The following is a 72,089-nucleotide window of genomic DNA, read 5'->3' as shown; positions in this document are numbered from 1 at the left end:
TGAAATTCCAAGTCTTGAATGGGCCACAAGTATAAGATCACAATCGAGCGACTAACCAACATTTAAGTACTGCTGACTTACGTGGCCAATGTTTAGACTGGCTGGGATAATTCTATTAATGTAATTTAGTGATGAGGTTGACAATCTAAATGTTTTGGGATATCATCAATGGGTCAGGCGTATAATAGATTGTAGTGTAGTGCCATATGTTACACATGCAACTCTCTTACCTTTAAAAATAACAAAAAAAAAGCAAAAAAAAAACAAGGAAAAGAATAGTAATCTAAGCAAAGGGAAGGGATTACGAAACACGGAAAGTGAGGATTCAAAATCCCCTAGATTTGAAATACCCTCTGATTCACCATCAAATCCCAATGCCAAATGATCCCTTAAAGCATGGCACCTTATAAAAAAAGTCATTGGATCGAGGTCTTTTTAATGATTAAAACAATCGATATGGTAAGGTTAATTGTGGGTGGAGATGTCCGAAATGATTGTAAAATAAAGTATTTCAACTCTATACACACCGATCCATTGTTCAATTGGTATACTGAGTAAAGATAACCTCGTTTCAACACTGAGGTCTTGGTAATAATTCCCAAGTGGGGTGTGGCTAACATTGGAGTGTACTAACAAGCTAACAAAAAAGGTATTTCAACTCTTTATGTATTCAAAGGTTTTAAATTTATAAGAAAAATTAGTTAAATGATTCAAAGAGTTAAAGTATTCCAACATAAGAGAATTTATTTTTAAGTACTATCCTTTTAAGTTAAGATTCCGAATGAATGGATTAAATCATTTGGAGATGACCCTAGATTTAGAGGCCGAAGTCCCAACATATCCTATGAGAATAAGCTAGGATGCTCTAGGTAACCTCATTTTGGTGTGGGTATGCACGCATCAGTTAAGGCTATTTACACCCATTTTGACACACCCTTGTAGACTAATAAGATGCCACCACGTGTCGGTATGTACCTAATAATGATATAATTGTACTCGCGCTTGAAGATATCTTTTGTTGTGAAAAAATGCCGGTACGTGATTAGTGTAGGCGAGACGAAAACGTAAAAGAAAATAGTCAAAACAAAACAAAAGACAAGACACACAATGATTTATGTGGTTTGACAATATACCTACCCCACGATACAATAACACTAACCTTTCTTCTTTACTATAAATAAGGAAAATAGAAATATAAGACTTACTTCTCTCTTATTCATACAAGAAATATCCTAGAAGAAGAACAGAATAAGAAAATGTACCTCTCTCTACCTATAGCCCTCCTTATATAGACCACACCATGTGAGAGAGCATGTATAAATACATAGAAAAACTAGGCTTCATCCGTATGTGGCTGTATGGCTGTGTGTATGAAAGAGAGAGAGAGAGAGAGAGAGAGAGAGAGAGAGAGAGAGAGAGAGACCATCTCCTGTTGGGAGACTCTCTCTGTCTCTACCGCCACAACATCTTTCACTCATTGTCCTTCTACAACACGACACCTAACAAAATTAAAATGGTGCAAAACCGTATGCACATATTAAGAGGAGACGAAGCAATGAATGACATATAACTGTAGTTCATGTGACACGTGACCGAGATAACGTGATCGATAAGTCTATAAGAAAAACCCATCAAGGCAAGGATCTTATCGCAGATGTGGATATGCTCCATAAGGCCATCTCTCATAATTATTTCAAAATGGAAGATTTTTTTAGAGACGTTTGGAGTTCTCACGGTGATTATGAAGATTTGAATATTAGACCAATATTAGAGTAGATGTGAACCAATGGATTGAGTCTTGATTCAGATCCAACGAGACTGGTCCCATCAGATCTTCAGATCTTTATGGTTACAATAAAGTGATGTATGAAAATAGTTTGGATCATGACTCAACTGAACGAGACAAGGTCTTTACAATCTATGGATCTTTGCAACCACGCTGGCAAGAGATTTGAAAATGGTTTTTGATTTATGGAGATCTCTTGGCCATATAGGAATGATAAGAGAACAATTGAGTGTTGTGGTTGCAAAGAATTATATACCGAAAAGGAAACTCAATGGGTGTTTAGCTGTATCTCGAAGCTATAAAAGGAGAACATGATGAAGACCTCTAGGCCCACGCCAAACGCAATCTATCTTTATAGTCTTTGTATTTTATCTTAGCTAAGTTTTAGTTACTCTGTTTTGTTCCAGTCATGTTGCAGAATGTTTAAGATTTAAATTAGTTTAGATCGTTACTGTCCAGTGCCATCGTTGTAGTACACTTATGAGTATGATAAATATCCATAACCTTTTGTTGTAGATGTTAATCAACAGAGTCCTTGCTTAGAAGATCAAATACTCTGGTCGCATCCTGCTAACCATTCGCTTATATTGTCTATTTATACGGACAGTTTAGGTATTTATCTGTCGTTTTATTTTTATTTTCTAATTTATTTGACTTCTATGTCTATTATACTGAGCATTAATTATACATCAATAAAAAATTAGCATTGTTTTTAGCCTTTTTCTATTTTGAATCAATGTATATTCATTTCATTAAAAAATACATTAGCTGCAATTATTGATAAAAGAACAAGTCCTTAAGACACAAGACAAAAAGAATCCATCGGGAATAAGTAACCCTTACTCTTTTGCAAATCGCGTGATCGTTGTTACAACCGTTGGTTGAGAAAACGGCTGAGCCCTAAAATTTGGTTTTAAATTGTTTTTATCAAAACAGGGGTGTCAATGTTCAATCAAGCATTGAGTGGAGTGCGACTTTGTCATGTCTGTACTTCATTAATCGCATACGTTAATTGAATATAAACCCTAGCTAACACACGTAGCCTCATGATTGATTGAATTGCGCAAATAAAAGCACATTGATATTTTGAACTAACAAAAATATGCTTATAAAGGGGGGCAAAATGTATGCTATGGATAGGAGGATTGAGTGCAATCTCAACTTGAGTAATAATGAATGAGATACTTTAGAATTGCCTAAATACCCTTACCTTTAATTTTAGTTGTTTTATAAATGGTTGAAATATTTAAAAATTAAACTCTACAACAACATGATTGAAATATTTAAAAGTTAATCTTTATGCATGTTATGTACATCAAAATTGAAAAGGCCAAATGACTAGACATGTATGGTGTTACCGCAAGCCTGGTGATCCGACTCTTTGGGTCCCACCATAATGGATGCGTTTTATACATGTTGCCCATTCATTTTAGGGTATGAGCTTAAAAGTGAGGTAGATTCAGAGCACAAGTGGACCACACAATAAAAAAACAACAGAGATTGAACACAAACACCACGGTGGATCAAGTTAATATTTGTGCTTTCCATTTGGGAAGTTTGTGTGACGTTATGAATAGGTTGGATGGCAAATAGGGCTGTCAATGGGTTAGGTTAGGGCCAGATTGAGCTCTGTCCAAGCCCAGCCTGCAATTCTGAACCTCTACTGGAATCTAGCCTGGGCCTCTGACGGGCTGAAGTAGTCTAGCCCAAATCCGGCCAGGGCATTTACACAAAATCCAACCAGAGTCTGCCCAACCCTAAGCCCTGAATATCTTTATGGATAAATGATATTTTGGTGTGCATCATGTGTGAGAGAAAGGGAGTGGATGAAAGAAAAGGGGAAAACACTTATCGAGCTGGGCGGTATTTATGGGCTTTTGGGGTGCTAAGCCCGAGTCTGGCTCCATTTACAATTGGGCTCCTGGTTTAAAGCCCAAGCCCGACCATTGTGCCTAATACACCACCCCAATCCTGACCCAATTCGGGCCAAGACTGAAGCCCCGTAAGGACTACCCGGCCCATTGACAGCCCTAATGGCAAATAAACATCCTGGTGAGGCCAAGGAAGTTTTCAACGGTGACCACCATTATCCCCCATGTTTCCTTGGGTGTGGTCCACTTGAGATTTGGATCTGTCCCTTTTTTGGGGTTCATACCCTAAAATGAGCTGGCAAAGTGATGGACGGAGTGGATAAACACATACATCACGGTGGGCCCCACAGAGCTGATGACCGGGTCCCCAGACACTCGCCCTCGTTTATAAATGACTACATACTGTGAAGCGCACGGTCCACACTTGGATCCAATGGATTTATGTGGTTTGACAATATGCCTACCCCACGATACAATAACACTAACCTTTCTTCTTTACTATACATAAGGAAAATAGAAATATAAGACTTACTTCTCTCTTATTCATACAAGAAATATCCTAGAAGAAGAATAGAATAAGAAAATGTACCTCTCTCTACCTATAGCCCTCCTTATATAGACCACACCATGTGAGAGAGCATGTATAAATACATAGGAAAACTAGGCTTCATCCGTATGTGGCTGTATGGCTGTGCGTATGAAAGAGAGAGAGAGAGAGAGAGAGAGAGAGAGACCATCTCCCGTTGGGAGACTCTCTCTGTCTCTACCGCCACAACATCTTTCACTCATTGTCCTTCTACAACGCGACACCTAACAAAATTAAAATGGTGCAAAACCGTATGCACATATTAAGAGGAGACGAAGCAATGAATGACATATAACTGTAGTTCATGTGACACGTGACCGAGATAACGTGATCGATAAGTCTATAAGAAAAACCCATTAAGGTAAGGATCTTATCGCAGATGTGGATATGCTCCATAAGGCCATCTCTCATAATTATTTCAAAATGGAAGATTTTTTTAGAGACGTTTGGAGTTCTCACGGTGATTATGAAGATTTGAATATTGGACCAACATTAGAGTAGATGTGAACCAATGGATTGAGTCTTGATTCAGATCCAACGAGACTGGTCCCATCAGATCTTCAGATCTTTATGGTTACAATAAAGTGATATATGAAAATAGTTTGGATCATGACTCAACTGAACGAGACAAGGTCTTTACAATCTATGGATCTTTGCAACCACGCTGGCAAGAGATTTGAAAATGGTTTTTGATTTATGGAGATCTCTTGGCCATATAGGAATGATAAGAGAATAATTGAGTGTTGTAGCTGCAAAGAATTATATACCGAAAAGGAAACCCAATGGGTGTTTAGCTGTATCTCGAAGCTATAAAAGGAGAACATAATGAAGACCTCTAGGCCCACGCCAAACGCAATCTATCTTTATAGTTTTTATATTTTATCTTAGTTAAGTTTTATTTACTCTATTTTGTTCCAGTCATGTTGCAGAATGTTTAAGATTTAAATTAGTTTAGATCGTTACTGTCCAGTGCCATCGTTGTAGTACACTTATGAGTATGATAAATATCCATAACCTTTTGTTGTAGATGTTAATCAACAGAGTCCTTGCTTAGAAGATCAAATACTCTGGTCGCATCCTGCTAACCATTCGCTTATATTGTCTATTTATACGGGCAGTTTAGGTATTTATCTGTCGTTTTATTTTTATTTTCTAATTTATTTGACTTCTATGTCTATTATACTGAGCATTAATTATACATCAATAAAAAATTAGCATTGTTTTTATCCTTTTTCTATTTTGAATCAATGTATATTCATTTCATTAAAAAATACATTAGCTGCAATTATTGATAAAAGAACAAGTCCTTAAGACACAAGACAAAAAGTATCCATCGGGAATAAGTAACCCTTACTCTTTTGCAAATCGCGTGATCGTTGTTACAACCGTTGGTTGAGAAAACGGCTGAGCCCTAAAATTTGGTTTTAAATTGTTTTTATCAAAACAGGGGTGTCAATGTTCAATCAAGCATTGAGTGGAGTGCGACTTTGTCATGTCTGTACTTCATTAATCGCATACGTTAATTGAATATAAACCCTAGCTAACACACGTAGCCTCATGATTGATTGAATTGCGCAAATAAAAGCACATTGATATTTTGAACTAACAAAAATATGCTTATAAAGGGGGGCAAAATGTATGCTATGGATAGGAGGATTGAGTGCAATCTCAACTTGAGTAATAATGAATGAGATACTTTAGAATTGCCTAAATACCCTTACCTTTAATTTTAGTTGTTTTATAAATGGTTGAAATATTTAAAAATTAAACTCTACAACAACATGATTGAAATATTTAAAAGTTAATCTTTATGCATGTTATGTACATCAAAATTGAAAAGGCCAAATGACTAGACATGTATGGTGTTACCGCAAGCCTGGTGATCCGACTCTTTGGGTCCCACCATAATGGATGCGTTTTATACATGTTGCCCATTCATTTTAGGGTATGAGCTTAAAAGTGAGGTAGATTCAGAGCACAAGTGGACCACACAATAAAAAAACAACAGAGATTGAACACAAACACCACGGTGGATCAAGTTAATATTTGTGCTTTCCATTTGGGAAGTTTGTGTGACGTTATGAATAGGTTGGATGGCAAATAGGGCTGTCAATGGGTTAGGTTAGGGCCAGATTGAGCTCTGTCCAAGCCCAGCCTGCAATTCTGAACCTCTACTGGAATCTAGCCTGGGCCTCTGACGGGCTGAAGTAGTCTAGCCCAAATCCGGCCAGGGCATTTACACAAAATCCAACCAGAGTCTGCCCAACCCTAAGCCCTGAATATCTTTATGGATAAATGATATTTTGGTGTGCATCATGTGTGAGAGAAAGGGAGTGGATGAAAGAAAAGGGGAAAACACTTATCGAGCTGGGCGGTATTTATGGGCTTTTGGGGTGCTAAGCCCGACTCTGGCTCCATTTACAATTGGGCTCCTGGTTTAAAGCCCAAGCCCGACCATTGTGCCTAATACACCACCCCAATCCTGACCCAATTCGGGCCAAGACTGAAGCCCCGTAAGGACTACCCGGCCCATTGACAGCCCTAATGGCAAATAAACATCCTGGTGAGGCCAAGGAAGTTTTCAACGGTGACCACCATTATCCCCCATGTTTCCTTGGGTGTGGTCCACTTGAGATTTGGATCTGTCCCTTTTTTGGGGTTCATACCCTAAAATGAGCTGGCAAAGTGATGGACGGAGTGGATAAACACATACATCACGGTGGGCCCCACAGAGCTGATGACCGGGTCCCCAGACACTCGCCCTCATTTATAAATGACTACGTACTGTGAAGCGCACGGTCCACACTTGGATCCAATGGATAAAAGTTGCCGCTCGGTTCAAGTGATTGCGATGGAACAGTAGCACCAAGTGAATCAAACCGGAAAACCAGGTCTACCAGAGTAGTGGATGGCCCACATTCGATGGGACGGCTGTCCATGTCGCTTAAGCTGGAAGCTATGAACAAATGACTCTGGTGAGTGGGCGGTCCCCACGTGATCAGTTACACCGGGAGTTGAGTCCAAACGTCGGTAGGGACTTGTGGGGCCCACCAACCTAGTAAGTGTGTGGTCCCCACCTCGTCAGACGGTAATGAACTTCACCTAGTATGGATGCAGCAAACTAGCAAGTGGGGACCTTGCTCGAACACTTCCTACCTTTTCCGTATGGTAAGGCATTAGGCCTAACAGCGTAGCAACAATCTACCAGGCGGTGGTCCCTAACTTAATCGGACGGTCGAAATTTCTCTTTGTTATTTTCTTTTTCAGTTATAAATTGCAGGGAACATGGGTTGTCTTTCTCATCTTCATACTGTCTGCTTGACAAAATTTAGAAACTTTGCTAGCCGTTCACTCGCGTACAACCCATCCATTCCCTATACATACGTGCCAATATGACACACGTGGGTAAGATTTGAACCGTCTATTAGGTGAACCTGACCCTTTTGATGTCCTAGCCCAAAAAATAACCTGGTTGAGCCACCAAGTGAGTATCATTGTGGGAAATAAATGGACCACTAGACAAGCACTAATAGCCGTCCGTTTGTTTCTTTCACTGGGGTCCACCATGAGTGGATCAACCTTCTTTCTTGGGCCCAAAAAATACCATGAAGATACGTTTTTCAAAAATCAGGCTGATCCGCGAAGTGGGCCACACCTGTATGTTGAATCAACCATCGATCTGCTGCCATTGATTCCAACAGTGGGTCCACCTAATGCGAGGACTAATTAACCTGGCTTTTGTGCCAGGGGATCTTCATGCCTGGGTATAATCACTCTAAAACTTATATAAGATAAATGATAAGATATACCGATTGTATCTATTCATCCATCTTTGATATGCGAGAGGTGTCAGTGTCACGTTTGTAGAATACTCAACCCGTCCAAAAGATGGGCCACACCATGGTGATCACATGATCTGAAAATCAGGTTGTTTTAGTTTCAGCCCACACAGTGAGTGGATCAGTTTGATTTTCATACCAAGCAGTCATTATGGTGTGTCCCATCTTTTGCATGGATAATGTGGCTCCATCCAACCGGTTGAATGCAAAATCCAACCTGTCCAATATATAGATTGGGTACATCACAAGGATCTTTTTCAAAAACTCCAGTATGGCCACTGATCATTAAGTAGACCACGCTTGTGTTTTGCTATTTATTAGCAGCTGACCATTGTTTAATGTGGTGTGGCCCACTTGGTGAGTAGATAGGGCTGACTTTTGCATTAGGCAAATCTTCTTGGTGGACCAACTTAGTAAAAGGGTTGATTGTCACGTGCACTTAATAGCTAGCTAGGAAGTTATCATCTAGATGGACTATAACCTGTGGTCCAGTGGGTTAGACATTATTGTTATTATCATAAATAAATTCTATGTTATCATCCTGTAATCAAGCTTCATTCATGATCAAAGTCTATAACTTTGAGACTTGAATGCAAGCCCAAGGATTTTTTTTAAAGATTTTTTTTTTATTGCTCTAAATTCATTTATGGGTAGTGATAATCACAACCGGAAGTTGGGGACCACAAAGCCCACATAATATAGAATCCAAAACATGGATAGTTTCAACTGTGAAACCGCTAAGCATATGGGCCTTAGTGGGGGCGACACGTGGTGAATCTTGGAGTCATTAAAAGCAACTCCTCTCGGAGATGGAGGCTGCTAGCTGTGATCGATAGCACCATTGATATATGGCCCACTACAAAGGGACTAGGGACCGTTGATCTGGTTGGCCTGCATGAGAAGAGGCTAAATATAGCAGATTACTGTGATCACGCTATCCTGTCACATTAGTGGTCAGAAAATGGGCGACAAAGTCCATCCCTTCTACGGTTCAGGTTATCAAACACACTGATTTTTAGCCTGTGGTTGGTGGTCCAGCAGATCAACAGTTCTCATTGCGCTGTAAATGTGCCCCTGTTACTGGAGATGCAGGAGAATAGGAATTATATGATCCTCGACCTAAGGTTTTCATGCTATAATAGAGTTTTTACTTGTGAAAAGTGGGGCCCATTCTCTATTGAACTAGACCATTGTTTTGTTACCTGCACCCAGCCATTGATGAACCTTGGGCCAAAAGTCTCCTGCAAAGAACCATCTCGACCGTTGTATTTGGGCCCACACGTAGACGATGAAGCAGATAAATAAACCAGCAGCAGTTCGCAACCAAATGAAAAAGGTAAAAGGATCGATGGCTAGGATCTTCCAATCTAAATGATGTTTGGAAATTGTCCGGCCACGATTAGACGCATCAGGCGAATGGTGTGGGTTGCAAAACCGTTTGCCCCACCCGTCATGAATGAAAACCGGAGTAGGAATGTCTGATGTGCATTGTGCAAACCTGGATAATCTTATAAATCCTCCACAAAGTTGTACTCTGGCAGAAAGCGATGGATGATACGCAGGCACCTAAAAATTGCCAACGTGGCGTGCAACTAACTCAAATTAAACAGTCCAAATCATGATTCCAGTTGCCTGCGTACCAAGTGTCATACTCTGCCAGAGTAACAACTAACTCCCCTCCCATCTTACACGTGAACCTCGGTACGACTGCAAAGGGAGTCTGGCTTCTGAAGGCAAAATAATTCGCATTTTAATGTACCACTACCAGCTTATGAGACTCGCCCGAGTGAGATGATTGAAGGGCTTCTCTACACACATGTCAACCTATCCCACGTGTGAAAAACCCGTGACACTCAACATACTGAAACCATCTTATTTATAGATCTAGACGGTCTATTTATCATGTACGGGAAAGAACTGATGAACCGTCCAAATTCATTGCGAAATTTGGACGAGGATTTTGAGAATAACTAGATAATTTTTAGTCCATCTAATATTCTCGAATGGGCCTGCGTCATGAATGGTCTAGATCTTTCTCTTGTTGTCGATGTCGTTACACTTACGTCGATTCGCTTTCTACATCTCGGTGACACTGGATCGTGGCGCGCTTTCGAGCATCCTCAATCGTCTTAACAGAGCTAACGGAATGGCACGGAACTCGAGCTGGCCTTTCTCTCGTACAAAGCTACGTCCCTAGGAAGTCAACAGCAGCCGCGGTTGCAGCACCTGTCTCACTCCTTCTTTTCAACGAGAGCGGATTAGGTGTTACCCTTACCACCTAAGGCCGACATTGATTAATCTATTGTATATCCAAGCCGTCCATAGGTTTTATAAGATAATTTTAGGACGTTATAAACAAAATTCAACAAGATCCAGATTTCTGGTAGACCACGCTACTGAAAAAAAAAATTATGATGAATGAATATTAAAAACATTTTGTAAGTTGTTGATGCAAAAAATTGGGTGGTCTCCTCCCGTCCTCTCACCTGCATAAGAAGGAAACGAAGGAGACCCTTGTTAGAGCTGGGGAACCTTTGATGCTTAAGTCAGTGTGATGGATGTAATGAAAGGTTTTTTTAGAAGAGTTTTCTGCTTACCTTTCACCTTGGAGTTCCCCTATATTTATAGGAATGGGAGGGTCCCAGCGTGCAGGGATTTTTTCCCTAATTTTTCGGAGATTTGATTTTGATCTGTTTTTGAACTCCATCCAATCCCGAGATCTTCGATATCACCTTCTACTGGATTTTCGAGACAGTATTTCCACTTACACCGTCTTTCCTTTACTTGGCTCGGCCCTAACCGAGTCTGATAATGAGTGGGACTCGGCTGGATACAAGGATAAACTATTTGCTATCTGTCGGATGAAACGGAACAGACCAGTAACTGATATTCTTTCTTAATCCGATAGTGACTCTATAACCGACCTAAACATGGGTCGATTTTATAGTCAATTGGGTGGCTTCAAGCTTTGGACTTTTATCGGCCTCTTTAGATGTTGTTTCTTCGTTTGCTGAGTTAACTTTATGCATCTTATATACTTAGCCTTGTGGCTCATGACTTTGTAAGTTTCAGTCGGGATTTATTTCCCGGAACCATAGTTAAGTCTCTCCTTTAGGCTTTTTACTTACCTGCCTCGGTTGGGCTTATTGCCTCAGATCACCGGGTGGTGTTAATAGAATTGGTCCATTCCATATCTGAACCTTCGGACTTGTACTATTTTTCCCCCAACATAGGTCATAAAGTTTTGGATCAAGATGATATTTGTATTTTCTCTTCATCCATATCTGTTTGACCTTATTAACGGGTTGGATTAAAAAAAAAAAATTACGAATATGCTTACGGTGGGCCCCAGGAAGTTTTTAATGCTGGGCATTCAATCACCATTGTTTCCTAAGGTGTGATCCACCTAAGATTTGGATTAATTAAGTTTTTACAGCATATACTAAAATAGGCTGGAAAAACGTATGGACGGCGTGGATACGAAAGGTGGGCCCACGGTGAGAATAACACCCACTGGGTGTTACTCGAGTTTAACTCTTCCCCTTTTCAACCTTTTCTCTACTTTGTTTTAATTTTTAATTTTTCTATGTAATGATTCAATCCAAATATCAGAAAAACAAACAGCATCCATCTCTCCCTTTCAATGAAAAGAAATGAACGGTGAACAAACTAGAGCCTTTCACTCCTCTGTTCTCTTCTCATCCAAAGAAGACTGTGAACTGCTCCCGCCCATCTTTACTAACGAACAGATCTGTGTGCGGCCCACCATGATGTATTTGTATATCTACACAGTACATCGCTTTTTTCATATCATTTTAAAGTATGAGCCCCTTTAGCCCCAAGTTCTGTTGGGCCCACGGTAATGTGTGTTATATCCACTCTGGTCATTTTAATGCATAAGCCTGAATACGAGGTAGATGAAAGCCTAAAGTGGGCCACACTAGTAGAGGATTGAACTCACACCATTGAAACCTTCTTAGGGCCAAAGGAGTTTTGGATGGGGCTGATATCTTTTCTTTCCCTTTGTCAAGGTGGTAATCAACTTATGAACGGGTTTGATGGCATACAGCCATCAAAGTGCACTCTAATAAGGTTTCGATGATGGGTATTTCCACCCTTACTTATTCCTTTACCGTGGCCTACTTCAACTTTGGATCTTCCTCATATTTGGAAGCTCGTCCAGAGATGAGTGGGCAAAACAGATAAATGGGGTGGATATAACACAAGTATTGCAGTGGCCCCACATAGCTTGGTGTCAGCGAGATTCCAAATCTCACTAACAGGTAAGTCATGGCCTAATACAACCGGTTCTCAATTATGGCAAGTCATGGCTTAATCTGGAACTATGCTTAAAGATAGACGCGGACTAGATACTAGCAGGTTGAGTAGTAAGATTTGCTATTAAAGTGACGTTACCAACTTTTGTAGGCCCACCATGATGTATGTTTTGTATCCACACCGTCCATCCATTTAGAGAGATCATATTAGGGCATCATACAAAGACTAAGTCGGATGCAAAGCTCGAGTGGACCCCACCATAGAAAACAGTGGGGAGAGTGACGCCCACCATTAAAAAGTTCTAAGGGCCACAAAAGTCTTATATGCGTGTTTTCCCTTCTTTCATGTCCGCATTAACACATGAACGGTTAGATCTCAAAAAAACATCACGGTAGAACTTTGGAAAGTTTCAACAGTGGGCGTCACTCTTTCCACCGTTTTCTGTGGTGGGGTCCACTCCAGCCTTGGATCTGCCTCATTCTTTTTATCAAGCCCTAAAATGATATCTCAAAATGTATGGACGGTGTGGATACAAAACATACATCATGGTAGGGCACACATAACTTGATGACGTTGGCCAGTCTCGCTGCTCAACCTGTCAGTGGCTAATCCGCGTCCCCTAAGGGTCTGTTTGGGCGGTGGGATTAGAAGGGATTACGTGGGATGAGATTAAAAAAACATATTTATTACCCATGGTAGGGATTGTCCTTTGTTGCCATGGGATAAGATTAATGCCCTGTTTTGTTGATAATACGTGGGTACATTGAATGGATGTACCCTCCATTATTTGAAATTACTGAGAATAATACACGTGTGTTATATCTAAACTGTTCATTTGTTTTGTAACATTATTTTATGGCATGGGCCTAAAAATGAGACAAATTCAAAACTTATGTGGCCCCAAAGAAGTTTTCAATGGTAAGTATTCAATCCCTGTTGCTTTCTATGGTAGGGTCCACTTGAACATTAGATTTACCTGATTTTTTGGCCCATTCTCTAAAATAATCTCGATAAATGGGTGGACAGTGTGGATATAGCTCACACATCATAGTGGGACCTACAACAACTTTCTAACATTGAGTGGAATTGGCACGGGACCCAATGCAATTCTATCTAATGTAATTCCAAGCTTTTCCATTCTTTCCAAACATGGAGTGGAATTGGCACACGACCAGATGAATCCCATCCCACCTAATCCCTTTTAATTCCAAGTTGTTGTAGGTCCCACTATGATGTGTGAGCTATATCCACACCGTCCATCCGTTTATCGAGATTATTTTAGAGCATGGGCCAAAAAATCAAGTAAATCTAATGCTCAAGTAGACCCCACCATAGAAAGCAAAGGGGATTGAATACTTACCATTGAAAACATCTTTGGGGCCACTTAAGTTTTTGATCTACCTCATTTTTATGCCCATTTCATAAAATGAGGTTACAAAATAAATGAACAATTTATATATAACACATGTGTTATTCTCAATAATTTCAAATGATAGTAGGTATATCCATTCAATGTACCACCGTATTATCAACAAAGCTGGACATTAATCTTATCCCATGGCAACAGGGGACAATTCCTGCCACGGGTAATAAGTATGTTTTTTAAATCCCATCCCACTTAATCCCTTCTAATCCCACCGCTCAAACAGACCCTAAAGATCTCCTGACTGACTGACACCTCCATCTAGAGCCGGAAGCGGATTGGCTATTCTCCGTGCCACCCGCCGATGGCTGGTGATCGGTGCTCCGTGGGCCCCACCGTGATGTATGTGTTTCATCAATGCCATCCATCTATTTTTCTAGATCATTTTACGGTATTATGGAAAAAAGAGGTATATTCCAATCTCAACTGGACCACATTATAGGAAACAGTGTTGAATGAACGTCAACCATTAAAAACCCTTTGGGGCCCATAAAAGTATTGGATCAAGCCGATCTTTGTTTTTCCCTTCATCTGGGTCTTTATGACCTAATCAACAGATTGGATGTAAAATAAACAGTACAGTGGGCCTTAGTAGGATTTAAATGATGGATATCCAATCACTATTGTTTTCCTGTGGTGTGGTCCACCTGAGATTTATATCCCCCTCATTTTTGGGAAAAAGTCCTAAAATCATCTTTAAAAATGGATGAACGGAATCGATGAAATACATACATCATGGTGGGGCCCACAGATCACCGACCATCAGCCACGGGGCTGGTGTCAGGGGGAGTAGCCAATCCGTTCCTTCTGGAGCCACGAAAAATAGACTCTCCGAATTCCAAAAAACGAATGTCTACTTGGGCCATACTCAGCAGTCAAATAATCAATAAACTAAGGCCATTTGTGGGAACCATCATCCAACTTTCGCCGCAGATCCACCATTATAGACAGGTTAGATGACACACACAAAGCGGCAATCAAATGAGCTTATTGCACTTGGGGGACTGGGGAAGCGCACATAATTAATCAAATATTTAAATAGCAACAATCAAACACAAGCACTAATATTTTGAATTTTACATAAAAAAGTTCTTTTTGAAAAAAACAATGGTACATGTATCATTACAAAAACAAAAATTATAAAAGATAAAAGGAATATCCATTTTGAACAAGCCTCGAGTCTTTTCTTATAAATCTTTGAAAACCTTAGAAACAAATTAAAAACTACATTGATATACTTCATTCTTGGTTACACTTCTATATATAGCCTTAGAAAGGATTATAATTGAAATCGAAAGATACGCAATTCTGTGTAACTCTGCGCATACATTCAATGACATCTTTGATGAGATGGCATCAACAAACCATAAATGGCATCGAAACCACTTTGATGACATCTTTAATGAGATTTCGATAACATCTAATTAATGACTAAAATGTTTTCACGACTAAACGTAAAAATTTTGAATTTTATTGGTGGCATAGAGCAGGTCATCGAACACGGCACTTAAAGTGTCTAACAACAAATTCAATAAATTTTAAAATTTTTTAATGGCATCGAAAGTATGCTCGATGGCATTGAAATTATCATCAACAAACTTGTTAATTTACAGATTTAAGACATCGATGAATATATTCTCCAACGTCCAAGGACCATAGCGGAATCAATCTCCATAGCATGAAAAATCATGGTATTTGATACTTCATCAAAACACTTACCCAAGCAACCGGTAATATTGGACATTCACTCAAATTAAAACGAATTAGTAGGACCCTTGGTAAGTTATAGTCACAGAATTAGATTGTTTAAACAACCCTAACCTCAGATTTGGGCACACTCTTGTTTGTTGAATTTAAACCATTTGATGGAACTATTTTTAACCGTCCAACAGATGTCTGACGATCTGATAATTAGATGATCGAATGAGAATAATCTTTGTTCATTGTATATCCATACGAGGTGGGTGTATGCAATTTCTTAGTAATTTTTGGCGCCAGCGTACCATCCATCACACAATGTCAGAGTATTAAAGCTTTTCTCTATTAATTAATGGATTTCGAGCCCGTATGTTGAAGCAAAACCGATTTGGGTTATTTATTTCATTCATGTAAACCGCAGCAAACTTTTCAAACCCACTTCCCATCGTTTTCTCCACGGCTATCAAGGACCTGAGAGAGGAGAACCGGAATATATACAACCATCTCTAGACCGTCCATGTGGAAGGTCTCCTATTATTATAGACTGTCCTCTAGTCATCCCTACTCTAGATGCAAAATAATTTAAAATTTATCCAGGATGGATAATCCTACCTATCTGATCAAGGCCTTCAAATGGGCTGTAGCAAAGAATAATCGTTTAGCCGTTGAATAAAATGATGATGGCTAGTACTTTCATTTTAAAAAAATTAACCTACTCATTACAAGTACCACTAGATGGATGGCACCGATTGATGCATAAATCTGACACGTATACTGTTTAGAGATATGGCTCTACTGTATTCCGGTTCTACCGGCTCTACCGTAAGAACTTGCGTCGTTTGTCTGACGTCCATTCTCCTCAATTGTTCCACTCCCACGTCCAGTTATTTTCACTTCTCTGCTCCCTCTCGCTCGTAGATGTGGGACCACATAAAAGCTTATGTACCAAGTGGGCCCCACCATCTTCCCACCATTACAAAACCCTCCACGGAAAGAAGCGGTATAAGACGGTTTTGGGCTTGTTCTTTCTTCTACTTCATGGTGAGATGAGATGGTTCTGCAACATAGCCTTAGCTGTAATGTTCCTCCGTTTTGTTCTGTCATGTAGCATCCATGGATGGCCCACTGCCGATTCTCCGGTAAGACGATCTGGGACGTTCATTTGCTCATCTCGGTCACACGCGCACACACGTCATTTTGTTCAACATGATTTAATTTATCATTTATTGTAGGGATTGGCATTGGATGATGAAGAGATGCGGTTGGGTTCCACCCCACCAAGCTGCCACAACCGGTGCAACGAGTGCAACCCGTGCATGGCAGTGCAGGTTCCAACACTGCCAGCTCACGACGGCTTTGTCGAACCCAGCTCGCAGAGTTCAATTCCTACGGACACACTATCGTCTTCGATTGGCAATCTATATTCAAATTACAAGCCGTTGGCGTGGAAATGCGAATGTCGGGATCACCTTTTCAATCCGTAGTAGGAGCTTTTGGGTGGGCTGAAAAAGTTCATTTTGAAGGGATTGGGAACCATGGATTTGTCAGATGATTTGTTTCTAAGATGGGTTTGTAAAACTACTAAGTACTAACATTTCGATAGGATTCTGTAGAGACAATGGCAAACTACTTGTGTGGGATTTCATTAGACTTGGAAAAATATTATACGCTATTACGCTGTACAGGAGCTGTAAATGCCTGCGAGTTTCAATATTTATTTACCGTCTTGATGGGTTTTTTTTACTATTTTACTGTGTGGGTGCAGTGCACTCATTCATTTCTCTATCTCATCTTCTAGGGATCCTATACTGCTTGGGGTGCGCATTGCCCATTTTACATATGAATCTCTCACTGACACTATACAAAGTGGTTTGAAGATGGAGAATTGGTTGTTAAGCGTTATTAGTAATCTCATGGGTGTCATGTGTGGGCCCTCTTCGCTTTGGTTTTGTTTATGTTTATTTTCTTGCTATGTATTTTTCAGTCCATTAATAAAAACCAGAAAGTGGGTTGTAATTCTCCTTTAGTGGGTGTTACACTTACTGAGGGGTCCACCTTGATGATACTCTGTATATCCATGCCGTCCATTCGTTTTTGCAGCGTCTTTTAGGAGATGGTCCCGAAAGTTAAGTAAATCCAAATCTCAGATTGACCACACCATAAGAAACAGTGGTGATTGAATGCCCTACCATTAAAAACTTCCTAGAGCCTACTTTAATGTTTACGTATTTTTTATTTTCCATCCAACCTTTTGATAAGGTCAAGAAGACCTGGATGAAGGGAAAAAACAAATATTAGCATGATCCTAACCTTTTTTGGCCCACAAAAAGTTTTTAATGGTCATTCACCACTATTTCCAGTGGTATGGTCCACATGAGATTTATATCTCCTTAAGTTTTGGCATCACCACCTAAAATGATCTGTAAAAACAGATGGACGGCGTGGATGTACAACAAATTCATCAAGGTGGCCCCATACAGTCAGGGTAACACCGTTTAAATGGACCTTTCCTTGGCGTAGAAAGTGCATCAGGGAAAGAGATTCTTTTAATAAAGAATCTGGCATCTCTCTTAAATTTCGTTAGTGTATATGCGTGTGGGTCTATTTCGCTCGTGTGCACATGATTTTCTAGGGTTGCTGCTAAGCACTCCAGTGGAGTTTGCACCTAACCGTCAAGAGAGATTACCATCGCACGTGTCTCACATATGTGAGATATATGAAGCATTTGTGATCTATAAGTTATGTGTGGTGATGAGATATTTAAATAATGCCATGATTATGTCACATGTATGATCCATCCGTTGTATGACTTCGAAATTGTTATTGTTTCTTTTCTAAGAAGGAGATGGTAATCACTTTTCTACGATTTAAAGGACACCAATTAGATGGCTAGGATAATTTGATCCACGTTTGTTTTGAACCATTCCCATGTAAAGCTAAATGGACAGTCCAAAATGACAAGTCAACTGGGCCCGCCTGTCGTAGAGAGGTGGACCTAGGGGTTTCGTGCTCTAGCTCGCTTGCCAAGGAATAGCAAGTATTTTTGTCATTTCTCATTTGCATGCTTGTATCACAAAATTAATTAAACTAGATGCCTATAAACTCGGCTGGAATTCTGGGCACTGGCATGAAATTAGGCCCAGATTTTGGCCTGAGCTGATCTGTTCTGTTGGGCCGTCCAATTATTAAGTGGACAGTTATATAAAAAGAATGTATGGTTTTATAGGCATTTATAGTGCTTCCTTCATGTAAATGGGACAGGGATTTCTTGCAGCTAGTTCCTACACTGGGAACCTAGGTGGTGCCACTGTGATGTGACGTTTGTGAGAAATCCACCCTGTTGAGTCTATATTCAACCCAATAGCTTTTAAGCATGCTTTGCACAGGCTAATATCTGACATCTGACATGTGTCCCATTCAAATCCCTCACACGGCCACACAGGGTCATAAACAATTCATCTCTCTCTCTCTCGATGCAGAAGAATGACAGGGCTCTTCCTGAAATGTGGACACACCAATGTTACCTGGTAACACAACGAACATGAATGCAATCAAGAAGGGTGCTAGAGTAGAATACTACACGTGGCCATAAGTAATAGCATGCCATACATGATGCAAAATCCAGTCCATCCAGTCGGTCTGATGCCCATTTGCATCCGCACCGGCCCACTCATTGGGTAAGCCACACGTTATATATGATTAGAGAACATTGGTATAATTCTTAGAGAGCTGACTTGTGGCACCTTCCCATCTTTTCAACCAACATAATATTTGTATAGGATGTACTAGCACACCATGAAAACGGGATGTCCCACCCTGAATATCATCCTTCTAAAAAAATCAGGCTGATCAGATCACCACGCAAGCCACATATATATGTTATGTCAAACCATTGGCTGTCCATTGATATCAAAGATTTGGCTCATTTGAATAGCAGAAAGGCCTGATGTCTGCATCAGGTGAAGGATATATCCATTTTCATGGTGTTGATGTCCCGCACGAGTGGCATGCTGGCTGAAGAAATGGTACGATATCAGAAGTTGTGGTTCATTAATTGCCTGCATATTATCAATGCTCTATATCTTCAATATCAGCTCGTAAGTGATTTTTTTTTTCCTTAAGGGCTTGTTTGGAAGTTTATATTTAGAATGCATTGAAATCCAAATCACAATTACATTAGATTCAAGTGATTCTATATTCTCAATTGTCTCCATCAGCTTGTAATTAAAATGAACTGGAATGTGATCTCGAGGTCGTGGAAAAAAAAGAAAAAAGAAATGGGTCCTTACGCTTGCTCGTGTGGTAGACTCTCAGGAGTTTCAACTCCCGATAAAGGGTTCGAGTACCCATAGGTGGTGAAATTCCACGCAAATTCCACCAGCGTGGGTGTGTGGGGTGTGTGTGCGTGTGTAAAATAAAAAAAAATAATAAAAAAAAAGAATTGGAATCCAAAACTTATATTTGGATGCATGTAATTGGAATGAATTGTAATTCTTAATATATTCATATAACCTAAATTTTATTAATTGAAATTAGTTTTAATATCTTAATTAGTATACATTTGTGACATTGAGGGATTGATTGTAATATGCCCATTGAAATATGTATTTTGGTAAAGAATGTGGAAATTTCAAGCCTTAAGTGGGCTACAAATGAGTGACCAACTAATGCTTTTTAACCTTCCAAATGAATGGCCAACATTTGGACAATCCAAATCATTTTATTGGTTTGATTTTAATCATATAGCCGATAATTGAATTGGTTGGGAGTATCATATCGGTATGTCACATATGTAGTGGTTTAGTAATCGGGCGGTATCTTTGTAACACATGCCACTCTCCCACCCCTGAAAAGAGAGCCAAAAAAAGCATTTCAATTTAATTTCATTAGAATCACATTAAAAGGGAAGATTTCAAAAAACACCATGTATTTTATTTACCATTGATTCTATATACCTCTGAATGTGCGCTGCCAAACAATGGAATAAAGGCAAAATCCATCCAAATAATCTCAAATCAGCTAAATACACAATGCAATGTGCCTTTATATAGACTTGTTTGACATACTAAAGATTTTAATTTAAATTACTTATATTCCTCAAATGCAATTTTAAACAGTTTTTTTGACTGGCTGTCGCATCATCCCTCGCCATTAAACGGTGGATGCAGACTGCGTGCCGATGCTGCCAATAGCATGGTGGCTACTGGTAGGTGTTTTGTGGCCCACCTTGATGTATGTGTTTTATCCGCATTGCCCATCCATGCATCTTCTTTTAGCTTGTTTTAGGGCACAGGTAAAAAAAAAAAAAGGAAAAAAAAAGAGGTAGATTTAAATCTCAAATGGACTATATCATAGCAAAAACAGTAATTAATTGCATGCCTACCATTGAAAACTTCTTATCTAAATATAAGGTAGACCATATTACAGGAAGTTGATTGAATGCCTGCCATTAAAAACTTTCTGAGGCCATTGTGATGTTTTTTGGCACCTAATCTGTTGATTAGGTCACACAAACATAGGAAGGAAAATCACAACTACATTGATCGAAAACTTTTGTGGCCCCTAAAATTTTTAATGGTGGGTGTTCAATCAGGAAGCGGATTGGCTAGTGTACCACACATCACCAATCTGGCTGGTGTGTTGACGTCACCAAGTTTTGTGGGTCCCATCATGGGGTATGGTTATATTCAACCGTCCTTTCATTTGGAAAGCTCATCCTAAGATAGATCCAAAGATTAAGTGGACCACACTGATTGAATGTTTTAGCGCTGAGAATTATTGTCCCACTGATGTGGTCTACTTAAGGTTTGGATATATATCAATCATTTTTGGTATCATGCTTTAAAATGATCTCACAAAATATATGAATGGTGTGGATATAATAAATATATCATTTTAGGGCCATGTATCTTTGATCTCCTTTGAATTGTTGGTACAACTAAGGGTGTACATTGAGTTGAGCTGGCTTTAGCTCAACTCAGCGCGGCTCAGTCCTCAAGTTTGATTGGCTAGCTCGACTTGGTTCGATTAGCAACTCGGGCTAATTGGAGTTGAGTTGGCCTATGCAACATTTTCACAAACACATGTACTGCACCTTTAAAATCTCACTGTATGTAAAATACAAATAATGGTTTTACAAGTATTTTATCAAACACCTTCTAAATAACATAAAAATCAAGAAAAAAAAATGGTATTTGTTTCATATACATACTTTCCTTGCCACTAGCCACACTTCATTGAGTTATTTCATCAAACGGTTGGTGAGCAACATTAATATTAAAGCAACCAAGATACCGAACTGGTTCGATTCAAGTTCGGTTTGACCTAAGTCGAGTTGAGTTGGGGCTAGCTAGAACTCGGCTCCCACTCATTTTCAAGCTCAAAAAATTAGCTTGACCTAGCTCTAACTCAGCTTTGAACCGAGTCAAATCGAGCTTTTTCTAGTTGAGTCGAGCGAGCTAACTGAGCTAGCTCGGTTCGTGTACACCCCTGGGTACAACTCATATCGTGGATTAGCTACTGACTCCCTACCAAAGTGATGTCACCAAGTTTTGAGGGGCCATCATAATGTATGTGTTATATCCACACTGTACATCCATTTGGAGGGATCATTTTAGGGCACAAGACAAAGAATGAGGCAGATCCAGAGCATTAGTGGACCCCACTAGAGAAAACATTGGGAAGAGCGACGCCCACCGTTGAAACGTTTCTAAAGCCCAACATGATGTTTATTTGAGATCCAAATTGTTCACGAGTCAATACAGAAGTGAAAACACATATATCAGCTTGATGGAAAACTTCTGTGGCCCTTAGAAGTTTTTAATGGCAAGCATCACTCTACCACTGTTTTCTGTGGTGGGGTCCACTGGAGCTTTGGATCTGAATCATTCTTTGGATAATGCCCTAATGTGATCTCTCCAAATGGATGGACGGTGTGGATACAAAAAATACATCATGGTGGGGCCCACATAACTTGGTGACATCCGCTTCCGTTTAATCACCCCTGTTTCCTATGGTATGGTACACCTTGAGATTTGGATGTTCCTTAATTTTATCTCTATGCCATAAATTGATTCTGAAAAAAAAAGGATGGACGGCGTGGATAGAACACGTACATCTATGGTGTGTTCCACAGAGCCCGGACCAGTAGCCACTCGCTACTGACAGCGTCAGTGGGCAATCCCCGTCCCTAACAGGTGGCACACATGAGACGCATGCCATACATATTTCGCACGTATCAATGCTGGCACGTGTTCTATCCAAGTCGCCATTCAAAATCCCCGCGTTTCTTTCCCAAAAGCCACCAGTCATCCACCCATCATAAGATCAGATAGAGAATTGATGGCTTCTTCCTCCTCTCTCCTTCTCTCTCAACACCTCCTCCTCCCTCCCTCTCTCTCCCACCACAGATTTCGCCTCTTTCCCGATCTTCCCTCAACTTCTTCCCAACTTACCCTTCGTGTCCCAAATCTACACCACAAGCTCCAATCCCGCCTAATTTCTTCAAAACCCCTCCGAGGAAAACCCTTCTCTGCCTCGGCATCTTCTTCCTCCTCCCAAATCCCTTCCTCTCCCTTACACGCCTTAATCTTCGATTGCGATGGCGTAATCCTCGAGTCCGAGCACCTCCACAGGACCGCTTACAACGACGCCTTTGCACATTTCGACGTCAGATGCCCTCCATCATCCTCGCAGCCCCTCAATTGGGGCTTGGAATTCTACGACGTGCTCCAGAATCAAATTGGCGGCGGCAAACCCAAGATGAGATGGTTCGTTTTTATTTATTTATTTATACTTCACTTCACTCTAATAGTTTAGCAAGTATACGTGGCTTTACCGAATGGAATCCAAATCTCAAACTTATGATATATTTGGTTCGTTTACACTATTAGTTGAAAATATGATCACTACAAAAATCAAGGACGTTCAATCGGACGGTTGACGTGAATTCACGAGTCATTGGTTTCACACCCTTCTTTCATCTAGTGGAATCGCTCATTGATTATCATGCCCGCATTCTCTAGACCAAAATGGCATTGCAAAACAAAAGCACTAGCACATGATCGAAACCGAGCTCTCGCTCTTCTAGCTCATGCTTCTCTACCTCATCACTTTTGGACCGATGCTTTCTCTACTTCTGTATTTTTAATAAATCGATTACCATCAAAAGTTATTGGGAACGTTAACCCCTGGGAAAAGAAAAATTCGCCAAACCCCCCAACTATGCTCCACTATGGACATTTGGTTGTGCTAGCTACCCATTTTTACATACACGTAATAGAAACAAACTGGAATTTTGCATAACTCAATGTATTTTTATTGGGTACAATTTCAACTATAAGAGTTATGAATTCTTTGAACCCAAATCTGGATGTGTTTATCTTTCCTGGTATGTTATATTAGATGAAAGTATCTTCACATTCTCGACGACCATCAACTGAGATGGTCTCTGTCAGTCCGTCATTTCCCCTGTTCACATTCCAGTTTCATAACATTTCGCTGCTGCTGTTGATGACTCCACTGATGTCGCTTCTGTGGAATTGCAACTGCCTGGTGTGAACATGTCCCATTCACACACCACTTCATTAGGTCCCAACCTGGACATTTTTCAACACCCTGCACACCCTGCTACCCTCACTTCTTCACCTGTACTTGTTATAAATCAGGTGGCTGGCACTTCTTTACCACCTTATCCTGATTTCTCTCCAAGCCCATCTTTATTTAACCAATCACCTGACACTACCCCAACAAGCACTTCCTCTCCCATTATCTCACATTGTCGTCCAATTCATCAACTTCCTGTACACCAACTGACCTCAACACATCTCATCCTACCCCACCCATTACAGCCACTAATTCTCACCATATGGTTACCCAAACTAAGGATGGCACTTGAAAGCCCAAAATCCTCTTCGCAACTTGGTTCCCTCTCCCCATGGCCCTATTGACGTCTTCGGTTCCTATCGAACCGACATGTTATAGCCAAGCTTTCAAGCATGCTGAATGGTGGGCCACCGGGGCTTCTGAGTTCATTGCACTTATAAAAAATGGCATGTGGTCATTGGTCCCATCTCAGCCTCATCAAATAGCACCGACGGCTCTATCGAGCACTTTAAGTCCTGCCTCATTGCAAAGGGATACCGGCAACAGGAAGGCGTTGACTATATGAAAACATTTACATTTAGCCTAGTAGTTAAACCAGCCACCATTCTGGTAGTCCTCGCTCTTGTGGTACAGTTCAGGTGGTCTGTTTGCTAGTTGGATGTCCACGACGTCTTTTTACAAGGGCACTTGGCGAGGAGTCTACATGCACTGGGCTCCTAGGTTTACTGATACATTGTTACATACGCATGTGCGCTGATTACATAAAACAATTTATGGGCTCAAACTGGCCTCCGGTGCATGGTTTCAACAGGTCACCAACTTTTTTATGGAACTTGGGGTTTCAGGGTGCACTTGTGGATACTTCTTTGTTCTTATGTCGTGACAAATCATCAATTATTCTCCTACTTATCTATGTTGATGATATTATTATAAAGGATGATTCCTTTGCTAATCTTACTCGTCTGATTGAACACCTAGGTACAAACTTTGCAATGGAGGACCTCGTCCATCTTCACTACTTTCTAGGGCCCCAAGTACAATGTGATCACTGTGGAATATTCATATCTCAGACCAAATATATAATGGATCTTCTCCACTGATGGAAGTTAGATCTACCCCTGTTCCTGTTGGCCAAAAAAATCCAAATATGATGGTGATCTGCTTCCAAATGTCATTGATTACAGAAGCTTAGTTGGCGCACTACAGTATTTAATGTTGACTCATCCTGATATTGTCTTTGTAGTTAATCATTTGGGTCAATACATGCATGCCCTGACCTCAATCCATCGAACAACTGTCAAGTGCATTATGGGCTATCTTAAAGGCATCATCCGTCATGACATCATGATAAAACTGAGTTTCTCGTTGGACCTGCAGGCATACTCGGATTCTGATTGGAGTGTCCTGATAATCGGTAACCAACCAGTGGTTTTTGCATCTTCTTGGGCAACAATCTCGTCTTTTGGAGTGTAAAAAAAGAAAAAAGAAAAAAAAGGACCACCATGGCCCACTTAAGAACTAAAGTTGAATACCTATCTTGCTCACATTGCTGTTGATTTTATGTGAATTCATACACTTCTCAAGGATTTCTCCATTTACATTCGTGCCCCTCTGATTATCTGGTGTGATTATATTAGCGCTATGGCTCTTGCTACCAATCCTGTGTACCGTTCCCATTCCAAACACGTGGAAATCAATTATCATTTCATCAAGGAACGTGTGATTCGCAAATACATTGATGCCCTTCATTTCTTCTCACGGGTTGCCAATATATTCACCAAAGGACTTATGGCACACAAATTTCGGTATCTAACAGTCAAACTAACTGTGATTGAACTCCTGTTTAGTTTGAGGGGCTGCAATAGCACCTCCTGATATCTCTCCAAGCCTAAACTGCATGTTTCCTTTAAACGGTTTCTAAAATTGATCGTTAGGTATCAACAGTTTCCAAAACTGATTGTTAGGTATCAAATCCTGTATTTTCTATTCTTGTAGCATCTAACATATATATTCATGCTCTCACACAAGGAATATAGTGTGTTTAGATTATTCTTTTTACTTAATGTTTTGATTTGTTTATCTATTTTCTTATGCGCTTTCTCTACATTCGGTGTTGGTTGGTGCTGATGCTGAGTTTCTTAGGTACTTTTCGGAGAACGGGTGGCCTTCTTCTTCAATCTTTGGAGCACCTCCAGCTGAGGATTCGGACCGAGCGAAGCTGATCGACATGATTCAAGTAAATTCTCCTTGAGTCCTCGTGTTGGGTTTCAGTTTAGAGGAGGGCCTTGATTAGTGTTTGCCTTTTCCTCCTTTTCTTTAACTGCAGTGAATCGTCCAACATGCACGTGGCATGCCTGTATACCGATCCACACCATCTGAATCGCTGGCCACGGCATGGATTAGTGAAAATCTCACTGATCCAATGATCTTAACCACCCAATTGGTGTCTGTTTGATGGAAGGATGAAGAAGAAAATGGTCAGCGATTCAAATGCAATGGCTGGTATTGGATGGTTAAGATCTTCTGATCAGTGTTGTATTCAGTTGGGGCCACTATCTGGTCTGGACGTCTGGATCAAGGTTCAGTTGTGCCATGTTTAGGTTAAGAAGGGATCACAATTTACGAATAATGGTGGACAATACATTGGTCTAGCCCTTTAAAAAAATCTTGTTTTGCCCTATCAGCTCTGAATAATCTTACAGTTCCGTTCTTCATGGCGATCCTAATTCAACTGCATTTGGAATTTTTTTAATGTGATGAAGCATTTTGTTTTGTAGGATTGGAAGACGGAAAGGTACAAAGAAATTATCAAATCAGGAACTGTAAGAAGATTATTACTGCTGCTACCCTATTTCTTCCTATTTTGGTTAGTTATGTAAAAGGGATTGATCGGGTCTAGAACACCCTGGATGAAGCTGGGAATTGGGTCCTGCTCTTCTTTGCCATTTTAGTTGGGATTGGGTGGGGCCCATGGTGTAAGATTGTGTGGGTTATTCATACTGCATCATTTCTCAATGTGAAATGTGAAACTAACTTTATGTTCTGAGCTAAGTCATTGTAATGAATGTCAATTGACATTGTGACCAGGTGGAGCCCAGACCCGGAGTTCTAAGATTGATGGATGAGGCCAAGGCTGCAGTAAGATAACTTAATAACTTGAAATTGACTTGCTTATTTTGGTGCTGGAATCTCTCTTTGTCACTCAATTTGATGCTAGAGCGCGAACTCATTTCATGCATTGCATGTCTTCTTGTTGGGGAAGTTTGCGGAAGAAAAATTTAGGATCGCTTGTGATGAAATTAGTTGTAAACATGCCAATTAAGTCACCGTCAATAAACCAGTGGAAGTAGCATCTGAAGGGAAAAGGAACAAAATGCTAGTTGAGAATTTATGTGGTTCACCACAATATGTGGCTTGTCCATGGTAATTGCCCCAAATCATCTTTTGGTGAGCCAAATGCCCAAAATGAACTTCTAAAGGGGACATTTGGATGTGGACTCCTTTTCTTCATTAATGCCTAAGTTTTGAAACAATTATGAAGCATTGAATAACTTGCATTGCCTGTCGAACACTTCTGTCCCCATCAACTTCTATTTGCATGAACTATATATATCTCTTCTCATGGGGTGCTTCGTTTTTTATTTGACATCCATTTACTTGAATGTAGAAAATGTACTGCAATGACCTGCAGGTTTCAATTTATATCTTTTGTTTTTTCTTCTTCTGCAGGGAATTAAAGTTGCTGTTTGCTCTGCTGCAACTAAAAGTTCAGTTATACTCTGTCTTGAAAATCTTATAGGGATTGTAAGTCCTTTCTCCAAGATTTGGTTCAGATATAGAACCACCATTTGCAGCTTTCCTCACACATGAGGTGGGATTGATTCCTGGTTGCATGTTGTAGGAACGCTTCCAGAGTCTTGATTGCTTTCTTGCAGGTAAGTTTGGCAAATGTACTTTCGAAATACAATGTCTTGATATCTTAGTGCATTCTCTTTGATGGAAATAGTTTTTATTTATTTATTTATTTAAATTATTATAAATTAACATGGTTGCATTTAGGGGAATAAAACTTTGTCTATGGATTCCGTGCATGTTTAATATTCATGTTGATGAAAATGCAAGAAGCTTAAAACAAGGCAGCTCACTGATATTCTGTTTTTAGGCTCCACACACACTCAAAGAGTATAAATGTATATGTGATGCATACATTAGTCTTGTACAGATTTATGTAGTGAAATGATTTGTTACTCTATATAGTGTGGATATGGCTGGTGAACTTGTATGGTGGTGCGGTGTTGAAATAATGTGGCGGTTGCGTGGATAAAGGAAGAAGATAACCATCTTCTCAAGAATAGTCCTTAAAATCTCTAAAACGAGAATTAAAATTGATATTGTTGATGGAAAGTGCTGTTTACAATGTATTTGATGGCCTTATAGAAACAAAAGAGGTCTTGGACTCCTAATTTGACTCAATTTAGGAAACATTCCCAAATTAGTAAAAATTACTAAAAATACTAAAAATATGACTAATAATACCCATTTCCGAAATTAGTAAAAAATACTAAAAATGTGACTAATAATACACAAACTCTCCTAGAAGACTCAAAACAAAAACTTTAAGCTATTATAGCCTACAGGATTCTTAAAACTCTAAAACAACTAAAAAATAATAAAAATTGAAACTTACTAAAAATTGTAAAATTTTACTTGAAACCTAGATTTGACCCTTAAAATGATTGAATCTTACATGCCAGTAGCCTTCCAACGACATACTATACATGTGAAATGGATAACCATTCTCAAAGTTATGGCCGTAGGAAGCTATAGTGTGCACTAGACCCTGGATCAAACTTTCTAGCCCGATTCTTTTGATCCTGGCCATCCATGAGTTTGTCCTTGAATTTGTCCCACATCTTGAAAGCTTACACATGATTGGAATGATTCTGGTGACTTTACTTTTATTGTATATAATGACGACTTGAGTTCCTTGTTATTTACAGCTTTTCCCTGCCCATCGCTTTGGCCTGTCAAACAGTATGTTTCAGGGCTTGTCCAGTTTTTTTAGATCAGGGATTTTAGAAAGTGAATGGGGTTTTCTTAATTTTTTATGTATCAGTAACACACCATGTATAACACCCTTGGAATGTGGAAATGTTATGGAAAACATCAGGAAATATCATATGTATCGTGCGATGCGTCATTGGCTGAGAGAGACATTAAGAAACTTTAGGAAGATGGTGGGATTTTTCAGTGGAACTTCAGGTATTAAAAAGCACCTAATTATACATTTAAAAAAACAAAAAAAACACTAGATATGATAGTTTTCTGTTCTTTAGGAGACAAAACTAAGTGTTGTCAGCCATAAGTGATGCAATTATATCCAAAATGAGTTCTTATCATTCAAATGTCATAAAATACAAGCAATGAAATGCAAATACTCCAAAACACTAAAAAGAATAAAAAATATACCTTGGTTTCAGGCCACATTGAGTTCAACTGTGGAGAATGTCTATTTTGTTTGACAAAGTATGGGGTTTAGCACCAGGACCCAAGCAAGAGGGGGGTAAATGCAATTGCCAACACCCTTAATCAATTGCATTGTTGCCCTTGTGATGTAACGAAGAGAGGGATTGAACTTTCTCTCTCTCTCTCTCTTATGGGCAAGGGATTGAGCTTAATTGTGAGGAAAAAGTATACATACCAATTGTAGATTTATCACTCATGCTTAATTGCCACAAATAGAGAAGAAAATATTGAATAATGAACTCTAGGTCCTGGATGGCATGGTCATGGGAAATATCGCAGATATTGATATATGGTCATTTATCAGCAATATTATCATTGATACATGGGATTTATTTATTTATTATTATTATCACGCCCCTGCTTTGTATCTCTACCATGCAATGACAACAATATTGGCTGATATTGTCAATACATTGAACACTCATTGTATTTTAACTAGTGACTGGAATCATATCCTTGTGCATTTCAGATGGCTTGGGAGTTAAATAGTTTTGAGTTTCATTCAACCTATTTGATTTGGAAATTCATGAGAAAAAAAAAATCTTGTATTTATAGATATTTGAAGTTTCAAAAAATTGACAATCGCTTTTGATCTCTTTTACCAACTGGCCTAACATAATCCTCACTAGTTTTAATACAATGCCACCTGGATTTTATTTCCTTCATAGGCACACGGATAACTTGGGAACTTTGTTCATAGCTATGGCATTCACATATAATAGGATTCCGTTGACCAGGGCATGCAGTGTTATCTAAGTGTGTTTTGCTGCCATTAGACTCTTAATCTTTACAACTTTTCAACATTTTGCAATTTTGATGTCCATTTCGTGGGTGTTAGTGAAAGCAACAGCTACTCCTTATTGTTAATTGTTCATGACTTATATTTCTTAACCAAGAGGTTTCTGTTTTCCTTCAGAAGAGAAATTTCTGATTGTGTATCTTTTGAAATGTAAAATGGTTTGGGAGTGAGCGCAAATCATCATTTCATAAATGAGTCTCATTATTAAGGATATTTGTTTTGCTACATGCTAATGGACTCTGTCTTTCCATCTGATAATGTTCTAGCCTCGAAGATATTCCTCTGATTAGATTAATAGCCAAGGCTTCCTTGCGAAAAGCTGCACATCACCTTTCTTCATATTGTTGAGTAGTGAACACCATTCCACACATGTCATCCCCTCATTTGAATTGACACACTGCACTTGTTCAAAGTGCAGATATATGTCTTTAATGCACCAAACTTCTCAGCTACCTTGCGAAAAGCCACACATCACCTTCCTTCATTTTGTTGAGTAGTAAACACCATTCCACACATGTCATCGTCTCATTTGCAATTGACGCACTCCACTTGTTCAGAGAGCAGATACAATCTTTAATGCACCAAACTTCACAAAGAAGAAAGATATCCGTGTCATTGTCTGCCATATTCAATCTGTATAGGTGATGATGTGAAGGAAAAGAAGCCTGATCCATCAATTTATTTAACAGCTTTAAAGGTGATTAATTTTAATAAAGTTGCCTTGAGTGCTCTTTCAAGTTCAAACTTTCTATTTCCATTTAATACCTATTATAACCGAAGGTTTGATTTCTATACCATGCAGAAACTAGGTGTGCTGGTAAAAAATTGTTTGGTGGTTGAGGATAGTGTTATTGGGCTACAGGTAGGTCTTGTGCTTAAAGCGTTTTGCCAGGCCCATATGCATGTACAGGGCATAACATCTACACGCTACCTATTGCTACCATGGAAGACAGGTGCAATATCCAAGACGCCCGTTGGGTGGTTCTGACCATATTGATGTGTCATGTGAAAAAATCGGTTGATCCACTCGTTAGGTGGGCCAAGTGGATTGTCAGAAAGCGGATTGTCAGAAAGCTTCAGCACCTTTTTTTTTCAGCCATACATTTGTTTCATAACCGTGACCCATCTGATTATTTGACTGGGTAGATTCTTGGGCCAGGACATCAATTAGTGCGGCCCCTCTGATGGGTGGATCAGATCTTGTACATATGTGCTGGCACATGTGGTGGTGTGTACACGAGCTGCCCCATATAAGCTTGTGGGCTTAGCAAACCTCCATGCTAAAATATACACCATCTCACTGAATTTTGGGATTTAGCCTGAACAAAGCTTCTAATTCCAATAGGCAGCAACAAAAGCGGGGATGTCATGTGTTGTAACTTATACATCTTCAACTGCTAACCAGGTGAGGCCTTGTCTTCATTAGTTTTCAGTGTTCCTCATAGCTAGGCACCTGAATATTTCATTGCAAGGCGCATTGAATATCATCTGACTGCATGTAGGACTTCAAAGATGCGATTGCAGTCTATCCTGACTTGAGTAATGTGAGGTATGATTCCATTTCATACTGTGTGATAGACATCAAAATTTTGTTATTCGATTGCAATACCAATGGATGTCCCCCATCTCTGCAGCTTGGAGGACCTTGAACTGTTGCTTCAAAATGTTGTGGCTGCCAATTAGATGAACGTATCACATCCTCCAGGATCCACATTAAATGCAACTTCTCATTTGGGCTACCACTGGGTTGGTTCGATTGTTGTTGTAGTTGGAATTCAGTCCCATGCATCATTTTTCCATTGTATTTTTCAGTTCAATCAATTCAACAGAAAAATTAGAATTGAATGGTCTGTAAATTTTTTACTTATTTTTGATATACCATGGTGAATATATAAGAATTCGATTTGATATTCACTTATTAATGAGTAATGATGATCTTTTCAGGATCTTCATGAATCTTGTCTCGGGATATTTCTTTGTCCTTCTGCTAAGATCACAGATGCCACTCCACATTACCTCTATACATGGCTACATGTGCCTACTTGTAATTTTTTTGGGACATGCAAGCCATGCATCAGCAGTCCACATTCACTCGATGAGGTGACCAACTTGATTTTTCAGCCAGGCCATCTACATGGTGATAGTTGCATGAAGTGTGAAGTGAAACAGCAATATATTCAGGTGCAGTAGCAGGGAAGCAGCTGTTTCAGAAGAGGAGTGCAAGTCCAAAGCACAACTCAAAGTGCGAGTGACACTTGGTTAGAAGGATTGGCAACTAAATTGTGTGGCCCACCTGATGCACGGTTCAGCTGTCCTACACGTGCTAGTTGGCATGTTTGGCCACATATAGAAGCAAGCATGGAGAGGTGCTTGCGGGTTTGGCGAAACTATAAACTCTTTTATACTTCTTTAGTATTTTGTTTGTGCTTAAAATAGAAACAATGCCCTTTTATTAGGACAGATCCCCATGTACTAATGATTCAGTGGACAGGTTGCAATAGCTGGTTTGTCTTCCTTTTATCCTCTCTTTGAAAGTCCGAGACTCTACATGCATCCTTCAGTTCGTTACACTGAAGGCTGAATCTCCTTTTCCAGTGTTAGTTGTTTGGTTTGTAGTCACTGCTATCATTGCAACTACTACAGACGGTTCAATGTAGATTCAAGAGTTTCTCACGCACCATAAAAAAAATGCTTTGTACCTTCAGACGTTATGATGCCTAGATATCTTTCAGAGGATTTCCAAGTTCAGGTACTACTGTCTTTTGTCAGATTCCCTTTGAGTGTATGTTTGGAATCGTTGGATGCATTTGGCACTGCAATTACTAGTCTGAAAAGGTGGAAATTGTTGCAAGTAGATGCTTTGTATTCACAGTGTACTACACCAGGCCTTAATTTCTGTGACCTGTGGCCTGTGGACTAGTGGGTCTCTAGGCTGGGGTTGGGGTTGCACGACTGACTGATTTTCTTGGGGTTGAAAACACATTTCCCAGTTTGGATGGAGGAAGCTCTCTGAGTGTCTTCACCCATTGATGATGTGGTAGTCATTGTGACAAACGAGGTGATGCATAGGCTTGACTCTTGTGTCATTTGCTCTGTTTATGGCTTCTCTGTCAATTTTACCAGAAATCACCATATCTTTATTTCATTGGATAGTAGTGAAATTGAGGGTCTTGCCTGAAATTGCAGTTACATTACTTATTAGTTGGATTTGAAAGGAACAAAAAATGCAACACTAGGAAACATGTAAACATTTTGACATTTTTTTCTTGACTAAGCAGAACATTTGCAATTCGGATCACTTGTGCATCGAACCAAAGCCAAGTATTCATTTAACAACACTAGGCTGAGAAGCCTAGCAAATAGGGTATATAAGATCATGAGGACCCCCACCCATCGTTTATGGAAACTGGGCCAATAATCTTAGTATGTAGGGTATTGGTTGTCCTGTTGATCTCACCTAATCGCATGAACATTGCATGGTAACAGGGCAACAAATGACCATGGACTTAAAGAAGACACGGCTGCTTGTCTTCACTCATCTTTTGTTACAGATGGAATTCATTCTCTTCACTACAAGCATTTTATGGAGCATTTGCATGTGTAGACCAAAATTGCATATATAAGGGATATCTTGGCAGAAGAGAATGATTTGTTCTGGTGTGCAATGGAAAACTGCAACCTTATAATACTGGATGTTGGTTTTTTCTGCCTTGATGGGCCAATTCAATGCTACAACTGGTATTATTTTCAGTAGTAAAAAAAATACTTGCTTTCCTATGTTTATGGGGAGAGTTTTTTAGAAGGAACTAGCTTCCCTGCTTGGTGGTAAGAAGAAAGGGAAATAATCAGTTACAACTTCATGTTTCATGGTAGCAACAATATTAACTATGGCAATCGAAACCAAGCAAGAATCCATGTATTAAAATTCAACTGCTATTTTGATAGAGAATGATCATATGGAGTCAAGACTCCACCACGGCAGGTAGAATCGAGCTATCTATGGCCAGCCTTTCCAGCAGGTTTGCCCCACCATGAGGATCATCCAGCACAACGATCAGTAATTTCCCCAGATGATGGATGATGAGCTCCATGATTTAAAAAAAATAATTCCCCATAACTTTTTTAGGTTGTCCATTTTATTTGCTGATGATTGGAGTGCTAGGTTCATCATATCAAAGTAGTTCTTCCGAGGAATTGGAGATCAGAGGTGGTGGGGATGATATGGACGATCCAAATACATCATCAAGCTTTTTTGGTTATAAATGATATGGACCGTCCATTTTCTGGCTATTGGTTAGATGTCGGGTCATGGCATCAAAGTGATACTCGAGAGGAAAGGGAACTTGAGTTGGGGCCATAACATAGATGGTTCAGATCCATGTTGAGATATCTTTCCAATAAATGATTGGACTACCCATTTTATTGGTCATTGAATGGATGTCTATGATCATCATATCAAAATGATTCTTCTAATGTATGACAATCAGAGGTGGGTCCACATGATGGATGGTTTAGATCCATTTCAGACTTTTCTTATCATAAATCAGAGGCGAGACATACATATTTTTCTTCACACGCACACCCACACACAACACAATGGTCACTGAAACCCATGACCGCAGTATTTAAACTCACAATCTGGATAGAAGGAAAACACAAATATCAGTTCGGTCCAGAACTTTTGTAACCCCTGGAGAAGTTTTTAACGGTGGGCATTCAATCACCACTGTTTCCTTTGATGTGGTCCATCTGATATTTGTATATGACTCTGGCTCATGCCCTAAAATGAGCTGGAAAAATGAATGGTGTGGATAAAACACATATATCATGATGGGGCACACGTAGATTTTCCAGCAGCTTAGAGTAACTAGTCGTGCTGTGTGTTGGACTGCACAATCCAAGTCCGCGTCAGTCCCCTATAAAGTAGATGGAGGAGTAGGTGATATTTTATCTTAGTCCTTCCGTCATGGAGATCCCTTGCCTTCAAGGTAGTCCAACCAGATGGAGGACTTTCGGGATCCTTGACCTCACGCTTTGAAGCACGTGCTTGGGTTTGGATTTCTTATAAGTGGGGCCTATGGTTTGTTAAGATTGAGTTAGGTGCGGCCCCTGCCTCACCTAAGACAATGCTGCGCTTGCGGTGGGGCTCACCTTGATATATGTATCGTATATCTATTTTTTTGATCATTTTAGGACATGAACCCAAAATCGAAATAGATCTAATTCTCAGGTGGACCATAACATAGAAAAAAAGTGATGATTGCATGCCCTATCATTAATTTTTTCATAGCCCACTGTAATGTTTATTTGCAATTTAACCTGTTGGTAAGCTCACATGAACCTGGATGAAGAGGAAAACGAAATACCAAAACCTTTGTGGCTCATTAATGGCCAATCACCAAGGATTCCTATGGCATGGTCCATCTGAGAATTGGATCTACTTTGTTTTTGGGATCATGCCGTGAAATTATCTTTCAAAACGGATGGACGGCCTAAATATAGAATACATAAAGCAAGGTTAGCAAGCCCCACAGTAAGGACGGCACTGTCTTGCACGGATTAGGTGTTACCAGGACTGCCATTGGACCAGGTAGTCCCAACGGGCCTTCGGGCTTAGCCCGTATTGGGTTGGTGCCCAGCCCGATAAGCCTTTTCTAAACTTATTATTATTATTATTATTGATTAGCTTGTTAGTTCTAAACTTATTATTATTATATATATATTTTTTCCACTTTTCTTTCATTCTCTCTCACATGACACACGCCAAAATATCGTTTATCCACATAGATATTTGGGGCTCGGGCTCAGGCGGGCTCATGTCAGGTTTTGTGTAAATGTCCCGGGCCACACTCGGGCTGGACTATTTCAGCCCGTAACAGATTAGTGGGTGTTAACCCTTCCTGTAGGGCCCGCCTTGATAATATGTTGTACATCCACTCTGTCCATCCGTTTTTCCAGCCTATTTTATGACACAATCCCAAACATTAAGCATATCCAAATCTCAAGTGGACCACACCATAAAAAACAGTTGATGATTGAACTCTCACCGTTAAAAATCTTTCCAAAGTCCACAGTAAGAATAACAGTAATGTTTCCTTCCCCTCTAACCATCACTTTCTACAAAACTCTAGCCATCAGAGGATGGCATATCAATGTATATCAAGATATGTACATCGAAGGACTTCCTACACCTATACCCAAAATAATGGGTCTGAACTTGGAGCCGCTTAGATATACCGAAGCTTCCAAAGATTGGATATCTAAGGTTTTCCAGACTTTGAGAATATTGGGACATGGTCTACTGGTTGCTGTGCTCATTAATTAGTGGTCTTGTCAGTATGGCCCAACTTCAATGACCTAATGCATGAAATGTTACCACTTTCAAGGGGAAGTGAGCAGTGTCCCAAAAGTATGAACGTGAATTCTATCTTCACTGTTTCGTGTGTGGCGTAGACCACCTAAGTCTTGGATCTGCCTCATTCGTCCCGTCTCATTATGCGCTTGTAAAATCGTTGGATAGAATGCATTTGTTATTGTCTCATGTAGACTTTGCCTACAGGCACGTGTGGGGCATAGGAAATTTGCATCCCCAAAATATTTTAAACAACACACTGGCATCCAGTCACATCTTGCAATGTGATACCAGCTGCAAAGAATAGACCTGCTATTAATTCCCTACCGATGGCGGAGATGGTACCAATGGCAAACAGTAGACCTGTTATTAATTTCCTACCAACCAAGGAGATGATACTGTAGAGTAAGAAGTACGAGCCATATTTATAAATTATCGCGTACTAGGATTCTCTTTTAATTGCGGATTGGGTTTGGGTGGTGTTGGGTGAGCCCTAGTTCATTTTAGTGCATGAACCCAAAAATAAGACAGATCCAAAGCTCAAAAAGAGCACAACAGGAAATAGTGGGAATCTTGAGTGTTGTAAAAGTTTAGGTTAAGCTGATATTTTTGTTTCTCCTTTCGTCCATGGTCATGTGACTTTATGAACTGGTTGGATGACAAATAAACATTATGGCAGACTGCTAAGAAGTTTTCATCAGTAAGTGTCAATCCCATTGTTTCCTGTGGTGTGGTTCACAAAAGCATTGGATCTCTCTATTTTTGGGCTCATGCCCTAAAATGAGCTGATAAAACCAATGGCCGACATACACAAAATGCATACATCATGGTGGGGGCCAACAAAGTTTTACCACCAGCTAGCTAGGTGGTGTTGGGTCACCACCCAATCCGATTGCAGAGTGCATCATATAGGTGGTGGGAAAGAAAAGCAGGTTATGGTCCCCACCCAATCCGATTGCAGAGAACATTTTCAAATGCAGAGAGCATCATATCTAGCTAGTCAGTAGCCTTCAAATCAGCAGTGGGAAAGAAAAGCAGCTCATGGTCCAAGTCAAGTTATGAAAAGTAAACACCTGTAATGTGCAATCTTTGAAACATTGTCCATTAGAAGACCAGTTATGAAAAGTAAACACCTGTAATGTGCAATCTTTGAAACATTGTCCATTAGCAGACCAGTTATGAAAAGTAAACACCTGTAAATCTATACAACGTTTTAGATTTTTTTTTTTCACCTCTACCGCATCATCACCCTTGAAATTATCAGAACTCAGTCGGTCTCAATTCATTGGGGACTGTGCATAGTCAAACCCAATCAACCTCCTTTTTATCGAATCAATCCTTTCCACTTGCTTAACCAAAGTAGTTGGGAGGAAGGAATAACTTTCAAAAGATGGATTAATAGTAGATTCGTAGTGGCTTCATACGCCTTCACTACTGAAGCGAGAAGTCATCTCCAAATAACCCATCTCGTCCAATCAACATCTTGCGTTGATGGACTCATTATGTCATACTTGAATTTGAAACTCTGGAAATCTGATCCATGAAGTGGGTCCTACCAAGATGATGCAATGCCACCAAAATCAGGACTACCAATCCTTAGGTCAGCCAACAATGGATAATAACTAAAAAAAAAAAAAAAAAAACCTCCAAATTTACATTTTGACACATACAATGGTTGAATTGGCATGATTTTCGGGACATTTCAACTTTCATGGTGGGAGATCCTACCAAATAAATTGGATCACAACATGGTGGGCCCCACATGCAATCATTCTAAAATAAGTTAATTGGACTATAATTAGAGTAACTAGTCTCACCATAATGATAAGACGACCCAAAAGTCAGGCTAACTCAATCATTAATCAGTAGGTGGGCTGCACATGAAATCGGAGTTGATGGTTGTTTTTACATTATTTTCTATGGAATGGCCTACTTGGTTAATAATTCATCTCGATTTTTGGTTAGTCAATCATAGTGTGCTGCATCTTTTTGGATGGAGTGGATGTCATACACAGCACATCACTACTTGGAAGAAAAAAATGGAATGCATTCTGCTTTCCAAAACAGGACATGGCTTTGGTGGATCCCTGGCCGTGAGGCTCACCGTGATATATGTCATTTACATCCATGCAGTTCATCTGTTTCGACAGCTCATTGTAGGGCATATCCAAAAAAAAAAAAAAAAAGCAGATACAAAGCTCAGGTGGACCACACCATAGGAAACATTACTGTCTCATGTGGTGTGATTCACCTAAGATTTGGATCTGCTTCATTTTTGGATCATGCATGCCCTACAATGGGTTGTCCAAATAAGTGGATGACAAAGATGTAAGGCACACATATCATGGTGGGTCCCACAGTCAATCTACCGAAGCTGCATCCTCTGAAACATGGCACTCTTTGGGAAAATTATTGCTCTCGTAGATTTTTCCATGTAAAGGCTCGTTTGGTCGCGGGGTTTTCAAATCTCGTGGAATTGAGTGGATTTTGCAACCTGTATAATCAATAATCAAGTGAATTTTGAAAATTAGCTTGGAGGTGGGATAAAAAGGACACTTTTGGGAGATTTGGATTCCTCCAAAATTCAAGTCTTGCAAAATCTTTGCTACCTATTACAATTTAAACAAAATAATAATAATAATAATAAAAAATAAAAAATAAAAAGAAATCCTCACAAATCCCTGGAGTTCATGTTGCCCAAGAATTCTAAATATCAAGGGATTTTTACTGAAAAGGTTTGTACATGACATGTAATTAGTCAAATAGAAATCATCACCCACCATGATGGTTCCACTAAAAAAATAATCAAACGGATCCAATCATGAAGGGGTTTTACTAAAAAAACCAACCTAAACAACCCAAAAATCTCCAAATTCATGTCCGGTGCTACTGATGATCTGATCAGCTTTAGTCTTGGTTTGTTTGATCTGCACCTGTTAGACCCGTTGGATGGATGTGACAAACACACCATGTTGGCCTCACAGTGCTACACGTTCTTTAATGAATAAACAACCCCATCCAGGTGGCGGAGGTTACCCGTGCACCCAATGTGAATCTGAAGAGCTGTATTACAACTGTTTGCGGAATTGCATTCCCAACTGAACTAAGTCATTCTCAAACAAACACTCATTTGGCTTGGCATTTTGGTTTTGCCCAGAGCTATTGGTATTTGATAGAGATTACATGTGGACACCCTGATAGATGGAACCATCACTTTTAGGAGTGGGAATTAATACGTACAGGTGGAAAACGTCACATTTACAGAATAATTATCAGCGTCCAAATATAGACAGCCCAAATCAGTTGGGTCGGTGTCCACGGTGGGTGTTGTTGATCTATCTGTAAAATTTAAATTTAGGCAATGCATGGTAGGGCCCAATATATCAATGATCCAAGTTCCCATACATTACAACCTTGCATTCATTGTGGTGTGGAAAAGGAAACAATAAACTCGCATTAAATTACCCTTAAACCTTGTTTAAGCGTAACGCCCCATATTTCAACACGGTTGCAAGTGCAGATGATCGCCCGTTGATCAGGGGCGCGGATTGGCTACTGACAGGTTGAGTAGCCAGACTGCTACTGAAGTGACGTCACCAAGTTTTGTGGGCCCTACCATGATGTATGTTTTGTATCCATGCCGTCCATCCATCTGGAGAGATCATTTTAGGGTAAGATCTAAAGAATGAGTCACATCCAAAGCTCCAGTGGACCCCACCATAGAAAACAGTGGGGAGAGTGACACCACCGTTAAAAACTTCTAAAGGCCACAAAAGTTTTCGATCAAGCTGATATTTGTGTTTTCCCTTCTTTAATGTCTTTTTTAACTTTTGAACAGGTTGGATTTCGAAAAAACATTATGGTGGGCCTTAGGTAGGTTTCAACGGTAGGCATCAATCTTCCCATTGTTTTCTGTGGTGGGGTCCACTAAAGCTTTGGATCTGCCTCATCCTCTGGTTCATGTATTAAAATAATATCTCCAAATTAATGGACATTGTGGATACAACACATACATCATAGTGGGTCCACAGAACTTGGTGCCGTCACTTCAGTAGCGAGTCTCGCTACTCAACCTGAATCTAATCTGCATCCGTTGATCAGGTGCTGGAATTGTGCCCTTGACTAAAGTCAGGCGTCCACAAGCTCACATTAAATCATGTGGTGTGGAAAAGAAACAACGAGCTCACATTAAATCACCCATGAACCTTGCAAGGGTTGTTTGGCACCATGGATTTGGGTGATTTGAGAGGATTTCAAATCCTCAAGTTATTTGGCACCATAAAGTAATTGGGGTTTCAAATTGAAATCAACTATGAGAGCTTGGATTACATCTAAAATCCTTCCAAGAGTTGCATGTGTAATATGTGTTTCACCATACTATTAAATTATTGGGCACATGGCCCACTAATGATATCCCAAAACAACTATATTATTGATTGCATCACTATAATTACTTTAATATTATGATCAACGCCATCCAAACATTATCAATTTAAATCAACGGTTAAAAACCGTTGGTTAGCCACTTAGATATGATCTTGTGCTTGTGGCCCATCCAAGACTAGGAATTTCATCATTTTTGGGCAAAGAATATATTTCAACGGGCTTATTACAACCATTGTGTCAAACATTACATACGTTCGCTAATTAGAGATATTAAGATCGATTTAATAATTAAATTCAAACTCTTATAAATATACCATGTATAGCTACTTTTAGATTAAAGTTGAGTTTCAATCAAGGGTGCCAAAGACAATAGGAGGGTTTGAAGTCCAAGGGTTCTGAATCTAGGGGGCTCTAAGGGAGCCCCTAGATTTGAAATCCTCTTATTATGTTTGGCATACTGGATTGAAAATCAAGTTTAATTAACTATGCATGGTATATTTATAGGGGTTTGAATTTAATTACTAAATCAACTCTAATATTTTCAATTAATGACATATGTAATGTTTGACACAATGGTTGTAATAAATATGCTGAAATATATGCTTTGCCCGAAAATGATGAAATTCTAAGTCTCGAATGGGCCACAAGCACAAGATCATATCCGAGTGACTAACAAATGATTTTTATTCGTTGATTTACATGGACAATGTTTGGACAATGCTAATTATCATATTAAAGTAATTATAGTGATACAATTGATAATCTAATTGTTTTGGGATATCATTAGTGGGCCATGTGGCCAATAGAATAATAGTATGGTGACACACATGTTATGCAAGCAACTATAGGAATGATTTTAGATGTAATCCAATCTCTCAGGGTGATTTTCAAAACCCTCTTCGAGGGGATTTGAAATCGTCGTTACTTTAGGAGTCGTTTGACACCATGGATTTGGGGGGATTTAAGGGGACTTCAAATCCCTTGGGTTGTTTGGCACCATAAAGTAAATAGGGGTTTCAAATTCTGGGGGTTTGAAATCTCCTCAATCAATCGGGGGGTTTGAAATCCAAGATAAGACTTGGGATTACATCTAAAATCATTCTCATAGTTGCATGTGTAACATGTGTATCACCAGACTATTAATCTATCAGACATATGACCCACTAATGATATCCTAAAATAATTAGATTATTAATTACATTACTATAATTACTTTAATACAATGATCAGCACCATCCAAACATTGTCAATGTAAATCATTGGTTAAAAATCGTCGGTTAGTCACACGGACATGATCTTGTGCTTGTGGCCCATCCAAGACTTGGAATTTCATCATTTTTTGGCAAAATATGTATTTTCAACGGGCTTATTACACCCATTGTGTCAAAATTTACTTAAGTTCACTAATTAGAGATATTAAAGTTGATTTAGTAATTAAATTCAAACCCTTACAAATATATTATGAATCACTACTTTTGGATTTAAGTTGATTCTCAATCAAAGATGCCAAACACAACAAGAGGATTTCAAATCCGGGGGTTCAAATCCAGCGAATTTCAAATCCCCTCAAATCTTCCCAAATCAACGGTGCCAAACGACCCCTAAGTGTATTAACCCCGTATGTCAACATGGTGCCAGGTGTAGCCAGTTAATCTGATGCTGCAATTGCGGCCTAGCCAAAAATTATTTTGTCATCCCATATGAAGAAAAATAATGGATAGTCTTGCATTAAATCAAGTGTTGTGTAAAAGGAAACGACAAGGTTGCATCAAATCACCAACAAACCCTACTAAGCATATTGGCCCCACATATCAACATGGTGCCAAGTTGATGTAGAGCGGGTCGCGGACAGTTTCATGGCCAAGATGGATTAGAAAAGGCCCGGTCGACGACAGAAGTGATCCGGACCATCGGACCTTAGATCGGGCGTATCTCGTAATCCGGAATGAGTTAGCTGACGTAAAATATATGATTTTGGGGGTAGAACAAGCTACTTTAGCCAACCAACCCCGCTATGCCGGGTTGCGCAGCCCGGAATTGCTAAAAACCCCTTGATTGACGGTCGTTTCCCTGTTTTAATTTCGTTTTTACTATAAATAGTAAGTTTTAGTTTGATTATAACTCTTCATCCGTTAGGCATTAGGAGTTGCGCCCAACGTAAAAAGAGCTTAGAATAATTAGGGGAATGGTTTGGTGAAGCTAAATAGGATGCTTACTATTTTTGGCCGAAAACCTTGCGCACTAGTAGACATCACGACCGTCTATAAATTGTAAGTTTACTATTTATAGTAAGTCGTGGATTCTAGGAGTTTGAGTTGTAGTTTGATTATGATTTCTTTCCCATTGCTTGATACCCTTATTTAAAGGGTTGTGAACTCGTTTTTAATAAATTCATTAATCAATTTCGAATTTATTATAATTTATTTCTATTTTCTGCTTTCTTTCCTCGTAGATTCGAAAAGTCTCTGTGAGGAGTCCAGAGAAGTTCCGTGGATTCGGAATAGTTATCCTCTTGAGGAAGACGGTGCTCGACCTCACGTCCTCTCCTGCGTTAGTTTGGTATCAAAGCGAGGTTTCTCTTCGGATTGATGGCTTCTAACGACGGGTCGGGCAACAATCCCATGGGCGGTGCTCCAGGGAATTTACTTTTAACGGCGGCAGCTTTCGAAGTAGCGCAACGAGGGAATCAACAAGCCATGCAAGGGCTGCAGGCTTCCATCGACAGTATAGCGGATCTCTTGGCGGAAAACTTAAGGCAACTCCGTGTTCCTGGTGACAATACTCCACCTCCAATTAATTGCCCTGATCGCAGGATAGTACCGACAGTGCATCCAAGGGTCATTGCTGAGGAAGGGGGCTCTAGTGAGGAGGAGATCGACGACATAATCTTTCAACACCCCAGACATGGCGGCGATCGAGTAGATTGAACGGATCGAGAATTCAAGATGAGGGTTGATATTCCTATCTTCAATAGCCAACTACACATTGGGGATTTTCTCGATTGACTTTTTGAAGTTGAGCGATTTTTCGACTATATGGACATCCCTGAAGCAAAGAAGGTCAAGCTTGTGGCCTACAAGTTAAAATGAGGAGATTCTGCTTGGTGGGAACAACTGCAACTCGCGCGAACCAGGCAGACGAAAGCACCAATCCGCACCTGGCAGCGGATGAAACAGCTACTACGTGCCCGATTCCTCCCTAGCGATTACGATCAGGTATTATTCCAACAATACCAAAATTGTCGACAGGGTAGTTGGTCGGTGAGAGAATACGCAAAAGAATTTTACCGCCTGGCGGCGCGTAACGATTTGGTCGAGACTGAATTGCAGCAAGTCGCCCGATTCAACGGTGGATTGCGTATGGCTATCCAGGATCGGGTCCAGATGCAGTCCGTCTGGACGATGAATGATGTGATCAAGTTGGCTACTCAGGCAGAAGCGCAACTTGAACGTCCTAACACATAGACCTATCCCACTGTGAGGATCCCTGTGGCAGGTTTGCCCCAGGGAACTGCACAGCCTAAGGGGAAGGAGCCCGTAGGAGCACGCACTCAACCTCCTACGTTTGAGAACCGAGATCAGGGAAGCAGGCAAGTTAGACCCCAAAGGGGCGTATCGACTGCTGCTGGTCCAAGTAGAATCCCGAACCCCTATGCTCGGCCAAGGCCCAATAACTGCTATCGTTGTAGCTAACCGGGCCACCTATCAAATATTTGTCCCCAGCGAAAAGTGGCAAACCTCGCCATCAATATGATGGTAGTGCTGATAACGCTTATGAAGATCTAGATATTGAAGAAAAGGAACATACTATCGAGGACGAGGCAGATAATTCAGGTTCGATTTAGCAAGATCACGGCGAGTCGCTCGTCGTGAGGCGACTATTATATGCGCCGAGAAAAGAAGTGCATCCACAACGTTATAACATCTTCCGCACTAGGTGTACGGTGAATCGAAAGGTTTGTGACGTGATCATTGACAGTGAAGCAGCGAGAACATCATTTCCAAGGTCACGGTGGAAAAATTGTAATTGAAAATGGAGCGTCATCCCTCCCCATATACGATCGGTTGGATACAGAAGGTCAGCGAAACAAAGGTAACTGAACGGTGCACTATATCATTTTCAATTGGCAAACATTATAAGGATGAAGTAGTATGCGATGTGGTTTACCTAAAAGCATGTCACATACTACTCGGTCGACCATGACAATCTGATCGTGATGTCACTCATAAAGGGTGAGATAACATATATATCTTCGTCAAGGACGGTAGGAAGACCATATTGGCCCCTATAGATCCAAAGGGACCACCTGAAACTTCTAAAGTAGAGGATCATTTTCTCTTAACCATATAGGACTTCATGGAAGAATCCAAAGAAACAGAACAGGCTTACGCATTAATTGTGAAAGAGAAAGAACTCGAGCCTACCATCGTCTCTGAAAGACTAAGGCCCTTGTTACATGAATTCAAAGAAATCTGGCCCGATGACCTTCCCGATGGGTTACCCCCTATGCGGGATATCCAACACCATATCGACTTTGTCCATGGGTCCAGTTTACTTAATCGTTCTCATTAATGAATGAGTCCGAATGAGTGTGAGATTCTGTAGGGACAAGTAGAGGAGTTAATCCGTAAGGTTCTTATTCGAAAAAGCATGAGCCCATGTGTCGTACCAGCTCTGTTAACTCCAAAGAAAGATGGGAGTTGGCGCATGTGTGTCGACAATCGAGCCATCAACAAAATCACCATAAAACACAGGTTTCCTATACCACGGTTGGATGATATGCTGGACATGCTAGAGGGTGCAAAAATATTCTCTAAATTGGACCTAAGGAGCGGCTACCATCAGATTCGAATACGGTCGGGTGATGAGTGGAAAACAGCCTTTAAGACCAAGGAAGGATTATACGAATGGATGGTCATGCCCTTCGGTCTTTCGAATGCGCCTAACACATTTATGAGGTTGATGAACCAAGTTCTGAAACCTTTCATTGGGCGGTTCATTGTGGTTTACTTCGATGATATTTTGATATACAGTCAAGACGAAACCACCCATATGGAACACCTCAAGAAGGTCCTTCAAGTGCTCACTAAAAATAAACTATACCTCAATTTAAAAAAGTGCAGCTTCATGACTGATAGCCTATTGTTCCTGAATTTTGTCGTCACATCCACGGGCATTCGGGTGGATGAGGAAAAGGTGAAGGCAATCGGAGAATGGCCAGTTCCTACAAATATTCATGAAGTGCGAAGTTTTCATGGACTGGCGACATTCTATCGTCGGTTCGTAAAAAATTTCAGTACCATTGTATCACCAATCACAGATTGCATGAAGAAAGGACAGCTTCAGTGGACTGACGAAGCCGACAGGAGCTTTGCCGAAATCAAGCGCAGTTTATCCACGACCCCGGTTCTTGTACTTCCCAACTTCGACAAACTGTTTGAAGTCAAATGTGATGCCTCATATGTCAGAATTGGGGGAGTTTTGTCTCAAGAAGGTAGGCCGGTAGTCTTCTACAACGAGAAACTTAGCGATGCACATAAGAAGTGGTCTACATATGAGATCGAGTTATACGCGGTGGTCCAGGCACTGCGGCACTGGCGACATTATTTGATTCAAAGGGAATTCATACTTTACACGGACTATCAAGCTCTCAAATTCATTAATAGTCAAGCTAACATTAACCGTGTGCATGCTAGATGGATCTCGTTTTTGCAGGAATTCACGTTCGTAGTAAAATATAAGTCAGGACAACAGAACAAAGTAGCTGATGCACTGAGTCGTCATGCAACTTTGTTAGTCACTATGAGCAATAAGGTTGTCGGGTTCGAGCGCCTCAAAGACATATATGCTGATGACGACGACTTCAAGGACGTATGGGTTAGATGCCAAGAAGCTCACCCCGGTGACTTACATATGCAAGACAGGTTCTTTTTTAAGAAAAATCGGCTGTGCATCCCAAACAGTTCGCTAAGGGAACAGATAATCCAAGAGCTACATGGAGGTGGCCTCAGTGGACACCTTGGGCGAGACAAGACGAGAGCTCTTGTGGAAGAACGGTATTACTGGCCGCAATTGGTACGTGATGTGGGAAAGGTAGTCCAACGTTGTTATATTTGTCAGACCTCTAAGGGGCAATCTCATAATATGGGCTTTTACACTTCGTTACCCGTGCCTGACGGCCCTCGGGAGGATTTATCTATGGACTTCGTGCTTGGTCTCTCACGAACACAACGCGGCATGGATTCAGTGTTCGTGGTAGTAGATCGTTTATCTAAGATGACGCACTTCATTCCATGTAAGAAGACTCTCGATACAACACACGTAGCGAATATATTCTTTAGAGAAATTGTGCGGCTACACGGGGTTCCCAAGACTATTACTTCTGACCGTGACACGAAGTTCATAAGCCACTTTTGGCGGACTTTGTGGACTCGATTCGATATACGACTTCAGTTCAGCAGTGCTTACCACCCACAGACTGACGGTCAAACTGAAGTTGTGAATCGCACGTTGGGAAACCTCCTTCGATGTATTTCAGGAGAAAAACCGAAGCAGTGGGATTTGACCTTGTCTCAAGCGGAGTTTACATTCAACAACATAGTGAACCGCTCGATAGAAAAATCTCCGTTCCAGGTTATTTATGGACGAGTACCTCGCCACACACTAGACTTGGTCCCTCTGCCCAAGCTCTCAGGCATGAGCATTGCAGCAGAACATATGGCTGACAAGATCATGGGCATTCATGCGGAAGTACAAACCAAGTTACATACCTCGAACGAAAAATACAAGGAGCAAGCCGACAAGCATCGGCGACAAAAAGTGTTCGAGGTGGGTGACCACGTAATGGTCCATCTGCGCAAAGAACGATTTCCGACCGGGACATATAACAAGTTGAAGAATAAAAAGATTGGACCGGTACCAATCATCCGAAATATCAATGACAATGCTTATGTTGTTGATCTTCCAGATGACATGGCAATCTCACGGACTTTCAACGTCGCGGACCTGACCGAGTATCATGAACCAGCGCAGGATGAGAACTCGACGACGAGTTCTTTTGAAGTTGAGGGGACTGATGTAGAGCAGGTCACGGACAGTTTCATGGCCAAGATGGATCAGAAAAGGCCCGGTCGACGACAGACGTGATCCGGACCATCGGACCTTAGATCGGGCGTATCTCGCAATCCGGAATGAGTTAGCTGATGTAAAATATATGATTTTGAGGTAGAACGAGCTACTTTAGCCAACCAACCCCGCTATGCCGGGTTGCGCAGCCCGAAATTGTGAAAAACCCCTTGATTGACGGTCGTTTCGCTGTTTTAATTTCGTTTTTACTATAAATAGTAAGTTTTAGTTTGATTATAACTCTTCATCCGTTGGGCTTTAGGAGTTGCGCCCAACGTGAAAAGAGCTTAGAATAATTAGGGGAATGGTTTGGTGAAGCCAAATAGGACACTTACTATTTTTGGCCTAAAACCTTACGCACTAGTAGACATCACGACCGTCTATAAATTGTAAGTTTACTATTTATAGTAAGTCACGGATTCTAGGAGTTTGAGTTGTAGTTTGATTATGATTTCTTTCCCATTGCTTGATACCCTTATTTAAAGGGTTGTGAACTCGTTTTTAATAAATTCATTAATTAATTTCGAATTTATTAGAATTTATTTCTATTTTTTGCTTTCTTTCCTCGTGGATTCGAGAAGTCTCTGGGAGGAGTCCAGAGAAGTTCCGTAGATTCGGAATAGTTATCCTCTTGAGGAAGACGGTGCTCGACCTCACGTCCTCCCCTGCGTCACAAGTGCAGATGATCTTGCTCATTAATCATATGTTGCAATTGCGCCCTTGCCAAAAGTAATGATTGTCCATACAGCTCAGAAAATAAAATAATAAACAAGCTCACATTAAATCATGTATTGTGAAAAAGGAAACAACAAACTCACATTAAATTACCCATTAACCCTGCTAAGCATACTGTGCCCACGTATCAACACAGTGCAAAGTGCAGATAATCTGGCCCGTTGATCAGATACTACAATTGCGTCCTTGCCAAAACTCATGCCGTCCATCCTGTACACATAAAAATTAAAATAAAAGAAGGTTAAGCTCGAATTAAATCAAGTCGTTTGAAAAAGGAAGTGATGAACTGGCATTAAATCATCCGTGAACCCTACTAAGCGTACAAGCCTCATTTATAAGCACAGTGTCAGTGAAGATGATCCGGCCCGTTGATCAGATGCTGCAATTGCTTCCTTACCCTACATGCAGTGCTCCTGATTATTATATGAACAAACTATTGTCCACATTTGACAACCCTAGTTAGGTTTATGGAGTGGTTAGGATTCTATAAGCACGTCATAGATCCAGCTCGACAGTTCCTGTTAGAGATCTGGACCATTGTTTAAGTAGGATGACCATGAACATGCCATGGACAAAAAACAATGTTGGTTTAATGATCTGGCACGTCAAACTTATACGTGAAAAAAAGGCCGTTTAAAAAAATCCAACGGTCCAAATTTAACGTCCATGGGTGGCTCACTCAGTGAATGTAGCATCCAGATATTTGGTACATGGGATCCCTACAGTGTGCATTACCTAATCAATGGATTGAATTTCTTACACGTGCTGTTTGCTAGGATCTCTAAGCAGTTGTTCCATCCCATTCAGAACCAGGCATTGTAAATTGACAATCACGGAAGATGTTAGACCGTTAGTAAGGCGATAGATGTTTAAAATTGAAAAACTATAAAAGAGAAGTCAAAATGAGAAATTTACTGTTTCTCTTTTGAAGAAAGATTTAAAATGAAAGGCTGACGTCTTATAAGACGAAGAAATCAGAATTTGATTTGTTATTGGAGTAGCTAATTCCAGCATGATACATTTGACGCACGATTAATATCATCTGAATTGGCACACATTGACTTAGAAATGATGATCCGAGCCGCCTAAGAATACTAACTGGAAACCGCATGATGAGCTAGCTATAGAAAGTTCGTGTGGATCCAGGCCCTTTCGATATGTGGACCCCTTCTAAACTTGCATTAGCTCAAAAGTAGGCAATGCCGGAGATCACGTGTGCACCGACCTCACATATGTATTGCATTAAATGTGTGTTAGATCACCACATCAGTTGTTTATAAGCAAGTAATGGTTAGAATATTATTTAACAGACTTTGGAATTTGTTAAACTCAGATGTAATGTAAATTCATGAATTTAACAAGTTCATAGGTTTTGCCAAATTCAAATTCTTATTTCTTTAATCCTAAATAATGAAATTAATTGGTTTTAGGATTAGTTTAAGATTATGATTTTACTAACCTTATTTTTTTTATTTTAATTTGAGTTTAAAACTAACTTGTTTCCTGTTTTGTAGGATCCTGACATAAACTTCTAAATTGGTAATCCCTTTCTAATTTCTTTACTTTTTCTATTTTTAGAATTAGGGTTTAATTTTTAGAAATTTTCTAATTTTAGTATCCTCCCATCTGTAGGAAATAGTTTATTTTTAGAAACTAGGATATTTCTTTCCCTTTTTAGAAATTAACTTTCTATTTTTTTTTTTTTTTTTTTAACTTTCTAATTTTAACTCTTTTAGAATCTAATTTGTTTCCTAAATTATTTTTAGAATTTTTGTTTAGAAACTAACCTTCCTATTTTGTAGGCCTTTAAGATAGAAATTTCTAATTCGGTAAGCTCCTTCCCTACTTTCTATTTTTCAGTTCTCTTTTAGTAATTTACTTTCTAGTCTAGGACTTTCCTAATTTATTTTAGAAATTTTCACTTTCTTTTAGGAATTTCTTCTTTTAGAAATCAGTTTACTGCTATCTTTCTTTTAAAGGATTGTTCTTCTCTTTTTAGAATCTAACTTATTTTGTTTTATTTTGCAGGTTTTTAACTTAGGGGCTTCAATTTGGTAATTTCTTTCCAACTCTCCCTCTCTTTCTTTTTAGATTTTCTTTTCCTTTCTTAGGATTAGGCTTTGAATTTGATTGAGGGCTGCGAGTGTTTCATGCCCAAGTGGGCCCGTGACAACACTCGACGTCTCTTGACTGAAGGAGGATTGGTTGAGGGGTTGACTATCTATCGCAGGACTAGACACCACTTGAAATCCCCTGAGTTAATTGAAGTTATGGTTGAAGACCAACCTCCTCTACTCCCACCCAGGGTGGAGGATACCCAAAATGAGAACGAGGTGCATCAGGCACCCCCGCCTCGTACTTTACGAGATTATCTACAACCGGCGGGAGTGAGTACGCCCTCATGCATGATTTTTCCTGAAAACACAGGACAAATGGACATCAAGCCAGGAGTTATCCAACTCCTTCCCAAATTTCATGGACTTGAATTAGAAAGTCCATATTTACATTTGAAAGAGTTCGATGAGATTATAGGTACATTATGTTTTCCTAATGTATCTGAGAATACAATCAGGCTGAAACTCTTTCCTTTTTCCTTAAAAGAGAAGGCTAAGACGTAGTTACATTCACTGCGTCGTAGATCTATTGGCACATGGAACGACATGCAGAGGGAATTCATAAAAAAATTCTTCCCACATCATAAAACGATTACCCTCAGAAAAGTAATCATGAACTTTGCCTAAAAGGAAGATGAAACATTCTTCCAATGTTGGGAAAGGTTCAAAGATTTGGTTAGTTCATGCCCACAACACGGATTTGAAACGTGGCGCATTACAAATTTCTTCTACGATGGACTGACATCTTCCATGCGCTAAATGGTCGAGACCATGTGTAATGGAGAGTTCATTAATAAAGATGTTGATGAGGTATGGGATTACCTCGATAGTCTTGCTGAAAAAACACAATCATGAGACTATTACCCAATGGCGAACACCACGTCTAGGCCGACTCAATTAAAGGAGAAAGGTGGATTATATCTCCTGAAAGAAGAGGATGATCTCAAGTATAAAGTGACTATGCTCATAAGGAAAGTTGAGGCCTTGGAAGGAAAGAAGGATAAGGTTAATGAAATTGTTTGCGGCATCTGTGATTGCAACATTCATACAACTGAAAATTGTCCTACAATACCCGCATTTCAAGGAGTGTTGAATGAACAAGCTAATGCCGTAAACAACTATCAAAGACCTTTTACTGGACCTAACTCCAATACGTACAATCCTGGTTGGAAAAATCATCCAAACTTTAGTTGGAGGAGTGGACAAACGGCTACCCCTCAAGGTTTCTTCAATCAAAATCCAAATCAAGTGAAACCTCAAGAGGAACCGGTTCAAAATTCCATACAAGAGCTGGCTTAGGCAATGCGGGGAATTACAGATTTTATGCAAAAGATAGATTCTCGTATGACGATTATAGAAAAGGGGATGCTTCCTGCACAACCTCTCCCCAATCCTAAACCGCAGTACGAGATTAATGATCCTTGCTCTTCAAATCAGATGGGGCACGCTAAATCCATCACCACTCTTAGGAGTGGAAAGATCATTGATAAAACTCTTCCGGTTAGGCCCGAAAAGCCTCAAGAACCAGAATAGGACAACAATGATGGATCTAGTGATGCCCCACAAAAATTAGAACGGAAACTTCTAGAGAAGCCAGTTGCTCCGTTCCCCCAACGGTTGGTTTCACTTAAACCTCTCTCTAACTCTTAGGATATCCTAGAGGTGTTGAAACAAGTGAAAGTCAACATTCCTCTACTTGATGTCGTGAAACAGATTCCCTCATATGCCAAATTTCTGAAAGACTTATGCACGACCAAAAGACGGCAAAGTATTCAAAAGAAAATTTTCTTAACTGAGAAAGTGAGTACCATCCTAAAACAAGACGTGCCACAGAAATTCAAAGATCCCGGTAGCCCAACCATATCATGTGTAATCGGGAACCATTGAATTGATCACGCACTTCTTGACTTAGGAGCGAGCGTCAATCTGATTCCCTACTCGGTATACAAACAGTTAGGTTTGGGTGAATTAAAACCCACCCTAACCACACTACAACTTACTGATCGCTCTGTTCGTATACCAAGAGGGATAATTGAGGATGTGTTGGTCCAAGTTGATAGATTTTACTACCCTATAGATTTTATCATCCTGGACACCGAACCCATCAATAACATAAGCACTCAGATCCCCGTCATTCTTGGCCGCCCATTCCTTGCCACTTCAAATGCAATTATCAATTGCAGGAATGGTGTCATGACTATGTCTTTTGGGAATATGACATTGGAGTCAAACATCTTTTTCAATAATGACAGAAACTTAGAGGAGGATGACGATTTCTGCGACATTAACATGATTGACTCTTTCGTGGAAGATACGACACCTCTAACCTTATCCTCCGACCATTTAGAGACGTGCCTGGCCCACTCCCATGATTTTGATGATGACATGATTAGGGAGACGTGCGCCTTGCTTGATACTGCACCGGTACTTTAAGTTAACCGGTGGAGGTCACAATTTGAAGAATTGCCACAAACCGATGTAGTGCCTCTACCGTTTAACCTTAAGCCGCCGAAGCTTGACCTAAAACCTTTGCCCTCTGATTTGAAATATGCCTATTTAGGTCAAGATGAGACATACCCGGTGGTGATCTTTGCCCACCTGGAGAAAGAACAGGAGAGTATGCTCATATCTACTCTCATTGAGCATAAAGGAGCCCTGGGATGGACGATAGCGGACCTCAAGGGAATCGATCCCTCGATTTGTACTCACCGCATATATCTTAAGGATAATGCAAAAATCGCTCGGCAACCACAACGTAGACTAAATCCAAACATGAAGGAAGTGGTTAAGGCCGAGGTTCTTAAACTATTGGACGTGGGTATCATATACCCTATATCTGATAGTCAATAGGTGAGTCCAACTCAAGTGGTCCCTAAGAAGTCCGGAATCACCATCGTAGCCAATGCTAATAATGAACTCGTGCCAACTAGAGTCACTACTGGTTGGAGAATGTGCATTGACTACGGGAAGTTGAATACCGTCACGAGGGAAGACCACTTTCCTTTACTATTCATTGATCAGATCCTGGAAAGGTTAGCTGGTCATTCCTATTACAGTTTCCTTGACGGGTATTCAGGCTACAACCAGATAGAGATAGCCCCTGAAGACCAGGAAAAGACTACATTTACATGTCCCTATGACACCTTTGCCTACCGAAGGATGCCATTCGGACTATGTAATGCCCCTGCCACCTTTCAGCGATGTATGCTTAGTATCTTTTCTGATATGGTGGGGCAATACCTAGAGGTCTTCATGGACGATTTCTCTGTTTACGGTCCATCTTTCAGCAAGTGCTTGGAAAGTCTTAAACATGTGCTGAAAAGATGTGAAGAAAAGAACTTGGTACTTAATTGGGAGAAGTGCCATTTCATGGTTCAGAAGGGAATTGTCCTTGGGCATATCATCTCGTCCAAGGGAATCGAGGTAGATAAGGCAAAAATCAATCTTATCTCTAACCTACCTCCACCCAAGAACATCAGAGACGTGCGATCCTTCTTAGGACACGCATGATTTTACAGGCGATTCATAAAGGACTTTAATCTCCTCTCTCGTCCTTTATGTAATCTTCTTCAAAAGGATGCTCCGTACGAGTGGACTGAGCAATGTCAGGAAGCTTTCACCAAGCTTAAGGGCACGTTAACCACTGCACCTATCATGCAGCCACCCGACTGGAGCCTTCCTTTTGAGCTTGTGTGACGCTTCTGATTATGCTCTTGGAGCAGTTCTAGGCCAGAGAAAATATAAGAGGCCCTACGTCATTCATTATGCAAGTAGAACTTTAAATTCTGCCCAAGTGAACTACTCGACTACGGAAAAGGAACTCTTAGCTGTAGTGTTCGCCTTGGACAAATTTAGGTCCTACTTGATCGGATCCAAGATTATTATCTACACAGATCATGCGGCACTTAAGTATATTCTTTCTAAGAATGATTCTAAGCCCCGTTTGATACGATGGATCCTTTTACTCCAAGAATTTGATTTGAAAATTAAAGATAAAAAGGGAGTAGAAAACGTTGTGGCCGATCACCTTTCTCGCCTTAATACCTCTGATTCCCTTAAGACGATCCATATCAACGACATGTTCCCTGATGAACAACTGTTCAGAGTCTCCCATTCACCTTGGTTTGCTGATATTGCTAATTATCTTGCTACAGGTGCCATATCGACATAGTGGACTGTGCAAGATAAGAAGAAATTTTTCACCAAGGTGTGCAACTTTTTCTGGGATGATCCTTATTTATTTAAATATTGCCCAGACCAAATTCTAAGGAGATGTGTACCAGACGAAATATTACCCATCCTTTTGTCATTCTCAAGCTGTGGTGGTCACTTTTCTGCTAAAAAGACCACGGCCAAGATTCTGCAGTGTGGCTTTTACTGGCCCAATATGTTTAGGGACACTTATGAGTTTTGCAAAGCTTGTGAGCGTTGTCAGAAATTGGGAACATTGTCCCGTCGAAATATGATGCCTTTGAATCCCATCCTTATCATTGAAGCATTTGATTGCTGGGGCATCGATTTCATGGGACCATTCCCCCAATCATTTGAAAATCTGTATATTTTGCTCGCCGTGGATTATGTCACTAAATGGGTTGAAGCGATTCCGTGTCGAACTAATGACCATCGCATGGTCATTAAATTCCTAAAAGAAAACATCCTTTCTCGATTCGGAACGCCTCGAGCCATCATTAGTGATGGGGGCTCACACTTTTGTAATAGACCATTCGAGAGCTTAATGAAGAAATACGGTATCTCTCATAAGGTGAGCACCTCGTACCACCCGCAGACAAGTGGGCAAGCTGAGATTTCTAATAGGAAAATTAAACACATTTTGGAGAAAACGGTTAACCCTGATCGTAAGGATTGGTCAATCCGATTGACCGATGCCTTATGGGCATACCGTACTGCCTTTAAAACCCCTATTGGAATGTCTCCCTTTAGACTTGTCTATGGGAAAGCTTGTCACTTGCCTGTGGAGCTGGAACATAAAGCGTACTGGGCGATCAAAAATCTTAATTTCAATTTGGACAACGCTGGCTCGCTACGCAAACTTCAATTGAATGAACTGGAGGAAATCCGGAATGATGCGTACGATAATTCGAGAATTTACAAGGATAAGATGAAAGCATTTTATGACTAACACATTTTACGAAAATCATTCACGCCTGGTCAGAAGGTCCTTTTGTACAATTCTCGATTACATCTCTTTCTGGGTAAGCTTCGATCTCGTTGGACCGACCCTTACATTGTTGTTACGTTTTCCCTCATGGGGCCGTTGAAATTAGAGATCCCGACAATGGCAAGGAATTTAAAGTCAATGGACATCGATTGAAACCATTTGTCAAGAAATTTGATTCAGAGGACATGTCCATACCTCAGACTTATCCTATTTACCAGAATTGATCTCCTAGTCTGATGGAGGTATAGGTAGGTTTATCGCTTTCATAGGACTAGAGTTGTTGCTTTATTTGTCTGGCTGAAGACGGTAAACTTAGCGCTCCTGGGAGGCAACCCAGCTCGTCATTTCATTTTGTTTTTATCATTAGTTAGTTCAATGTTTGTGGGTAACATTCGGCAAACCCTCACGAGACTACAACTCGTCCACTAGGGGCAACCTAGGGGTTTAAAGGCTTGTTGCATACGCTAAATGCAATCGAGAGCACCTACGAAAGTGGTATAGGTAGGATTTTATTTTTGTTATTTTTGTGTTGCCTTCTCTTTCGTGCTGACCGACGCCCATGCTGCGATCTTTTGGAAAGTGTTTCTCGACTCATCATCTGGGTACTATCTTCCCATCACTTCATATTTACTTTTCGTTGTCCCAAGTGCATTGTATGCTCATATCTTTTACATTGAGGACAATGTAGATTTTAGGTTGGGGGTGGGAGATTAGGTGACCTACTCAGCATTTTCTTGGTCTTGAACGAAAATTGTGAAAATTTAAAAATTTTTCTGGAACTTCTTGTGAATGTGAAGTGATTTTGATGGCCGTCTTGAATTTGGACTTACAAGATACATGATGTTGGTAATTTTTGTCTCTTGGATTTAGTTGTCTAATAAATTTCACAGTTGAGAGTGACTTATCAATCCATGATTAGAAGTTTTAAACATTGACTGAATCATAATTTTACATGTCACATCTCGCTTAGACATTGAGGTTTCAGTTCAATATTGAAGGACTAAATTGGTAATCTCTAAACATGAAAGGAACGAATTTGGGAAATTGAATGGATTGGGTAAACAGTCTTTACCATAGGTTTGCTCCCTATAGGTGAGGGTTCGATCCCCCATGGATGATAGTTGAAACAAGAGTGGGTGTGAAGTTTTTACCATAGGTTTGTTCCCTATAAGTGAGGATTTGATTCCCCTTCTGGGCCTTTTTTTAGTCTTTAAAAAAAAATGATGATGTGGGAGGCAAGTTTTGGTTATCATGAATTCTCTTATTGGTTACCAATGATATCCTTAAATAGAGAAGTGAATTTTAATGTTGATAATTCGATATTAGAATATGCATCCATAGAATTCAATGTTTAGAATTGTTCTAATTGATGAACTAATACTTTGAACTTAATTATGAAGTTTACCATGTGCTGAGTCTAGGAGAGAATTATACCTAACAATTCATGGATCTTAGATTTGTCGTATCTGACTCGTTTATCAAAATATCACTCGGTTTCACAAGAATTGTCTTGTAATTCTCAACTTATTTTTTCGCATACTTTGCTTGGGACTAGCAAAATGCTGGTTGGGGGTTGTGTTGAGGGTTAAATACTGCATATCAGACCCTAATTATTACTTGAATTTACAAGTATGATACTGTTTAATGGCTCGTCTAATCGTGTTTGTGATGCAGGTTGTATTTACGAGCTTGGATCGAAATAAGGTGCTAAAAGTATAGAGTTAACACTCGGAATTTACCAAGGGCAAGGGACGGACTCCAGGGGACAAAGATCGAAGGAATTACATGCCAGGGGTCTGAGAAAATTGAGAAACTGAAGCTCAAGCGGCCTGAAAGTCAGCCAAAATGCAAGATCACTAGGTTTCTATCATCTGTTTGGCTCGAAACTTCATACATGGCTTGAGGGCCCTAAATAAACCGTACACGTCAAATTTCAGTAGTTGGATCGTCATGGAAGTGGTCCAATGGTCAGATCAGCCCATGAATGTGTGATTTGGGGCCCACCTGAGATCTGGATACGCTTCAAAGTTGGTCTCGCCCCATTTTATGAGGTGACACAACAGATGGTCGGAGTAGATTTCTCGGAATCATCACCGTAGACCCCACCTGTGTTGAGTGTACATCGTGCACTATTGCACTAGCCGTGCACGGTAACAGAGCTTCGGTCAAACCAACCCTTGACCGAAGCTTTCTTCCTTCTTCAAGATGGTTACGCAGGCCGTCCGCTGGGAAGTTTTGTGGCCCACTTGCATTCATCATACGAGAGATCTGGACCGTCCATCAGAATTCTACAGGTCCACTAACCGAGACCTAGGTGGAAACTTTTCAAGAAGCAGCGAGGATCTAATTTCACCTATCCGAACGCAAGACGGACGGCAGAGCAGAAAGTCTGGTGGACCGCATCAAAAGCAACCCAAAAGCATCCATTTCTAACCGAAATTCTGAGAGGAAACAGGTGGACGGAGTGGATCTCTCAAAACAAAATCGTAGTGGTCCCCACCATCAGAACAGCGTAAGAGGCGTTCTCAGGCCCCTGTTTCGCACGTCCGCGAGTTCCGGATGTTCTGGAATCATGTGGGCCACTATCTTTGATCGGATGGACGATCCAAACCGTCCATCGTGTAGCTCATCAAAATATTCCCCAAGGGACGTTGTTTCTTTGCAAAGAAAGCAAGGGAAGTGGGAGTGTCGGTGCTGTTTCTGTGGCGGTGTAAACAGTTTTTGCGACGCGGTTTATAGTTGCTGGCTGCGAAGTTTTCCCCACCGACTCTAGCAGCGTCGGTTCTCTAAATCGACCTCTCCACCGCCCTTTGAAGGCTATAAAGAGAGAAGAAAGGAGAGAGAAAAGGGGAATCGAGGGCTGGAAGCTGAAACGTGGAAGAAAGGGGAACGTGAGCAAAAGGAATTTATTTAATAAATTAGATTATAATTTGATTGATTTAAATCAATTTCATCCAAAGTTAATTTTAAATATAAATTAATTCTTTAATTGTAAAAATACTTGATTTATATAAATTTATTAAATTTTAATTTAACATTAGAAAAATTAAAAAATTTATTTGTTAAGTTTATGTTATAATTAAAGTAAATTTTAAAATTTAAAAATTAATAAAAATAATAATAATTTATTTTATGGTAATATAATTTATTATATTTAATATTATTTAAGTAAAAATTTTGATTTAATTAAAGTTAGAATTTAAAATAAAATTTCTTATACATTATCAAATCTCAGTAATTCCTAAATTTAATAATAGTAATATATATATATATTATTTAAGTATTTTAATTATTAAAGTTTTGATGAAATTATAACTAGAATTATTAATTAAAAATAAAAATTTATATTGTTGATATTTTAATAATTCAATAATTATTGATTCTTATAATAATTTTTAAATATAGTAAAAGCATGTGAATAAATCCATAATAGCTTTATGTTGATATTTTCGATTGTGAAATAATGATTCATCTTACATACATATTTAGTAATCAATAGAGGTGGGCATCGAGTCGAGTTGGATCGGATTGGGTTCAACTCGACTCGATCCAAAATTTTCAAGCAACTGATCCGAACTCGATCCGATCTAGGACCGAGTCCGGGTTAGCTGACTCGATCCGATCCGATGCACCGCTAGCCTGACCTGAATCGAGTCTGACTTAGTCAGGAAAATCGACTCGGATCTAGTTGGGTATGGTTCGGATTGGGACCTACGTGGTAGGGAGGTGTGGGATTAAGGTAGTGCATATGAGAGAATTAGGTGGAGACGGGACGAGGATCTCCTGCGAAAGTTCCTGTGCAAGGATGCGGGGTGGGGCCCACCATGATGTTTCTATGGAATCTACCCCGTCAATCTGGATTTTGATCTTATTTTAGAACATACGACCAAAAATAAGATGGATCCATACCTGTAATGTCCCGGATTTTTTGCAAACCTGGAGTTAGATGTCCTTAGGCAATGGGTCGATCATAACACCTTACTGACTTCTCAAAACTCAATCCCAAATTTAAAATCTCTTTTCAACCCATTTCCTTCACAAATATCACCTTTTACCACCTTATTCTTCAAAATTTTTTGAGTACTTTCATGTTAGACGCTAATCCTAACATTTAAATGATGGAGAACAATACTTAAACTTAAATTTACTATAATACTAAATATATAAATAAAAATAGGTTTTGGGCCATTAGTCTTATGGAATCTGACAAAATAAATAGGTGTTTTAGATAGACCAACCTAGTCTGTTGTAATTGGGCGACACGTAGTTAAGTATTAAACTAAACAATCAATTGATTCGACTTAAACCACTTTCTATACGAACTGCAAGACCCAAAACTAGTAGAATCGCTAACTCTACATTACCTAAAAATCTAGGATCCATCTCAAAACCCAGTTGCTCTCGGGAGCATCTTGAAACTCTTTATTGGACCTAGACCACGTGTCGAAAGTCCGATGACCGCGAAACTATACGGTTACGACTTCCTTACTGGGCTTGACAACCATCACGGGAATCGAGTCTAAATAGTATCCAAAAATGCACAACTTAAACCTGGAGCGAAGTGTGTAAGAAATGCGAATATCTTTAGAAAATGAACTTAAACTTAAGTGATTTGGGCCATTCACTTACAGGCCAAATTTAAAATTTCAGACTGTCAGACCCAACTACACCCTTGGATCAGAGAAATTTTTCTACACATGTCAGTATGCTTGTGGCCCTGATCAAGTGACGATAGCCGTTGAACTGAAACTGGTCCTCCACAGTCGATCCACAAATCTGATCGGACCGAAATCTTAACCTGGCCTAGATCCATGGCCAAGGAACTTACCCTACACCGTAGTGAGTAATGGACCTCCAAATGGGCCCCGTTTATCAGAAACAGACTCCCTTTGGCTATAACCTAAGTATAGCATGGCCCTAGGGCCATTGACATCAGTTCTGGGCTTATAAATAGCCCTTAAACCACCCCATTTCTATTCCATACGATTTTCTCCAAACCCTAGGAGAGAGAAGAGAGAAAAGGGGAGAAAGGAGTGGAGATCAAAGGGAGGTCCTTAGAGTTTGCTGCCGTGGTTCCTTTCTGCTACTCCACGTGTTGAATCGCCTTTACATCTAGCTACACCGTCGAATCCAACTTCGATTTGGGTAAGAAATCCTAACCCTAATCTTGTTTTAGGAATCCAAATAGAGGTATCAGTGAAATACCTAACCTATTTCATGATTTAGGTAGCCGTTGTGATATAGATGGTGATATAGTGTTCAAACCGAGTTTGTAATCAACGTACTGACGAAAGGTGCGGAATATAAACGTTTAGGTTATGGTTTTCAAGGCTTTCAATGTCAGTTAATGATTTATGACTGACTTGATTGCTATCACATATGCTTAGATGCGATGTTTTCCGCATATTACATATATATATATATATATATATATATATATATATATATATATATATATATATATATATATATATATATATATATATATATGAACTATGTTGAAATTAATGCATTCCATGTGTTTGTTGAAATGTTTGTATGAATATGGAATTATGATTTGTGCTTACCATAATTGTTGTTTGAGAATACATGATTGTTGTACGTGTGACAATTCCCTTGTGAAAGGATTTGCTATAATATACGTTATAACTAATTTATTACGTGTTTGTTGATATGTGCAGTCTAAGTGTTTGATAAAATACCTGAATGAGAAAATGTTTATTGAAATGTATTTAATGAGGGTGTTGAGACAAGATTCTCAATTACTTTATCTATAGTTACAGTTTCCTTCATGTAACCTATCTTACTATTACGTGCTTTATGGATGAAATGCCTATGTATGACTATATGTGTACGATGTGTTTGTTAAAATGCTCAAATGAGATTTATATTTGAATTGTTTGTCACATGCTGTTTGACTATCACATATGAATGCCTATTGTGTTTGAATATGATTGGGACTACTACGTAGTCCAGGCAATCGGTAACGGTTCCCGTTTGAGTGGCCGAACTAGTTTCGCCACATTTGATGCGTTCGGTAAATCTGAGTCGTACGATGATTGTCGACAGTGGTACCATGTTGATTAATTCACTGTACGCTCGTACCAGTTGAACTTGTCTAATAAACCGATGGGCCTATTGTATGTTTACCATGTATGAACGCTACTGCTTGAATCTAAGGTACCACTTACTAATGTAAAAGCCCGTTTCAACTATGGTACCACAATCTGCTAAGACTCATGAGCCGGGCATGGTGGTATGGGACATCGTGGTCGAGTTGTCGGCCTACTCTAGGGTGACGAGCCTCCCCGTAGTGACCAGTGAGCAACCCAAACTCGTGAGTCGAATACGGTGGTATGAGACACTGTATTCGAGCTATTGGCTTACCCCGGCATAGCCTGACTGTTGTCCCCAGTTGGGTTGGTGTCAAGCCTTCGAAAATAGACTGCCAGTTGGTAGGGCATTGGTGGTGTAACATCGAGTACAAAATAAGCCTACGTTGACGGTGACGAGCCTCTCATAGCGACCTAGAGTGTAAACTCTCGAACTTGCCTATCGTATGTGATTAACTAGGATTGACAACCCTAGATGGATCATTGTATGGGTAAATGATATAAAGGGAGGTACCTTAGCTTTCCAAACCTGCTGTATGAATAGGTCTAATTAAGAACTTGGCTAACACGCACATGTACCGCATTCCATGTGCCTTTGGCGATAGAGTTGAGCATAGTGGAAGTGTTGCATTCGTGACCGTGAGATGATGTCACTGAGAGAGTGCAGGCGATGGTATGCATCATTATAGCATATCATCCTTGCATTAACAAGAGTACTTAGGACATGATTGTTGTACTGCTTTATCATTACTGCTTGACTAAATTGATAACATGTTAACCTTTACTTTATAGTTCCACTGAATTAGCTACTCATTCCCACCTGGGACGGTGTTTTAAACACCACCCAAACTCTAGTTTAGATGTAGGTGATGGCGAGGTCTATACAGTAGAGTTGAACTTCGTAGGTGAGGAGGAAGAGTTCTCCTATGTTAAATTATCGGGCGGATCTATATGGATCTTATACCGATGCGTATGGACTACTGGGATACTTGTTTAGTTGAACACATCTACTTTCCGCATTTATATGGTTAGAAACAACACATGTATATATTTAGCCTGATTTCATACTCATACTCCGAAATTTGTGAAACATTTTCATAATTAAATGCATTTATTTCAGTCTTCCGCTTGCCAAATTACATTAACTCTGAAGTATAATATGCTGTTTTAGTATAATCCCACTCATGTTTATTGTATTGCTAATGGACGACATCTAAACATCAATATCCATATTGCAGAAGTGATGCGTTGGAACTCGGGAGTAGAGCTTTGCTCAACCCCCGATTTTCAGGGCATTACAAGATGGTATCAGAGCATGATTTAGATTAAACTGGACCTGGGTTATGGTAACACGACGTACACTGACGTACTTTGACTTAGGAGGGAGCGTTAAAACGTAGAGATAATCATAGGATCCCAAGTTTCGCCCGTCGGTGATCATATGACCGTTGCAGCGAAACTAACCCTTGAAATGTGACCCGTATGCATCCGTGATCATGTGAGATGATCCTAAATTCCTTTCTAGACCATCAATCGTTGGGTTTAGATAAAAATTCAGCGTATTTCCTACTCAAAGAACCCGAAAAGTGTGAATATACACGAGATGGGACTCGAAATCACTTTGAACGAACTTGGGGGGCCAAACGACACAAAACGGTCCCTCGTACATTTCCGGCACCCGGCGGGGGGGGGGGGAGGGATAGCATCGCCCCTGGGGCGAGCCATCGCCCACATGTCCAGTGGACGGCGCCAGCATCACCCCAACGGCGAGGCCTCACGGTCCAGCAAGCCAGGCTCCCCATTTTCTGTGATTTTCATCCGACTTCAAAAAGTTATATATCCCTCGATATAACTCCGATTTAGGTGATTCAAAAGCCATATTAAAGCTTTATAAGTCTAGTTTAATATAAAAATAAGTGAAAAATATAATAAAAATACTAATATAGATAAATATAGGTCATTGTGACAACTATCTAAAAATTATTAGTTTGGACAGTTGCTGCTTGTATAATTTTTAGAATTTATCTAAACACGAAATCTAATGAATTTGACGGAGATGAAGTAGACTTGATGAAGAACTACTAAAAAAATAATTAAATTAATATACTAACTAAAAGTGCCAAAAAGGGTATAGAACTGCCCTAAGACCTTGGAAATGAGGATTATATAAAATCTGACAGTATAGGAAGCCCAATAAATTAATAATGTGAACCCTAAGACCTCTTTAGCTAGTATGGGAATATGTGAAGTGCTCGAGCACAGTTAAATTTAAGTTCGGGCAAATCAATTCCAATCAGACAACTTTTGACCCTAAGCGATAAAATAATTTCCTGTATTAGAAATTGTACGAAATCATCTAGCGTATGAGTGTAGACTTTGGGTTACAACTATTGGGTTACCACTACTTCTAAATTAAGACTAGGCTACTGGTTATGCTAAAGAATGTAAAAGACTGATTATGCTAAGATAATTGAATGAAAGACTTAGTTAGTCGGCTTGATTAGGTTGGAGTGAGACCTCATTCTTTCGTTGAATCCCTTTGATACTTATAGGTTTCTTTAATAACACTTAGGAAAGTTGCTTTAATTTAGAAACTAGCCATGCTTAGAAAAAACTTATGTATCCCTTGGATTGAATGTTAGGTCAACTCAACACACCCCTTAGAATTACTTTTCCAAGGACTTATTACGATCGGGAACACGAAGTAGAGGAACTATATATAAGCGAAGTATTCGCAGTTTGAATCGAATTCTAAATCCTGGTAGTTACCAATGAACTCAATGCTCTGATCAAGCAGAAGATCGGGATCAATTAGGATTAAGAACTAATACGATAAATTTTCTGTCATAGACTAGGCAGAAGTTCTATGTATCTGGCTCAGACCCACTATACAACTTTCCTTCTGTGTTGGCTTGACCACTTACAACCAAAAGTTTATTACTTCACTTTTGAGAAGTATTAAGAACATATAGCCAATAGGGATATTTTTATTTTTGGCTCAAGATATGTCTCAAATGGGCAACAGATAGTTACGAATTAGGTCTCGAATCACAGATCATTCTGGCATACATATTGTGCATATGAATTTAGAAAGATAGCCTGCCCATTAACCTATTTTTTCCAAATTCCTTATGTACTAATAATGTATAGATTGTCTTACAGTATTAAACTAGACATGATTAAAAAGGGTAAGTCGGGACCGTGGCAAAAGTCCTTCTTTGGTAGACTTAAACATCTTTCCACAAACTCACACCTGTCCCTGAAATCAACCACAACACCCACCATTATTTTTAGCTCATTTCTATGACCATAGGTACCAATGCCATGATACACATCATCGATGAAAAGAAGACCAATGTATTGAGAGATCATTTTTCATTTCATGCCAAGAATAGGGGTCGTAAATTACACCTTGTTCCGACATACGGATCAGAACATAGATTCTTGAGCCTCGAGAGTACAAATAATTTTTAAGGGGGGTAGAACATTATGAACCCAATTTAGTTAGGTCGGCTTATGCTTCCATTTAATCAAAGTGGTGCAGCGGAAGTGTGGTGGGCCCCATGCCCCATTGGCCTAGGATCAAAGGAAATTAATCCAAGTTATACGTAAGGTTAGGTCATTAAATATGATCTGAATTTTCCTTAGAATGTCAATAATGAAATCATTTAAGGAAAGCAATTAGGGTTCGAGTATTAAACCAATTCATATTAAAGAACAGGCCTAACAATGGGTACGAGTTGTGTAACAACCCTAAATTTTGGTACATTATAAAAAAACTAAATTAAATATTTAAAGATTTTATTTTTAAATAAAAAATAAAAACAAGTCAATAGTTGAGTTGGTAGCGAAATTCTTAATTGAGATGCTTAAAGTAGTAATAATAAATTTTTTATTAAATATCATAAAAAAAATTCAAATTCAGGATAAGGGAGGATGTTAAAAAAAAAAGGAGATAGGAAGCCTTAAAGTAAAAGGAAGAGGAAATTCTAAGAAGGCTTGATCAGGTAAGTTCTAATCGTTAGATCATTTTAACTTTTTATTATGTTGTTAATTTCTTCTTGATCTATACAATGGATGGCATGGATCATCCATACCATCATTGTATAAGTGTGTAGAGTCAATATTAATAAAGTGATGTTTTTATGATTTCGGTCTAATTAGTAATATTTTAGGAATAAATTAAATGGACAGAATCTGATTGTGCTAAGATAGATCTGTACGGATTATATTATCCTTAAGGCCAAAATATACAAGGGCCATAATTTTTAGATCAATCTAACAATTAGATATGCTACATTAGTCAGATCTAAAAGTGTTTAATAAAGAAATATTAAATTTTTGCGCAAGTGTTGGTATCACTTAGCGTAGAAGGTCGAGATGGGCCATCGGTATATGTGTCGTTATATCCACACCATCCATCTAATGTGTAGAGGCAAAACATGATAATACCTCAAGAATTTGGATGATCCAATCATCTGATGGGCCACCCCGATTAATTATTTGACATTTAATTTAAGGATCTTAAAAAGAAAATCTAAATCTTGATAATTAAATTTACATAAACATATAATTTTAATTATTTGATTATTTTAGATTTGACCACTTAGAATGTTAATCAAAAGTGGACCTCACCATGTAATACAAATACATGAATAATAATATTGTTGATATAATTGATAGGACCCCGGAATTCAAATCAACCTAATTACATTGCAGAGTCAATACTACCAAACTCAGGTGAGTAACCCAACTTGTCTCATAATTCATTAAAATAAAAATAAATCATTATGATTGTTTGATTGATTTACTGGTTTGAATATTTTGATATGATAATTGTACGATAAATTTATATGTGAATATTTTAATCGAGACAACTATGCCAAATATGAAAAATATGCATTTATATATCATCCCTCATTCATTGCATTGCATAATGCATGGTCGATCTTAGGGGCCCTTCTTGGAAGAAATGTCGATCCTAGTAGAGTGTTACCAGATGTAGGCTATGCCCAAGCTTACTGAAAGGTGGAAGCCTACCCAACGGGTGGATGCGGGTTGACGACTTTCAACCCAAGCAGATGGACGATCATCCCATCTGATGCATTCATACATTATTTTACATTCATATCATTGTATATGTATTTATGTATTATTTTAATTGCTATGATTATGAACCATGATCAGTTATATCACTAAACCTGGCCAGCTTACATTTTTATTGATGAAAAAATCGTAATAGGAGCTATTAGCAGATGATGTGACACAAGAACCAGAAGGATCTACTGTACCTGAATACGGCCCACCTGAAACATGGGCATACTTATCTGAAGATGAAGTGGCGGCATTAGACAATTTTTGATTATATGTTTTATTTTGTTAGCATAGTTTGATAATGCATGCTAGTATTTATTTTGAGACTTTAAGCAATTATTTAGATTTATTTTTTTGAAATAATGTTGGCATGAAATAAATATCATTATAGTATAATGGTATAATAAGTGAATGATTTTAAGGTTCATTTTATTTTAAGGGTCGTCAAGATTTATATATGTTAAGTTGATTGGTGCTAAGTATTATGTATGTGTAATTGAGATTATGGTGGACCTTATATTGAATATAATTATCATCTTTAATTAAACCGATTAAGGAATTAAATTAGTACACTTTGTGTACGAGTTACGAACTGAAACTCGGGTCTGAGGGTGCACACTCTGTACCCGAATTTTGGGGCCTGACAAGCTGAATTATAAATAGCCAAGGTCACTGTATCCCCAAATATGCTCGTTAAATATGGACCTAATAGGAGCCTTAGCCAATTTCAGGGCGAAAAAGTTTTAATGAGGGTAGACTAAAGTGAGCCAGATTAGCATAGATAGTATACACCCTGCCACGCATATAAACTTGAATTAATAAAACTTAGGCAAAAAGAATAATAAAATCTTTACTATTACCCTTAGCCAATTTCGAAGACGAAATTTAGGCATATTCAAAACTTATTTGGTACGTGGGCTTAGATAGAATTAGGTGGGATGTAATTGTATTTCATTCCATGCAAATTCCATTTAGCATTTGGGAAGGACTATAAGAGTTGGGGTTAGGTGGGATGGAATTGCATTTGATCCCATGCGAGATTTTCAGTAGATTTTGAAATCCATTGCACTTGTGGGCCTCACGTTGATGCATGTGTTTTATCCATGCCGTCCATCCATATACACCTTTTACACGTAACATCCTCGTCATATATGTGTACAACTGACCAACATCGGTTGTAAATTTGGTTAATTGATTATAATTCCATGGTTCACCAAACAGGGTTTTACTTAATCCATTGTTTTTCCTATGCTAAGAATTTTATCACAAACATGAGAAATGGATGGTAAAATACAATTGGTATTCCCAAACATGTGTGCAATCATTGTGTAATAATGATATTAATCCCATCCAATATAATTCCATACCATTTAATCTCACGGGCAAAACATGGGGCCACAGAAGCTTTGTACGAAGCTAATATGTTTGTGTTTATCATCCAAGTGGAAATGGCCTCATGCACGGTTTTGATGGCATATAAATATCAAGGTGTATTATGCTAAAGTCTCAATGATAGTCACTTTCCTCCCTACTTTTTCCCATCGCTTAGCCCACTTTAGTTTTGGATCACCACACTTTTGGGCTCATGTCCTAAAAGAGCTAGCAAAACTGATATACGTACTGGATTTCTCACCAGCATCACTGTGGACCCCACTTAGCTTCCCAACTTCAACTGCTAATCCACTTCCCTAAATATGGGCTTCGCCAAGCACACACGCGTGTGCAACCATCTCATGTACAGGAAGCATATGTGCCAGCATGGCATGTAAGTCCAACATCTAATCCATCTATCAGAATTGTTGCTCTAATTCAAAGGCAGGTTGATCCATTCGTTAGGTGGGCCACAGTTTACTGAACAAGGTACCTATGAATTTTTTTTTTTGACTAGGTTTTCTAATCCTTTCACCTGTCTCCAATATTGGGGCCCACCCCAGTGGTGGACCATATTTATTTTTGGTAAACATTAAAAGCTTGGACCAACCTTACGGATGGATTGGATATGAGAATGCTACAAAGCAAGGAGGATCTTCTGACGTGAATCTGGACAAATTAATCAGTGAGATGCTTTCTGCTGTAAAATACTAGTCTACTCTTATGGCTATAATGTGCAATGGACAGCCTATGTGCACTTGGCCTGCACGTACATCGATTTAAACCGTCCGATTCTTCAGCTCCACTGAAATTTGACAGTTTGGATAAAAAGGATTAAATGTCCAAATAAAGGTTACATCCATCAATGGGGTTGTACCCATATGATGGACGTGGAAGTACGCTGTTTCGTAGTGTCGGTGCGCAAGCGTACGGATGCTCGTGATCTTGCAATGTCTTTATTTGAGCAGGCTACATAAATATGGCCGCATTTGCTGACGTATTTCATTATTTATTTTTCAACAGAAGCGTGCATACATGTCCACGAGAATCCGTTATATATACGTGTCAGTGTTAACCTATATGGTTGCATTTGCTTAGATATTTCATTTGTTATTTTTCAATAAAAAGAAGCATGCCACCCAGATAACATTGGCTCTTATGATAGGAAAATGATAAGAAAATCCCTCACGTGGGTCCGTTGATACCCTACATTTTATTGGCAATTCTCCAGAAATCACCAAGATTTATAGATCATAGGGGGTATGCTCTTTGTTTGCACGGTTGCTGCATTGTTTTCCTTATTTTGAGTTTTGGATCATCTCCTTTTTTATTCGTGTCCTGAATAAGATCCCAAAATGGATGGACAGGGTGAATTTCTCGCAAACATCGGTGTCCCCTCTTAACATCCTTACGCAGGAACTTACTTAAGAAAGGCTTTCCCATGGAATCCGCGTCCCTACAAAATATAAGCCATCTAACCATATCTTATCACACACGCTATCTAATCTCTAACTCATCAAACACGCGCACACAAGGCATCTACTGTGATTTTTATTTGCATCTAACCCGTTGATAAGGTCACACAGATCTTGTTGAAGGAAAAACACACGTATCATTTTTTAGCCTCTATTAAGTTTTTAATGGTGGATGTTCAATCTCCACTTTTTTCTATTGTGTGGTCCAATTGAGATTTGGATCTACCTCATGTTTTGGTTAATGCCTTAAAATAATCTTTAAAAATGAATGAATGGTGTGGATAGTACATATACATCAAGGTGAGGCCCATGGAGCTTTTCCAGTACCAAACAGTATCATTTAGTCTGGCCTTTTATTACGACGGGACGGCGTGGAGATGCCGTTGCCTTCAAGGTAGTCTGATCGCATGGAAGACTTTCAGAATCCCTGACCTCACGCTTTGAACACCGTGCTTAGGTTTGGATTTCTGAGAGGTGGGGCCTACGGTGGTAACCCAGACGGCTGTTCAGTTGCGTCGATCATTCTCTAAAATATCTCAAGCTGAAAGATTGTCACTACCGATCTCAGCCGTACAGTATTTTAATCTTGATTAATTTATTAAAAAAAAAAAAAAAAACTTGATGTGGACTATTGCTGCATCTATAAATCAAGTCATCCATGTATAGGCTACAAATTGTGAGGTTGGGATTGACCGTGGATGCAATAAACCAAGTTCCTTTTGGACCGAATGGTATGTAGCAACTTGATGTGGAAGCAAACTACAGAATTAGCATTTCCCCGTTTGCACCGAAGAATAGGACCGTGCCCTAAAGATCTCTTTCATTAAGAATAGACTGTCGGGAATCATCAATCAATTATTTTGAAGTTCCATATCCCTAGAGAAGGATGGTGCTTGATCTCATCATGTCCTAATTATTCCCCACGGAAGACGGTGCTTGATATAATCCCGTCCTAATTATATCTTCATAGGAAGACGGTGCTCGATCTCATCACGGCCTTCCCTGCTTTACCTAACCTATCAACTACCCCATTAGCTTTTATGGGAATATAAACGATGAGCCTCCCTCTTGAGGGGTGCCGCCTGGGCCCACCAACACCATAAATTCCACCTCTAAGGAGTAGCTGAGTTAAAAGAACTCTGCAAAGACTTTGGAGTCGCTCTGCAGTGCACTAAGATCTTGGGGCACCACGACTAACGAACATGGAGAGACCTACAATGGCACATGCTTCAACTCTGAAGTTACATCCCCAACTGAATCAACTGGAAAATGCAAAAATGAAATCCCCTTTGTTGTTTCACCTCTACCACATCATTACCCCTTGAAATCACAAAACTAAGTTGGACGGTCCCGAACGCGGGAGAGTTGGACCACGCATAGTTGAATCCAATCAATTTCCTTTTGATTTCATTGACCCTTTCCACTTGGTGAACCAAAGTAGTCGGAAGGAATAGATTTCAAAAGATGAATCAATCACGGTGGCTTTACTGCCCTTATCTGCTAAAGCGACGAGTCATCTCCAAATGGATGCCCCAACCTCTCCAATTAACATTTTGAGATGAATGGAGCCGTTATCTCATACTTGAATTAGAAACTTCAAAACGATCTGATCCACGGAATTCGCTTACCCATAGCATAGAATAGACCTGCTATTAATTTTCCACCATATCTATAACATAAAGTGGTCTTGCCAAGATGAGGCCATGTTAGAAAATGAGGTTTTACCAGTCCTTAG

The 72,089-nt window shown here is 39.6% G+C and overlaps 2 protein-coding genes and 1 non-coding gene across 3 annotated transcripts; 2 read left to right on the top strand and 1 right to left on the bottom strand.

The window, feature by feature from the left end:
* Positions 1–16,501: 16,501 nt before the first annotated feature.
* On the top strand, positions 16,502–17,230 carry LOC131244345 (EPIDERMAL PATTERNING FACTOR-like protein 1). The gene is made up of 2 exons (XM_058243969.1): positions 16,502–16,620; positions 16,714–17,230. The coding sequence occupies exons 1-2, from the start codon at positions 16,528–16,530 to the stop codon at positions 16,963–16,965; spliced, it is 345 nt and encodes a 114-aa protein (XP_058099952.1). The 5' UTR covers positions 16,502–16,527; the 3' UTR covers positions 16,966–17,230.
* Positions 17,231–22,770: 5,540 nt separating this feature from the next.
* On the top strand, positions 22,771–32,324 carry LOC131242310 (haloacid dehalogenase-like hydrolase domain-containing protein At4g39970). The gene is made up of 11 exons (XM_058240879.1): positions 22,771–23,250; positions 26,228–26,321; positions 26,863–26,907; positions 27,173–27,223; positions 27,815–27,889; positions 27,987–28,020; positions 31,052–31,107; positions 31,213–31,272; positions 31,756–31,815; positions 31,913–31,959; positions 32,045–32,324. Exons 1-11 carry the CDS (start codon positions 22,823–22,825, stop codon positions 32,091–32,093), a joined length of 999 nt encoding a protein of 332 aa, XP_058096862.1. The 5' UTR covers positions 22,771–22,822; the 3' UTR covers positions 32,094–32,324.
* Positions 32,325–51,716: 19,392 nt separating this feature from the next.
* LOC131244745 (small nucleolar RNA R71) lies at positions 51,717–51,823 on the bottom strand. Its single transcript, XR_009170524.1, has one exon. It is a non-coding gene; the product is annotated as a small nucleolar RNA R71 (small nucleolar RNA).
* Between the last annotated feature and the right edge of the window lie 20,266 nt (positions 51,824–72,089).

The sequence above is a fragment of the Magnolia sinica genome, chromosome 4, assembly GCF_029962835.1.
Source record: "Magnolia sinica isolate HGM2019 chromosome 4, MsV1, whole genome shotgun sequence".
NCBI classification, from domain to species: Eukaryota; Viridiplantae; Streptophyta; class Magnoliopsida; order Magnoliales; family Magnoliaceae; genus Magnolia; species Magnolia sinica.
This window is presented reverse-complemented; position numbering and strand designations above follow the sequence as displayed.

Excerpts from the sequence above, each read along its gene's own strand:
- LOC131244345 (XM_058243969.1), top strand. The coding sequence starts at position 16,528 with ATGAGATGGTTCTGCAACATAGCCTTAGCTGTAATGTTCCTCCGTTTT. Across the intron at positions 16,621-16,713 it reads GGCCCACTGCCGATTCTCCG|GGATTGGCATTGGATGATGA; the intron begins GTAAGACGATCT and ends CATTTATTGTAG.
- LOC131242310 (XM_058240879.1), top strand. The coding sequence starts at position 22,823 with ATGGCTTCTTCCTCCTCTCTCCTTCTCTCTCAACACCTCCTCCTCCCT. Across the intron at positions 26,908-27,172 it reads AAATTATCAAATCAGGAACT|GTGGAGCCCAGACCCGGAGT; the intron begins GTAAGAAGATTA and ends CATTGTGACCAG. Across the intron at positions 31,960-32,044 it reads CCTGACTTGAGTAATGTGAG|CTTGGAGGACCTTGAACTGT; the intron begins GTATGATTCCAT and ends CCATCTCTGCAG.